Source organism: Catharus ustulatus, chromosome Z (assembly GCF_009819885.2).
Source record: "Catharus ustulatus isolate bCatUst1 chromosome Z, bCatUst1.pri.v2, whole genome shotgun sequence".
Classification (NCBI taxonomy): domain Eukaryota; kingdom Metazoa; phylum Chordata; class Aves; order Passeriformes; family Turdidae; genus Catharus; species Catharus ustulatus.
Genome location: NC_046262.2, coordinates 44,564,367 through 44,636,455, shown reverse-complemented (window position 1 = coordinate 44,636,455; position 72,089 = coordinate 44,564,367). Strand labels below are relative to the sequence as shown.

At 40.7% G+C, this 72,089-nt stretch overlaps 1 long non-coding RNA gene across 1 annotated transcript; it reads right to left on the bottom strand.

The window, feature by feature from the left end:
* Positions 1–52,704: 52,704 nt before the first annotated feature.
* LOC117011035 lies at positions 52,705–70,578 on the bottom strand. The gene is made up of 3 exons (XR_004420835.1): positions 70,513–70,578; positions 62,277–62,374; positions 52,705–54,785 (listed from the first exon to the last, which is right to left on the bottom strand). It is a non-coding gene; the product is annotated as an uncharacterized LOC117011035 (long non-coding RNA).
* Between the last annotated feature and the right edge of the window lie 1,511 nt (positions 70,579–72,089).

Genomic DNA, 72,089 nt, shown 5'->3' with positions numbered 1-72,089 from the left:
GACGGGGGGACCCCGTGCTGCCATCCCCGCGGCCTGTGGGGGAAGGCGAGGGGCTCCTGTCCCTGCCCACCGCGGCAGGAGCAGGCAGGCTCCGTTCCCGCCCACTGCCGCCGCCACAGGACTGGGGAAGTTCCCTCCCCGCCCACCACCACTGCAGCAGGAGCAGGGTGGTTCCATCCCCGCCTGCTGCCGCAGGAGCAGGGGTGCTCCGTCACTGCCTGCCACCGTGGGGCAGCGCCGGGCCGGGGTGACCGAGCCCAGTGGCAGCGGCGGTCGGCCCCGAGCGGCCCCGTCGAGCGGCAGCGCCGGGCTGGGCCACTTGGCCCCGTCAGCAGCCCCGAGCGGGCCAAGCCTGCGTAGCCTTAGCTGAGCCAGTAAACCCCGCCCTGCCGCGGTTCTGTTACTATTTGGCAACTTTGTTGCACACGGGTCCTCGCTGCGAACGACAGGGCGGCTTATACTCGGGTGCGGCTTATTTATGGACAAAGAACAAAATGTTTGTCAACACCCAGAGATGCAGCTTATACTCAGTGCAGCTTGTATTCGTGAATTTACTGTAGTTTATTATACCTCTTAATTGACAGGATAATCGTGCTCCAGAATGAACTACCACCTGAGCAAGATTGACTCCCAGTTACAAGCAGACAACCAATACTCTGTTTCTGAGTTATACAGGCCTCTTCACAGAAAAAGTAGAAGCACCTTTGGAGTGCTTCCTTACTCCTCACCATCTTTCCCACACACACTGCCATGATGCCAGACTGCTTCTGAGGATGTCATTTATCCACTTGTTCAAAAGCTTTGCAGGATCCTACACTCCTTCTCCTAGCCCCTCCTGGGCACACGGGACATGTGGGATGGAAAGGAGAGCAGAGGGACTCCCCATTTCTCTTTCAACTGAATGATTTGGCCCAAGAATTTACATTACTTGAATTTGCATCCTCACGTTGTTCTGAAAAATAAAGACAATACAGCACCAAATCTGAATACCACTCTCTTTACAGAGATTTATTGAGAAATCAGATTGAATTTCCTTAATCTCAATCTTACATCAATACTTCTGTCCAGCCAATAACTGAAAGAAAATAACACTGAGTTTCAATCCTCCCAACTACTCCTGCCTTCAAAACTGCCTAGAGATCATAGGAGCAGATCTATTCTCCCCTCTCTTGCCTTCTACCAGCAAAAGCTACACTCTATTTTACTTGCTGACTATATTTAAATATGTTAAGGGGGAAAAAAAATAAAACCAAAAAAACCCCACCAAAAACACGAAAAAAACCAAAAAAAACCCCAAAAAAAGCCCAAAAAAGCCCACAACACAAATACTGCTAGGTATGAATGACAGATGACGGGATTGAAATCATCCTCACTAGGTATGGTGATGACACTAAACTGTGTGTTGAAGTGGACATATCAGAAGGTAGAGCCATCCTACAGAGAGATCTGGTCAGGCTGAAAGTAACACAGCAGGCTAGCAAGAACAGAACTGCATGAAGTCTAACTAAAGCAAGAGCTAAGTCCTGCACCTGGGTCAGGATAACCAAAGAGCCCAGTACTGACTAGGATCCCTGTGGCTGGGACCATGCTAGGGGTCCTAATGGATAACATTCTGAATATGAGTCAGCTGAGTAGAGGTGACAAAGATAAATCAGACCCTGGGCTGCATCTACAGGGGCATTATTTGCAGAGATTAACAGGCATGATCATCCTTCCTAATCTTAGAGTTTATCATGCCACATCTAGATTGCTGTGTTCAGTTGTGGCCCACACAATTCAAGAAAGATGTGGACAGACTGGAAATAGTTCAAAAGCAGGGCCGTGAAGATGACCAAAGGGTGGGAGAACCTGGCCTGTGAAGAAAGATTGAAGGATTCAGGTCTCATCTTCGTGGAGAAGAGGAAATTCAGTGGGAACATCATCACAGTCTTTTAGTATTTAAAGGATGTTAGAAAGAGAGCATAAACTTTCTCTTTACAAAGAAAGAGAGAAGAAAGGGTGCAAAGGGTACAGGTTTTGTTTCAACTTCAGAAATATTTTTTTTCACTGAGTACAATCCTTCACCCCAGGGAACAATATTCTGGGATGTGATGGAGTCCTCTTCACTGCAGGGTTTCAAGATGCAATTGGAGAGGGTGCTGTGTAATCTCATCTAGGCTTCCTTACCCATGAAAGGTTGGATCAGATGATGTTTCGAGGGTTATATTATGATTCAAGGAACAGAAATCATGATCACAACTAAATCTGTTTTCAATTCATTTTTGTGAACGAAAATGCAACATGACATTTAAGATAAATTCCAGGGCTTTAGATTACACCATATTATTACAGTTGAAGTGATGAAATAACAGATACTGCTGATAACTGAAATAACTGCACAGATCTCAACTTTGTAAAAATACAATATTGATGAAAATAAATTGGTAGGGGCAAAAGGCTTTACAGGAATGTAGGAATATTAATTCTATTTTGATTAAACTTAGCAAGAAAAAAAATCAACAGCAGAGTCTTGACATTCAAGGCTGGGCATCAGAAACCTATGATCTCAAAATGAGAGCCTGTGGCCAAGGCATCCTTTGGGATAGTAAAATATAAGCTTCATGAAACAAAAAGGAGCAAACAGAAAGTGGGACCATTCATGTTCTCTGGCTCATACTACATCTTTAAAATGGCTTTGTATTTAGAGTGAATGCTCTAGTCTGTCTTAGGTCACTATGGAGTTAAGCACATATTCTCCTTCATAAGCAGTCATGATTCACTTCTCCTTCAGGGTTAGTGTACAGAGATTTAGCATTGGCCAGTAAGTTTGCAGCATGTTTGTCAGAAAATTCTAAAAGCTGCTGGCAATCAAGGGTAGAAATACCTCGAGGAAAAGTATATGGCAGGTGTTTGGGATCCTTTCTGGCCCCACAGAAAGAGGCATTAAGAGACTGGGGGGGGGGAGGGGAGGATGGGCACTGGTAGAAGGAAAAGTTGAAAATTATCCAAGAAAAAGAAATCAAAAAATTCAGATCCCAAATTCCACTGTTAGGCATCTATATCTGTCTCTTAGGTTTTATGGACATATTCAAAATTGAAGCTCCATTCCTAGCAGAAAAATTCAATTGTATGGTTTCTGCAAAAATATGGCAAATCTATATTTATTTCACTTCCAGAAAAAAATAAGTTTAGTTGCCAAAACTATCTTTAACTCTGCGATCTAATCAGATGTTTGCCATTCTTTCTTCATCTTGGTGACATCATCTTTCAAAGATAAATGGATTAAAAGGCATTGGAGATAAAAACAGAATTATCAATCAAACGAGATTGCTTCCACCATCTTTTCCTTCTGCCACCTACAATGCTTTAAAATTCTTCAACTGAAAAAAAAGCAAATCCAACAACAATAAAAAACCTCAACCAACCAACCCATCAACCAAACGACACCACAAGAAAAATCTAACAAAAAAAACAAACACACATCACCCCCCAAAAAAGCATCCCCCAAAAAAAAACCAAACCAAAAACAAAACCAAACAAAAAAACAAAACTGTAACCACTTTTATAGTAGTTAACTTTTCAGGGATAACATAAGACACAAACAAATACATAGTCAACCTATGCCGTTGATGGTAGAAAATGGAACAGAGGCAATTCCTGAAGAAAAACACACTAAACAGAAAAGTCATTTATAAATGAAATGTCTTCAGAAGGAAATCTTCACACATTTTACACTTAATAGAAAATATTTTCTTGAAAAATAATGCTGTGAAGATTAGGAAGGCACTAGTCAGGCACGCTATTATTACAGAAATTGAAAAACAGCTTCCATACAGACTATGAACAAGTAGCTGAATAAAGGATATTGTTATTTTAGGAGGCCGTTGTTAAGAAAAAAAGGAGACAGTAGGAACCAAAAACTAGTCACTAAGAAACAAAATATCCTGATGTCAATGTACTCACAGCTGCATCTTATATTTTCATATGAAATGAAAACACTGACAAAAAGCATGGGGCAGAAAGATTATATAAGCTTATGCATTTGGAAAAAAACAAAACAAAACAAAAGGTAGTAATTCAGAGAAGAAAGAAGAGAGACAAAATGATGTGTTCTTAACTCCCTATTATTAAGCAGGCACAGATAGAATTGTGCACTGTGGCTGAATTATGAACAGCAATGTGAAATGTGATTCGGGGATCAGTGACTTCAGAAAAAGTCTGATTGTTTCTCAGGAACTAAATATAACCTTTCAAATCTCTTCTGTCAACTTTTTTAAGGTTGTGCTGTCTCAAATCAATACATAAATGCATGCAACAAAATGTGAACACCTGATGAGAATAAAGGATATATCCAAATAGTAAAAGGTAAAAATAATAGCCCAATGCAGGAGCTGAGAATCACTACATGAAGTAGAAATAGCCTCTGGGCTGAAAACTTTTGATCAGGGGGGTTAAGGTACAGACTTTCTTCACTGGAAGGCTGAAAGCAGCCTCATTTTATTAGACTTCCTTTTCTATTTGATTTTAATTGATTATGTTTATTGAACTCACTCCTTTTACATATAGTAATGGGACAATATACTATGCTATTCTCTAAAAGCCACAGAAATTAGTTCGAAACAAAATAATCACAATTGACTACCTCCTACTTTACAACTTACTACCTTTTCCAAGCCAAAAATGAATCCTCAGTTTATCAACTGCAAGATGCAGATGCAGATGTAATAAAATCATTGCAAAATTCAACCATCCATATTTCTTCCTTTCTTACTTACAATATTTTGTTTTTAGATAAGAAGATGCAGGCATGCTGCAAGATATACAGCCGAGTGAAAAGCAAGTTTCAGCAGACAAGCTTCGCAAAAACTCCAGCAGTTCCTGGTGGCTTGGGGAGGGATAACTATCAGCAGCTGACAACAAAGCTTTTGCTCGATGTTTCATCTGTGATAATACATAAAGTCCAGATAGCAAGTCTAATCTGAAATTGGGTCAACACATTTTGAGGTACAGAACAAAGAGCACAAGCACAGGACTTGGATCGAGGCTTTCATACCAAATCGTGCATATAACTTCACCCACATGCAGATGATACTCTAATTACATTCAGTGCTGCAGTGCAGTGATTTAAAAATTGTGAATTATCTTCTAGTCATTTTAAAATGAATGAAAAACATCTCAGACTACTATAGGAGAGGCTCGGATTCTTTTATTGCTGTGGTAGTATCTATTGTGTACTATGTGGGATGGGACTTCCAGAAGTAAAGACTCAAGATTTTTAATTGTCTAATGAGTTCCCAAAGAATATGCCTATTTTCATTAAAAGTAGTTCAAAAAGCAGAGATAAGAATTTATAGGTAGAAACAAAAAAAACACTCAAACAAATGAAACTGTAAAGATATTTTCCACAGGTGTATGAAGAAGAGACAGTGGCACAATGTGTAGTAAATACTTTTTCATAAAGATGGGAGGAAATGTGTTTGAAAATCAGGCTCAGAAAGCCATTTGCTTTCATGTAATATCTTGGAAGCACACTCTTGCACAGAAAATCTGACCAGAAACTGCAGCGAAAGGGTGATTTACTGAGAACTTCAGCAAGTAAGGCAGGGTAGCTGAATAGGGGATTTTTCCCTCAAAATTTTTTACAGGCCAAGACAGGCTGTTTCTTGGGCTAACCATAGCAGAACCAAACTCCATGTCTGAGTGATCCCTCACAGAGCCACCTAGTTTTCAATATGTCTCAATTACAGAAAACCAGGTTTAACAATAAAGAAGTATAAATAAATAAATTCAAATAGATGCATTTGGGCTTGAAACTGGTATCTCAAATTCAGACAGCACCACCTTGTGAAACCATGTTTTTCAGATAGATAATTCAAATCAGTCTGGTGTACAGTTTTCACAGTGCACCATAAGAGGAATCTCTGATCAGTGTAAAAAAATATCTGGATTAATCTAAATTGGAGTTTACTTATTTTTAGTGTTGATTTTTACAGTTTTTCTTTTCCAAGCAAAATATTTCTTTTCAACCCCATAAACCCTGCTCATACAGCCAGCACTTGTGGGAGGTCTCATCTTGGCCAAGTATGTGCCATGTAGCTGACATTCATACAGCAGTAAATCTCACCAAGACTTTAGGAGGGAGATCTTTACATCGTCTATGGCCTGTGAGCTTTCTGTATTTAGACAAAAGAAAGGCAAAACCACAGGCTCAGCCTCCAGAAAGAAGCTGGGAATGGTTTTGGCTCAAACTGTCTAGCACTCCGGTCAGACAAAGCCGGATTTTTAGTGAGTCATGATGCGAGCTGTAACTAAATAAGTAATCTGAAAGACATCATTACTAATAACAAAAAGCAAATACTATCAAATGCAGTTTTCCATGGCAACTGGCCTAGCTACAAAATACCCACAATATTTCAAGTTAAAAATACAACCGAGCAACAGAATACACTTTTAGTGTATTGAAATCTACAGAGTCACAAATAGGTGTAGAAATGTACACAGAAAATATAAGGAGTTCTTATCAGTTCATTAGAAACACCAAATCACTTCTGTAAAGTCAAAAACCTCCTTTCTTCTAAAGCTGGAGCATCTTTCCTCCAAATATATTTCCTGACAGAGCCAATGGGAAGAAGGTAAAAGCAAATGAGCACACACAAGTAAACCAAAAATGACAGAATTTCTTAATATTGCTGGTCTAAAATAAGGTGAAATAAAAACCTGCTGCTTCAAGCACCCTATGCTAGAACTCTGCAGTATTAACTCCCAGCATCATTTAATTATTTGTATTATTCTGGTCCTCTTATGTGAAAATATCTCATGGTCTGGTGAAATGTTTTGGGGTCCATTTTTTACTGTTGTTCATAACCTTGCAGGTTTATTTTTGTTTAAATTTGAAACCTTCACTGTGGACCTTCTTCAGCCCCTTTTACTACCATCTTGCTTATGGCTGATCTGTGCTTTTGAGAGAGTTGATGAAATTAAACTTTCAGCTGAATATGAGGACTATCAGTGTTCACCACTTCTTTTCTTCAAGTTTGTCTTTCATACTTCTAAAGTTTACACTTTTTATTTGATTTTCTGTGTTTGCACCCACTATTTGGATTGTGGATAATCTTTCTTCTCACACATTTTTGTCATATCCTGCTGGTGGATCTACATAAAAAAATCATTCAATTTTAAGACAGTGGTCCAAGATAAACACCCTAACTCAACATGTTCTCAGCCTACCATTCTGATTTGCTTACAAGGTGCTTAGAGCTTTCTGTTCTGCATTTAATATTCTTTCTGTTATGACAAATCTATGCTGTATTGTGTTCTGGAACTAGCTGTCAGTGCAACAGGATTGTAATTGTGTCTAATCCCACAAACAAAGCAAATTGCAAAACAATTTCAAGTTATTGCATTCTAAGCCTTGACCTGTCATCACAGCGGTTCTTGTCATTGTTTTCCTTTTCCCTTCACTGGTAAGCCTGTTGGTATTCCAATTTGAGATTTTTATAGCTCTCAAAGGGCCTTCATCCATACTCCTACCCTCAAGAACTCTAAATGCAAATGTGGACACAAAACTAGAGCTATCATAAAACAAACAAACAAAAAACAACTAAGAAGTCTAAGTCTAATCATAATTCTATCTTTGACTTTTTCTGGACCCTATGTTAAGCCCTCACATTTGTTTCTGTTCCCTGGTCTACAAAGGTCTAAAAGATGGTTTAAAGTCCTCTTGAGTTGAGTGTATTAACATGTTTTAAATTTACTTCTTCCTTTGTTCTTTTTCACAAACTGTAGGCAACCATATCTATTCATTATTCAGAATGATTCACAATTTCCTTGTGGCTAATTCTTAACCAACCCATAAATCTCAAATACTGAATAGTAAGAATACAAAATAGAAAGAATAGTACCGGAATCAACTATGCTGTCTGAAACCCTTTCCAGGCTGGTTAGCTCCATAAACCAATCAATAAGAAAAGACAAAAGAATCTCAAATTTTTATAGAATTTTTTGGTGGAGAGCAAGATCAGAATGCTGAGGTTTTGTGGCATGACTAAGTGCTATTAGTGTATTATTACAACTCGCTGCAGATGTGGTCCTCCTTCTTTGCCAGACAACCTTTACCCTAAAGCAAGGTGTAAGATTTTTTGGGTGAAATTTCTGTCTGAAAATTATAAACCCATGACACTTAATCTTGAAATGAGGTAATTGAAAGTGAAAACTACACAGATTCCAACCAGTATTTTTAAGAAGAGCACTCCCTCAGGAACAAACCAACAGATTTACTCCACATAGCATTTTTCCCCTAGCTATCAATGAATGAACAAAGTTCAGATGCTGCAGTCCTGTCTTGCTCCAGAACAAACAGACACCACTCCACCAGCCATTAGCAAACCAACAGGTCTCTGGAAGTATGCTGCTTTCTAAGATCATGCTAAGATGGAATCTTTACAAGCCTGATAGAGGACAAAGTCAGAAATCACAATGACCTTGGTAGACTGAAAAGAAGGTCTTAAATTAAAAAAAAAAAAAAAAAAAAAAAGAAAAGAAGATGCTGTTCAGTTAGTTTATTGTACTGTTCTGTAGTTTGGGGGAAACAACCATTTTCACACAAAGGAACAAACAGATGGTAAAGGACTGACAAGGTAATAGGTCTTCAAGATAGATCCCAGGAACTCCAACAGACTATGAATAGACTATGCAGGTGAATAACCAGTGAGATAATATTAGAAAACTTTTTTTTTTAATTTAAAATATGAAACAAACACTTAAATGGCAAAATATTATCAAAAACTGTAATTTTTTATTCTACTCAGCACTACTAAAACTAAAGTCAAATGGCTAGTTTTATATACTGCACTTCAAAAAAATCATGTGTATCAAATTGGAGACAATCCAGAGCAGAGAAAAATGATGAGGCATCTGCAAAACACAAGAAATTAAATAAGACTGAAATAATTGGGTTTGTTTAGTCTAAATTTGAATAGATTACATGAGCCAGGAGTGCAGAGGGGTGGAGAGATCAAGGCTTGAGAGAAAATGATGACAGACTTTAAATATTTAAGAGGTTTCTTCAAATAGGAAAGAAAAAAACAATATACACTCTTGTCTTTGGTGGCAACAACAAAAACAACAACAACAAAAAGCCTGTGGTGTAATAAGAGAAACTGAAGTTAAATTTCTTTAAAAGGAAGTTATAAAGTTCAAGACAGGAAAGTACTATGATAGATATCAAAAGGATAAGATTTCTAATTGAAAAACTAAAGCTTTTGAAAGAACAAATTACATAAATACCTGTCTAGAGTACAGTAATTTCACGAATACAAGCCGCACCAATTTGACTAAGATTTTGCTCCTAAACCGGAAATGCGGCTAATAATCAGGAGCGGCTAATACAACCTCAGAAGTGCCTGCCAGAGTGCTGAGCCGAGCAGCTGCAAAGTCGGCATCTTGCGATTGTTACAAATCGCTACTTTGTTGCACCGCGGGTGTAGCCTGGCTCCGTGTAGGCAGAACGGGGGGCGGGGAGAGAGGCAGGAGAGCTCTCTTTCCTCCTCTGCCACAGCCCAGGGGAGAGACGGGGGGGGGGGGGGGGGGCCCGGCGCCACCATTGCCGCGGCCCGGGGAGGAGAGGGGGGACCCGGGCCGCCCCTACCGCGGCCCGGGGAGGGGGGGGGAAGCCGGCACCATCATTGCTGCGGCCCGGGGAGTGGGGGGGGGAAGCCGGCGCCGCCATTGCTGCGGCCCGGGGAGGGGGGGGAAGCCGGCACCGCCATTGCTGCGGCCCGGGGAGGGGGGGGGAAGCCGGCGCCGCCATTGCTGCGGCCCAGGGAGGGGGGGGGAAGCGCGCGCCGCCATTGCTGTGGCCCGGGGAGCCGACGGGAGCCCCGCGCAAGCCATTGCTGCGGCCCGGGGAGCCGACGGGAGCCCCGCGCAGCCATTGCCGCGGCTCGGGGAGCCGACGGGGTGCTTTGTCCCCGCCCGCCGCCGCCGCGGCAGGAGCGGGGAAACTCCGTCCCTGCCCGCCGCCGGCGCCACGGGCGTGGGAAAGCTCCCTCCCCGCCCGCCGCCGCTGCCGTAGGAGCAGGGGAAGCTCCGTCCCTGCCTGCCACCGCGGGGCAGCGCCGACCCGGGGTGACCGAGCCCAGTGGCAGCGGCGGCCGGCCCCGAACTGCAGCACCGTGCTGGACCACCTGGCCCCGTCAGCGGCCCCTAGCGGGCCGAGCCTGCACAGCCTTAGCTCAGCCAGTAAACCCCGCCCTCCCGCCGTTCTGTTAATAATTGCACGCGGGTCCTCGCTGCGAATGACAGAGCGGCTTATATTCGTGTGCGGCTTATCTATGGACAAAAACCAAAATATTTGCCAACACCCAGAGATGCGGCTTATAGTCAGTGCGGCTTGTATTCGTGAATTTACTGTAAATGAACTTTTCTAGCTCCTTACAGTCTTCTTTTCTGTTATCACAATCATCTGTGCTGCACAGATAATCTCTTACAGTCGCACAAACTGACTTCACTGCAGTTCTGTGCCTGTATTTGATGTCATTTATTTGCAAGTATTTAGCTACTTATTAAGTCCTTAGATCAATTACATTAAAAAATTTCATTTAAAATGTAATAAAGGAAATGCAGAATATTTCTGAAGAAAAAAGGAGCATCAGCTAATTAAGTCAATGTTTAAGACATCTACTTTTATTCTCATTGCCCATATACAGTAATTTCACGACCACAAGGCGCACCGAACTATAAGGCGCAACTCCCCAGGAGTCGGCAAATTTTGCAACTTTGTAGATCATATAAGGCACACTGGACTATAAGGTGCACTTTTTTTTTGCAGAGAGGAGCCACGTGGCGCGCAGCAAAGTAACAATTTACTGACAGGTGCTCAATTTGCAAACATTTTTCAAAGATCGGTGTAGCCTTTAAACACAGCCTCAGGTGCCCTTCCTGTGCAGCAGGTTTCAGCACTCCCGCCCAGCCCCGGCACCAGCTGGCACGGCTCACGGCTCCCGGTTCCCACGGCACGACCATGCTGTGTCCCAGCTTCCCCCTGGCTGGCAACGGCAGCGCTTTCCCGAGGTGGTGCTTCTGCCCGCTTCCCTGCGGCTGTGCCACTTGTCGCCGCTTCCCCACAGCCGGCGGCTGCACCACTTGTCACCTTTTCCCTGCGGTCGGCAGCTGCGGCTGCTCCCCGCTTCTCTCCGGCCGGCGGCCACGCCGCGTCCCCCCGCCCGGCAGCCGCGCCACGTCCCGGCATGCCCCTGCCCAGCAGCCGCAGCTCCCATGGTTCCCAACTCCGCTCGCAGCTCGCACTTCCGGGTTTGCAAATTTTGCCACTTTGTACATTATATAAGGTGCACCAGACTATAAAGTGCACTTCCGGGTTCGGACCAAAATTTTAGTCAAAAGGGTGCACCTTATAGTCGTGAAATTACTGTAATTATCACAAATTACATGCTATGTTCTCAGTCTGTAAAGAGATTTGTAATAATTTACATTTCTAAGTGTTGTTTGACATGTAAACATAGTGTCTTACTTTGACATACTATTCCCCTCAAAAGTTCATGCCTCAGTAAATCTTTCATCATAAATTAATACCCAATCCACTCCCATCCCTCAGGAAAAAAAAATCCTTTTGTATGGAAAAAAACCCTTTCTAATATTTTCAATGCGTAACTCTTTCCTGAGACAGATTATTACTTACTCCTGTATCAAGAAAATTTGCAGTAGTATTCTTCACATCCACTGTCATGTTATGACAAAGTTCAAGGAATAGAGAAGACATCACTGACTTGCAAAATTGTAATGACAGCCACCAAACACAAATCTTTTATCTCTTCTTTTACAGGGACATCAAGGATGAAAAACAATGAAAAGAAATCTCAAGCATCCGATAAATCTTTTATAGTTAAGTCACTTTTGTAACTAAGTCACCTTGGCAAGAACCGAGGAGATCAGAGTTCTATTCCTAATTCTGATAACAATCAAACTGTCTTAATCAATATCCTACAGAGCACTGTTTTTCTTCTTGTATTTCATTAATGTGGATTACAAAAATCCATTGGAATACTTTTTCTACAGGTATGTAAAGGGACAATTCAGTTTAGTTTTAACTTCAGCCAGGCACTGCAGTAAGGCTATTGAGTAATCATTAAGGTATATAGACATCCCTGTAAAGATATATGGGTAGTGATCTCCAGTGGATACCAAAAATTACAGGACTGACTATTCTTTAAATCAAAAACAACAGGAAAATGCCAAAATAGCTAATGTCCATGACAAGTAGAAATAAAGAATTATTGATTACTGTACACAAGAACCTACAGGGCCTCTGGATTAAATATTGATAACTCTTTCTACAGGCAAACACAGTCATAACTATTTTTCAGAACATGGTAATGGATAAATAATTATTTTGCAGTACTTCTTATGCTAATCTGTTTACCATCATATTCATTGAGAAATAAATATTGACCAGAAATAAATGAATACAATAGTAATATGTAGTATATATGATACTTACTATTTTTAATTTATAACTTGCTTCTTTGTAAAGTTACTTTAAAAAAAAAAGGAGAGAAAAGGAAGAATAAAAGAACCTAGCTGACTTCAGCTTTTGGCTATGATTCACCCCTTGTTAGGGTGAAGTAGTCATTGGGAAAGACAGAACAGCTGCTTATGGGTCTGACAGACTCACAATAAACCTTCCACAGAAAGTAGGAGCTTGCACAAGCTTATAAAAGACAAGTAATTCCCTGTTAAAGTTTAAACCCTTGTGCCACTATGTGTGTAATCACATGAAATTCTCTGACAAAACATAGCCTCTGAACACACAATTTTTGATGCCCTTACTTTTTTTTTGTACACTTATCTTAATTCTGAAGTGGATCACCACTTATTCTGTAGTTTCTATGGCTAAGAAACTGAACAGGTTTAGAGTACCCACTACATAACTTCTCTTTGGAGCCTCCCACTTCAATCTGGTCTGTTGACTTCAGGGCATACAGAGACATGTTTGCTGTTCTTTGAATAATGATTTTGACCATCACAAGTACAGTCAATACAAATTAGATCATCATCTTTCACAGCTGCAGGCTTAGAGCAAATATTGCTTTTCAGCCATCCCTATGCTCTCTTATCCTCAAGCAGCCAAATAAGGTCAGAACTGATAAAATAAGAATAGCTGTTTTCCTGTTACAGCCACTAACTCACGAAGACTGTACAAACCCAAAGGGTTCACAAGATGACAAAGAAATAATTGTGGTTTGTTGTTTTGGTTTCCTTCCTCAAGGAAGAAAATTACTTTAAAAAATTACAGTAATGTATTATATATTTTTAAATAATTATACATCTTTTTTGAACAGTTATTTCTTTTCAGTGCTTTAGTATTTTTTTTACATTCACACTGAGGAAGAGATTATGTATAGAGCCTTGGAGTTAGGTCAGTGAGACTGAAAAATTCCTGCCAGTCTGAAGGAAGTAAGTGTTCCATTTTGAGTTCTATCTCATTCAATTCACAGCACATTTTTCATTCTAACTGGTGTAAAAACAAACAAATTATAGGTGTTTTGTGACGAATTCCTAATACATTTTTTTCCTAATCCCTTCATGCACTTTTTTTCCCCTAGTTTTGTGGCTAAGTTACAGCTTCTGTGAATACATATTAGTCAGGACAGGAGCTACCCTCACTCATTTTAGGGGGGTTAATTCAGTACACCCAAGTGCCACTCATTAAAAGACCAGAAGGTTTCTATCTGGATAATCTTAAAGGTATAGGTATTAGATCCTAAAGACTTGATTTCTTCTCCATTCTTATAATGAGTTTTTATAATACTTTAGGTTTTCTGAACATTTGAAAGTTACCTGGGTTCTGTTTTATCTTCAAGGCATAGAAAAGGGATTGGCCTTGTCTGTCTTCATAACAGCCCTAATTGTGACTTTTACTGTAAGTAATATGATTGTTTTTCTATTTCTTTCCATTAGCATTTCTTCTAATTACTACGCTATTGCTTCTAACAGTACTATTATTTGACTGCAGTTGTCAGATAAATCATCCAAAAAGTGCTTGGGAAGGAAGGCAAAGGCAAAAAAGAAACAGAATTTCACTCTGGACCATTTGGAGTCCCCTTGGAAAATGCTTTTGATTTAGTATTTGTACAACAGAGTCTCCTCACAGCATACCTCTGCATGACACTCACTCCGAGTTTTCATAAAGTATGCTTCCCATTATGTGCAGCACAGAAGAGGAAAGAGGTTTCCTTGCTAATTTAAACAGTGGAGGAAATGTCCACGGCTCCGTGAGGCAAAAACACTAAGTACCAGTAATTTCACAATTATAAGCCGCACCATTTTGACTAAAATTTTGGTCCGAACCCAAAGTGCGGCTTATAATCAGCTGCGGCTTATATATGGACAAAGAACAAAAAGTTGCTGTTTTAGTTTGGAGGACAGATATCTGATAAGAAAGGCAGGAACTTCTCTTTGAAATGGAGAATGTAAACCCCCTCCCTCCAAATTATTAGAATTTTGAAATCAAGGGGCTTTCAGGCAAAAATATGGGAATTAGGAATAACAGTTCTTTTCTAGGGAAATTAAAACAGAAATACAGTACTACAAAGAAACAAACTCCAAACCCTGACAAAGTCAGAGTACAACCTGACACCCTGTTAGGCAGGGTGTTGGCAGCAGTCCCATTAAATGGTGGTTGCAGTCCTCCTGCAGTGACAGATGTGATTCAGTTGAAGCAGTGCTCCTGTACAAGGTGCAGTTTCCCTCTAAAGGTCCAGTGGTGATGTGGAGAAATCCAGTTTTCCTCTGGAGTCCAGTGGAGAAAGGGGCTACCTTAGTGTCCCAAAACCTCTGTTTTTATCTTGGTAAGCAATGTTGGGCTCTTCCCCCTGGCTGGAGCAACTTCCAATGGGATGAAGTAATTTTATCAGTCACCCAGTGAGACTCAATGGGCCATTAGCAGAAAATAACTCGCTGGAGGAAGGATGGGTTGTGAAAAGATAAAGAACAATGCCTCACCTGGTTTCAATGGATGGCCCATTAGCAGAATATCTGCCGTTGAGATAAGGATCACTGCCCCCCCCTCAACAGACGGTGATAGAATAGATACCTTTTATCACACTCTGTATTGTAACATGCGGCTTATAATCAGGTGTGGCTTATATATGGACAAAGATTGAAAAGTTGCTGGCACCCAGAAGTGCAGCTTATACTCAGTGCACCTTATAATCGTGAAATTACTTGTGCTTGAAAGCTTGCTGCCATGCTGAGTACCTACAACTCTGAAAACACAGACAGAATGTCTGTGATTAAACTGCAAACAGAAAAGGAAGCAAGAGCTGGCTGGAGAAACTGAGAACCTTTTGCTGGGTGATAGAGACATCCAAAATCTGACATATCCCAGCCTTCAGCAGCCAAAGCCTGCATGGAGGCAGGCATGGAGAAATCTCACATGTTGACAGAACATAGTTCTTCAGATTTCATCTGTGCCCTGCTGAGCAATTGTAATGTGGGCTGAATGGATGCCTTCATCTAGAGCTAAACAGCACACTTGTGAATAGAGGAGTTTAAACCAGGAGTCCCATATTCATGGGCTATTTCTATTATCTCTGTGTATTCTCTGTAAGCTGTTACTTATCAATATTTTCATCAGACTTATTCCACCTTAAAAACAATATATTTGGTAGAAGTAAACACATTCTGATTATTTGAATTTAAACTTAGTAAGCCAAGAACTCAATATGAATATTAAGAAGCAGCTTTCTCTTTGTCATTCAGTTGTCCATTTAGCATACTTCGTGAACAATTCAACAACCCTAATATTAAAACTCCCTAATAGCTCATGCTTCAGTTGCAGCTTTTTTCAGCTACTCATCACAGAGGTACCTAACTGCACATTTCTTTGGATCATTTCATTTAACAGCTTAGTTGTCCTCAGCTCACTTTTAAATTGCTCATGGAGCTCCTTCTGTTTTTCTGTCTTTGGCCTCGGTTTACAAGAAAATGAAATCTGAATTTTCCATTCTAATTGCAGGAAATTTAACATTGCTCTTGCAAGCATTAGTATTTCGGCATTATAACTAGCAAAAAACACACAGGACTAAAGACAAGATAAGAAGATACTTGAAAAGTCTCAAGAATCTGCAATGTTGTGTTTTCATTAGCCTCTCTAAACTATCTGATCCAACACTGAGATATTTAATCGATATTAAATCGATTTATTCGATATTAAAAGAGGAATCAAGTCCCTGAGTACCACTAGATTTTTATCTTGTCTAGTATTCAGGCCTAGGTTTAAAACCTAATCAGCATCAGGATTTGTATTTGGCTTCAGCAGAATCAAAACTTTACAATGGTACTTTGAAGTTTTGCACTTAAACTTGTGGTTTAGCACTGTGAAAATCTGAGCTCTGTTTGGCCCAGCTCAGCTCAATTCCTGCCTGAGCTCCAGCAAGCCCCTGAGCTGCCCTCCACCTTGGCACACTGCCTGGTTTGAGACAGAGTCTGCCTTGTTTGTTCAGTACAAATTCCTGAAACACAAGATTGCAACTGTGTGCTTTCTATCACAAGGGGTCCCTGATGTTGGTAGAAGACTCATAAATCTAAAAAAAATGCACATACTCCTGAGCAGTAAAACCTTACAGACATGCTGTTCTTGTAAGGTATTAGCTTAGAGTCATAACTGGAAAAAAGACGTCTCTCTGAGTTCAGGTAGAAGTAGAAATAGAGTGGGCAAATGATTCAGCAACCAGAGAGGGGAATCCTTCAATTCAACTAAAATTACGAAGGGGCTTTCTCTCAAGTTCCCAGTTTAGAATATTTCTATTTTAAAGTATAATCTCTCAGTACTATTGTTAGCTAAGACAAAGAACCACATTTCTGCCTTGTAAACATCACTCAAAGTGTGTGTTACTAACTTGAAAAAAAATGGAGGAAAATGGAAAAAGGGGGAAAAAACCTAGAGGTTTTCATTTTATGGTGTTAAGTGTGGGAGGAAGAAAAGCTATAACCTCATTGATTATGTTTTTATGAAGCAGCCATATATAAGATATCATAGCAACATATTCTGAAGACCATACGCTCATTAAAAAACCATCCTCTGCTTTTAGTCAGTCTCAAATGTAGAACACCAACAATTTCGTCTACAGCTGATAAAGCCATCGTTTCAGAATATGAAGAATGAAAATAGTAATCCAAGAAGGTAATATGTCTAAATTCTTCATGTTGAAATTAATTAAAATTGTAAGCAAGAAGAGGAAGTTGATAATAAAAGTAATTCCTTAGAGCTAGCATTGAAGTCAGACTTTGTCACTCCACTAAGGAGGTCAGTAAAAACTTTGATACACGTAAAGAAAAATATACTGTCTGAAAGTTGAAAGACTAGCAAAGGGGAAAATAATCACGATACAGCAGGAAGTAGATATTCAATTTTTGCAGATCATCTGTAAACCCCTCCAGTAGTGCTATCTCCACTACAAAACTGGAGGAAAGTCTAAGTAAGGTTAATCAACTCAGCCAAGGTTGGGAAGATGGAGAAACAGACTTTATGGCACCTGTCTGTCAGTTCATCTATACATTTGATGTTATATCACCTTAGTTGAAAAATTGCTTGAGATCACTGGCCTAGACATAGAACACCAAAGTCCTTGAGGAGCATTTTAAAGCAGCCTTCACACTGCTCTTAGGTATCTTGAGAATGCCATGGCAAGAGCCTTAAGCACTATAATTTGGTGCCAAGAAGTTAGATTTGCGACAATAATGACAAAAATTTAGTTGGCTACCAAGTAGATAATGTTTAGCCCAGGTTCACTCTCAGGGCTGTTAATTCTTTAAGCTTTCCTTGATAGCTAACCTGGAGAAGCACAGGGCTCAGTACCCACAGCAAATTACAGTAATTTCATGAATACAAGCTGCAGCAATTAGACAAAAATTTTGTTGGAAACCCGGAAGTGCAGCTAATATTTGGGTGTGGCTAATTTATGAACAAAAATGTGATATCTGCCCTTACCTAGTATCATACCAGTCCAGTCCCGAGCCGAAACAGCTTGAAATCCATGGTTTCCCGTTGTTCCAACGATGAACCAATCAGAGAACAGCTTATTGCCTGCCTGTGGATGGTGGCGTTACTGAGGGGCGGGGGTTGTTATCGGGGTGAGTTACCTCGGCGAGTTACCTCGGCAGTTCGATAAAAGTGTGTGATATTTCTCTGTACTTTTTAAAGTGTTTTCAGTCTTGTGCGGCTGCAGGGCTGGCTGGGCTCGCAGGGAGAGGGCTGGGGGAGCTGCTCAGCCCGCAGGGAGAGGGTTCGAACGGCCACTCGGCTCGCAGGGAGAGGGTTAGAGCAGTCGCTCGCCCCGCGGGGCCGCGAGGGGTAGAGCGGCCGCTCACCCCGCGGGGCTGCGACGGGTAGAGCAGCCGCTCCTGTGCCAGCACGGAGATGTGGCTCCGCTCGGAGCTCAGCTGCCTGCCCGCGCGGCTGAGCGGCTGCTTAAAGGCAACGCAGATCCATTGGGAATGCTCGCAAAATGACCACACTATTGTTCCTGTCTTTTTCGGCTTGTACATAAAGGGTGTGTCTTTTTTCACTTGGAAACAATGTTTCTGAGGTCGGCAGTAAGCCAGTAAGCCCCGGCGATCCCGCGATTGTGTTACTAAATGACGACTTTGTGAAAGTTCGGCGAACTAAAGTGCGGCTAATATTCCGGGTGCGGCTTATTTATTGACAAAGACATCAATGTTGCCAACACACCGGATATGCAGCTTATACTCCGTGCGGCTTGTATTCGTGAATTTACTGTAATGTCTCTATGATGCATTTATGGGGATGTTACTGGAGTGTCTCAACCAAGCAGTTGAGAAAAGTACCTCACATGTAAAATAACTGGCTTTCACCACCGCAGAAGCACATGATGCTGAATGAATCATTGCTAAGAAATCAAATCCCAGAATATCTAGCACCATAAATAGCACCTCAATAGAAGCTTGCACAGCATCAAACATCTTTCATTGGTGGCCCAAATCCTGACTGCAACCTTTGGACAGTACCAGGCCATAACTGAAAAGGGGTATATTCCTCAATGAGGCAATATGGATTAACCTATAGGAAACTTTGTGAAAAGATGAAGCATATGAAAAGTCTAACAAGAGTTGGAATTAGATTAAATTTGTAGTAAACCATTCTTTAGTGTGACAAGGGATGATCAGTAATGGATCCTGATATCAGGAACCTGTATGCTGCTGATTGAAAGAAATCATGATTGGAGTAGCTGAACTGTAAATGTAAGAAAACTCCAAATGCAAGAAAAAATCCAAGACCAGACAAATCGTGGAGTTGCCATCTGGGCTGAGGTTTAGCTAACTTTTTTTTATTGCATAAGGGCCTGATAAGCTTCTAACGAACATGACAAAAGCCACCCAGGCAACAAAATAACCAACGAGGCATCTGTGAACTGTGATCATGACTGGTATTGCACCACTGTGGCAATAAATGAGGTGGCAATAAATCATTGCATCAATGTAGTCACTCAAATCTCAGCTTAAGAGTTACACCCTTGGGTAGTTTGTGGTCACTGTATAAAGCAAAACATTGAAGTTCCTTTGTTTACAAAGCATAAATAATTAAATATTTGGTTTTAGCTTTATAATGCCATTGCTGTCTGTGTGAATATAGAAACTTCTGGACATACCTTTCAACTCTACAACACCTAAAGGGAGAGGTTCAGGCCTTTTCTGCCTACCGTATTTTGTATGATTCCTAAGACCATTCTCTCTGACACAGCAAGACTGAAATATAATTCCAAATATTGAAGAACTGAAAAGGGGAGAATATTTGCAAACCTAAATTTTAAGCTCAATTAAATGAATTGATTCATTGGGCATTATCACTAACAGACACCTAAATACAAATTTGCTTGTGTAGGCAAACAAATTTGAAAGGTAATAAAAGAAATATGAGAAGAAATAAAAACTTATGACTGCACATTAAACACCTTCTTCCCAAACAAAAACAAGGAAGGAAACTACCCCGCAGATCTTTGCACAGTTTGGCTTGCCCTAATTTTTAATTAGTCGGTTTATGTTTAAACCATAGTAAAGCCTTACAATTTATATAGCAGTATGTCTGAAATATTAAGAATGCCATTTCCTGTTGCTACACCAAGCTGCAATACAATTTTTGGTAGGAAAATATCAAGATGCATTAGAAAGTCAGTGATTAGCCAAGTGAACTCACCAAATGCTTTCTCCACCTGCCTACACACATGGATTAATTTTGATTTGCTTTGCTGTTCCTATTTGCATATACATGCACAGAGACTGTAGTTAAAATGTTATCCAGCCTTTCACAATGCAAACCCTCTAAAGAGGCAACCTTCAGAGGTGAGAGGGAAAAAAAAGAAGCTTGAGAATTGTAGAGACCACTGCTAAAACTGTTTAAGGATTTTATTTCCAAGTTATTGAGAATGGTATGAAAAGAAAAAAAATTGCTACCAAACTATGCTCAACTAAATTTGTTAATCTGGGATATATCTAGTCTTTCTTTCTCTCTGTGTTACCTAGCTACATAAATTAATCCAGGCAAATCTGACTTTCAGATCATTTTCTGCTCAGATAAAACAAACTCCTTATTGGAAGCTAAACATTTTCACCACTCACTAATCATAAAAGAGTGTGGGAGGAAGAAAAGTGAATTAGTTGTAACAGTGAAGGAACACCAAATCTGGGTGCACTGGCACAGGAGGTGCTTGAGCCTGACTGTGCCCTCTAACCTGGGTAGCACAAGTGGGAGTTCTTAATCCTCTCAATCTCTGGATAATCTCCTCATAGTAAGGCACATGTCATGTCCTGCATGTGGGTTTCAGAAGGCTCTTGAAAATTCTGGAACTTGAGGAGAAAGGTGCTGTGTATGGACCAGGGACGAGGGAAATTAGATTTCTTTAGACTAGGCTGATTTTCAACCATCTGCAACCTCCCCAGGAATGCTGACATGCCAGAGTGAGAAACATCAAACTGAGGGATGACTACATTCCTCCTGAATCTGCATCCAGTTGTTCCTTGTTTGTACACAGATAATGAAGCTTTCAGAGGCACTTTCAGGAAGAAGCCCAGGATTCAAAAGTGTCTGCTTTGACCTTCCAGTTTCCTTCCAGAGGTCACAGTCAGGAGCATTCCTGAAGACTTTGGCAACCACAGGGGAATACCATTGAAAGGACAATCTTTGCAAAACTACATGTGCCTTTCAGAAGTCTTATACAGTGTCAGCTTCACTGCCTTGAGAACCAGCTCAGATATCCCTCAAGACTACACAGAAATGCTAGTTATATAAACATCTGGCTAGATTCTTCTGTGAATGCAACTGGAGTGTAGGCAAAAAAGAGAATAATTGAATTTCTTGTCTGCTAACAGGAAAGGAATGGCTACAAGGAGAAGAGGAGGTTGGATAGTGATAGCTTTATGTTTTCAAGAAAGGAACAGAAGCAGAACAGAAGGCCAGAAGACCTCTGAGCTTCTGAGTGTTTCCTAGGGTACAGAGATCTCACTGAGAGGAAAACAGGTGAAATAAAGAGCCCATAGGAGAGATAATCAGTGAAAGAAAGACATTTAATTTGTTCAAAAATTCTGCAGATCTACCATTTCATCTTAAATAAAACACAAAAGGAGATATCAGAAAAAAAGAAAGCACTTAAATTGAATTAAGCAACCAAAACAGTATGAGAGCCATGAAAAATTACATAGGTCAGAAAACTCTGCAGGAGGAGTCTGAAAACCACCATGGTGAACAGGAACTGAACTTTGTCTCTTGACTCCAAATACATGATCCATCACAATCCTGCCTGTCATCTGGTAAGGTTAAGAGTTTCTGTGTTCAGTTGTTAATTTTCTACCCCTCTTGGCTTCTAACAGGAGTTACTTAAATTGATGCTGTGTTTACTCGGGCACAAATGATAACCATTAAAACATCTTCATTCTGATAGGCTCATGTGTGTGGTATGGAAGCCTAATTTGCTGGAAGCAAAGCTGTACATAAAAGCTTACATGTGCTTAAAGATAATGTAGATTAAAGTAACACATGAAATTTATATTCAAATTACTTCTTCCCATGGACGTGTATATCTGAAAGCAGCCTGTCTGAAATGACCTGGTTTGTAACAGCACATCACCATGGTCCTGCTGCAACACAGGCCAACCTTGTCGCCTTGTGGTAAAGAAGGCTATCAGAATCCTGGGCTGCATGAAGGGAAGAGTTGCCAGGAGGTCATGGGGCAGGCAATCCTGCCCCTCCATTCAGCACCGGTGAGGCCACACTTGGAGTCCTGTGTCCAGTTGTCTCCACTGGTCATGGAGACTATTAGAAAGAGTGCAGTAAACAGTCACTATAATGATGAAGGGACTGGAATATCTCTCCTTTGAAGAAAGACTGAAGGACCTGAGATTATTCAGGCTGTAGAAGAAAAGCTTCAGAGGAATCTCATGATGTTGTACACACTCCTGAAGGGAGGGCATTAACAAGACATACGCTCTTTACAGGGTTCCCTGTGACAGAACCAGAGGCAATAGGTCCAAACAGAAAGATTGGAGGTTCCTTTTGAATAGTGGGAAATGCTCTTTTATTGGGAAGGTAAGTGAGCATTGGCAAAGATTGCCCAGAGATGTGGTGGAATCTCCATCCTTGAGAGACATGATCTTAGGCAGCATGCTCTAGGTCTCCTTATTGGAACAGGGAAGCTGAACCAGATGACCTCCTGAGGTCCCTTCTAACCTCAGACCCACCATGATTTTGTATTTTGTGCAGAGAAAATAGCAAAAGTAACCACATGAAAAGTTTCAGTTGAGGGAAAAAAATCAGAAGTAAATCTTAGAGCTATTAAAAATAGCATCACACTTGTCAGAGTTCTCAGTACACTGATGGGAAAGAGGCATAAAACTGCAATAATATTTTACCAGAAATTGTAATATAAATTGAGACAAAATTGTTATCAGGTTCTATTTCTCATACTATCTGAGAGAAAAAAATAGAACTTGTACCTGGCACATGGGTGAGTAGAAAAGTCTGCTTCCTCTGCACTATTTATCATGGTGTTCTGTATGTTCTGTACCATGCTTCTGAACTATATTCACAAACTGTTTACAGGTAAGGTCATACAATATCTGATGACCTACCTAGACCACTTAGACACAAACCAAAAAGGATCCCTGGGAAAAAAATAAAGATACAGAAACTGTACATCTTCATTTGACATTGCCACATACTTCTGAACATTAGTTCCCTTAATAGAATGGCTTGATACAGTTTTTGGCAGCTAAGAAAACCTTCAGGACAAATCATTTCAATTAAAGAAATTAGTGAGATATGCAGGATATGCAAAAGACAAAATATCCATAAATTTGTACTTGTTTATTGCAAAACATATAAAAATGGTCTCTGTCAACAATCTCATGACAATACTATTACCTACTCTTGTAATAGCCTACAAGAGACAGAAATTTAACCAAAATGAAAGAGATATTAAGGAAACTGAAAGTTGTTATTTCTTTTCTAATAATTCAATATTCTCAAATATCTTTCCTACCTCTCTGTATGCACCATACTGCCTTATACCACAAAAATGTTAAATGGACAAAGTCAGCTTCTGACTTTTTGATCTGTCTCTTAGGATAAGCACATAGGCTGCTTTGGACAACAGGGTTATAATTCAATTGGAGTCTTCAAACACTTTCTGCAATTCAGACACAACAAGTGAAATTATGATGCCAAGAGGTTAAATTCCAGCTCTGTTTAGAGAAGTCAGGATATCTAAAAAATAGCATCTGTTAAAATATTACAAGATACATAAATTAAACCACTGCCAGAAAGAATCCATGAAGCATGAAAAATGAGAAAAGAGAACATGGAAGTAAACCCCAGCTGATTTAAAAAAACCCAAAAAACCAAAAATAAAAATAAAAAATAAAAAATAAAAAAAAAAAAAGAGAGAGAGAAAGCGAAGAGATTTATAAAGTTATGGGCTGACATTACTAAGGAAAAACAGAATTAGGGTCACTTTCACTGTGCATTAGCTAATTCCTAATCTAATGTCTCAAAGAAGGCTGACACTGGAGAGAATGTCGGGCTATAAGGCCCTGCAAACCAAACACTCCAACAAGTTCTTTTGTATACTCTTGTATACTCTACTTACATTTACTCAAGTGATGCAGTACTGCAGTCTATAATCTCAATTTGCATCAGATTCCAAAAGATATTCTGCCTTTCACAGTTATTTTCACAGAGTGCTATTCTCACAGAGTGCAAACTGTCCTTCATCAATGGACATAAAGGTTTCCATTTTTCTGTTTAGGTCACTACTGGAGACAAGACAGTTCACTGGCTGGCTGCATGACAGCTAGGGACAGATCCTGCTGTGCAACAGACTAAATAAATACAAAGCCATGCCTATTTTTCACCTGTGTTACGTAAGTTCTCGGAGGCACTCAAGTCCTCATCTTGACTTACAGGAAGGATGAAATCCAATGAGACCACAAACATTTATGCAAATGCCTGTAAATTCAACACAGCACAAAAAAATGTTACTTTATTTGCTAGAAAGCGGGAGTGAAATCCAGAGGCTGAGAGCTCTGGAAGCACATTCCCAAATGCACTCCAAGAGACTCAGAACTCCAGACAGTCCACCACCGCTACAGCCTAGAAAGACTTATACAGGTGGTACAGGCTGTAAACACCGATCTACAGGCCCTGTGCTGATTGCCATCAGCATATGTCCTTGAGGAAAAGTAAGCCCTAAAAGCAGCCCTAGTGCCCCAAGACAGAACAATTCAGGATATTTCATAGCATAAACTATCTTACAAATATTCTTAATGCAGACAAGACTCTAATGCAGGGAAAAAGAAAGTGAACCTTCGTTAATCTGTGGAAATTAGTTCACTTACCTTCATATTGTATGTCATAGCACATGTGGTATTAACAAGCTATGATCAAAACTGCAAAAATACCACACAGCTCTCCCATAAAAACCCTGCAGAAATTCTGTACCATTTGGGCACTGCACTGGTGTCCCTCACTTAATACCACAAGACTTTTCTATGGAAAATTTTTTAAGTCCAAATCCTCAAAAACATACCAAAACCAGTCACTGCAATTAGTAGAATGCTAATACAGGAAATAAATGTCTAAATTTACTCAGAACCTTACAAGACATAGCATTTACTATTCCTTAGCAGTCATGATAAAATTTTGGTGACAAATTTTCATTATGCTCATCTATCCAGTGATCTGGATTAAAATATTCCGTCTCAGTCTTCTACTGCACACACAGGTGAACACAATAACTGCAGTGGGAAAAGAATCCACATCAGAGAAACTAGAGGTGGAAACACCTAAAACACAGAGGTAAGGGGTTTGAACAGGATGAATTCTTTAATAAATCAAATGTGCTGAGCTCTAAACCAATGAGGAGCACTTTCAGCAGGAAACAAGCCCTTTTGTTCTGTGTCAGTACTGCCATAGCAGCAGTCTCTACTTTGCTTATATGATTATTCTGCAAAGAACTCATTTTTTCATATTCTCATAGTGCCTTTAGAAAGAGAAGAACTGGCAGCTCTTTAATGTTCAATCTCTGTGTGCTGTCCTGGTTTCCATTTCATTCATTCATTCACACGTGTACAGGAATAAAATTCATTGTGATCCATATTAGTCAGCAGTCATATATTTTTACCAGATTTCTTCTATAAAATACAAGATCTCCTCCTTCTCTTTCTCCAGAAAGATTCATATTCCCAGCATGTATTTCTGAGTGCATGCCACAGACATTTCTTACTGCTGGTTTGAGCACAGTGGAATGCCAGTATTTGGGTGGTCCCTTTGCCAATGCAGACCCCTTGCAACCTCTGGGTGGTCAACTCAGTGCCAGATTTCTCACCTGGGGTGAAAATACTGACTTGCTCCAGGGAAGCAGACAGAGCAGTAAGTCATATAAAGGATGCCACTGGGAACAATTTTTCTGAAAATTGACATACTATAAAATACTTTTTCTTAATGGGCAATACCTCCAAGATGATTTTCCACTGCTTTTCTAAGTACATTTTTCCACTCCCAAACAACAGCAACACAAAAACTAATTTTCTGCCCCAGAGACAAACCCAGTACAGTTGCATTTCCCTCATAGTGGAGGACTTACAAAAATCCCTGAACTCTAGTGTGCAAACCTGGCATCAGCAAATGGGTCGGTGGGCTATGGTCTCCCCCTGCCGGGCCCAGCCACAGATGATTTTTAGCACAGCTGCTGAGCTGGCTTTCCTTGTGGATACATTATTTTCCAGTTGTGTTTACTTCTCCTTATACCTGAGATAATTGGACAATAGTACTGCTTTTATCTTACATCAAGTTCCCAGAATCCAGAAAGCGTATTTGGGCACTGTTGAGTTTTGGTGGTCACAGATTCTTTATGCAGTTTGCCATAGTGGGCAAAGCCCTTCAGTGGTCTCTGCAGTATTTAAGAAAAATATTATTTTTAAGGCTCTTACACTATGGAGAAGCAGCACGCACATTCCAAGCTTCATGGTGAGATATGCAGATAGCCCGCATACCATGGCCAGTGAAATATCCCAGACAAAATTTTCCTAGTGCTGGAATGAGCTGGTTTACTACCTTGTGGAAATCTGGCAGTCCGAAGGTTGTGGGGACACCAGCAGTGAAGTGCAGCACAAGAAAACTTACAGCTTGTGGAGGATGACTAGGACAGGGAACATTTCAACAGCCTAGACATACACAAATCCATGGGAACTGACAGGATACACCAGGTGGTGCTGAGGGAACAGGACAATGCCACTTCCCCAGTCATCACACCAATTAGAGAGAGTGTTCCTAAGCACCAAAAGAAGGAAAGCTATTATCATTCCTATTTACAAGAAGAGGAAGGAGTAGGATAGAGAACTACATACTGATCAGCTTTGCTGGTTCTCCTGGGAAGATGATGGCCTAGACAATACAAACGCATAAGGGACAAGATAGTTGGAGCAGTCAGCATGGATTTATGAGGGTGAATCATTTCTGAATCATTAGCCTTCTGTGATGAGATGAGCAGCCTGGTGCATGGAGAGAGAGGAGAATGAGAGAGATTGCTTTATCTTAACTTTAACAGAGCGTTCCACACTGTCTCACATCACACTTTCCCAGACAAACTGAGGATGTACAGACTAAGTCAGTGGCAAACAAGGTGGACTGAAAACTGACAGAACCGACAAGGTCAGAGAGCTGTGGTGTCACAAAAAACAGCTGAAATCCAGTTGTCTATAGTGTACTCCAAGCATCAATACTGAGACAAACATTGCTTAAAATCATCATTAATGACAGGACTGAATGCAGTCTCAGAGAGTTTTCAGGTGATAGAAAACTACAAGAAATAATTATACCTGATGTGTGCTGCCATCCAGAGGGACTTTACAAGCTGGAGAAAAGGGTAAACAGAATCCCCATGAAATGCAGCAAAGGGAAATTTAAAGTCCTGTCCCTGAACAGAAATAACTGCAGACACAGTATGTGCTGGGGACTGGCCATCTGGAAACTTGCTTTGTGAAGAAGGATCTCAGTCCTAGAGAACAAGCTGAAAATGAGCAATGCAGGGCATCTATATGGCAAAGATGGGCAGCGGTTTCCCGGGCTGCACAAGGAAAAGCTTCTACAGCAGGTCAAGCAAATTGTCCCTCCTCTTTTCACAGAACTGGTAAGACACTTTGGTAGTTCTGAGGGCAGATTTGGGCACTCCAGCACAAGAGTGGACAAGAGTCCACTGTAGAACCACAAAAACCTCAAAAGACTGGAGTATCTTTCACACAAGGTGAGGCTGAAGGAACTAGGTCTTCTATAGCATGGTGAGGACAAAGCTCTGAAAGATCTTGTGCATTTGAAAAAATAACTTGATAGAAGGATATAAGAATGATAAGGCCAAAATCTTCTAAGTAGTGTCCTGTGACAGGGTGAGAAGCAATGAGAATCTGAAATTCCCTACAGGTGTAACAAACCCCTCTTTTTTATTTAGGGGTGATCAAACACTGACACAGGTTGCCCAGAGTTGATGAGGAATCTCCATCCTTGATGATATCCCATACTCAGCTAGAGATGGCAGGGGCAATCTGCCTCAGTTGACCTTTTCCTCATGCTGGTGGATTGTCATAGACAATTTCCAGAGGTGCCTTCCAATTTCAGTGACTCTGCATTTTACTCTGTTCTGTATACGTCTTTCCTCTACAAAGGATAGGACTCAGAGCACACTCAAACCAGGTGCCAAGGAAAAAGGTAGGGAGCTGAGAAGAAAGTGTCAGGATAGATCCTGCATTACCAAACCCTTACACAAAATAGTGTCAGGCAGGAAATCCACAAGCAGCAACAGTTCTGCTAGACCAGGACTTCTCTACCTTTTTCGAAGTCTAGCTTTAAGATTACATGGTAAACAAATATGAAAAGACACTATTTTTATCCAGATGAATAGTACAAAGCTATTTTCACATGTGAACTAGTATTTTCTTTCACACTGCACAATGGATCCTGATTATCTGCTTTCTTTATGGTTACAAAGCCACTTTCATCATTGAAAATATGTATGAAAGCATACCTAAAAGGCTGCCTTATCCAAGCAGGGCTTTATGCACATTCTTCCCTCTAAAAGCTAAGCCCTTTCCCTTTCCAAAGCAAAATCCTTTTACAGAATAATGCAAGGACACAGAGAAGATAATTAGTCCCAAAAAAAAATCAGGTGCACATTTTTCACCATTTCTGCAAGTCCAAAATTATTTCCTCACTAATAATTAGATTCCACTTGAGACCTTCCTTACAGTTTTATGGCTAATTCAGTACAGGGTTAAAACCATGGAAAGATTAAATTGAAAAGAGTATTTGGTAAGGGTTAGTGGTCAGCATGGCAGAGATAGGATCCACCTCTGTATCTCTGAATTGGTTTGAAAGCATGAAAAAAGAGCACTTGGTCCTCCAGCTGAGAGGAAATATTAAGAAGCTCAGAAAATAATTTCTTGTCAGTGTTAGGTAAGATGTAGAGATGTTTCTAAGGTCATGCAGACTGGAGGAATTAAAGGCAGTTCATATTGATATGAGACAAGCAAGAAAAGGACATGGATTTTTCCAGCAGACAACAGCCAGACCTAGCATAATTTTTTTCTCTTTTTCTGTTTATGAATGATACTATACATCTCAGTGACCCTCCATGAAAAATAAGTGACACTCATTTCAAGTTATGCTGTAGGTATAATTTTAAGTCACCGTAGTTTAAGAGGTACTTCACTGTCTTAAGTTTTCCACACACAGAAGCAATCCTATTTTATATGTGGATAAAATTACACAACACCTGAACATTCACAGGATAGTGCCTAAATGGCTAGAAGGTTTCCTATGACATCTTGACTTGGATATCTCTCTGCAGCTCTAGCATATGTTTTGTTACAGGAAAAAACTACTAAATTTAAAAGCCATGCTTGGAGTATTTTTCTGGAACAATCTACATTTTTTAAAATAAAAATGAAGCATGGTTTTGGGCTTGATTCATTAGCACTCAGTCTGGTTAGGAAAACAGTGAAAAACTGAGCTTTTCTGTTGTTAAGGTTAACTTGAAAATACATACATATATATGTATATATATACACACAATTATTTACTGGAAAAAGTTTATTGAGACAGAGCAGATAAAATAAAGATATTTTGAAGAAACAAAGTATTCAAGACTCAACCATGGGTCCCAGTAGGGCCCAGCTCTTCACAATAAATTGATCTTTACAAAAATTCAGCTCAAATGCCAAAAGCAATATCCACCTTTACTTTACCTCTAAAATATTTCTATATCCCATGATGAAGCTGTAATTCCTTTTTGGCATGAACTTCAAATCTCTACTTAATACACCAGGATAAAGTTCTTCAAAACCTACTCCCACACCTGACATTTAGGCTACAGTTTAAATGTAAATCTATTCCCACCTCTCTAGACCGTGCGTAAGCAAGGAGTGATTTAATCTCCTCTAACATTCATTGCTTTCCTAAGCTTACCTTACACCAACTATTACATTACACACAAAATCTTCTTATGCCATATTTATAATATACCGAATAATAAACACAATTCAAAACATCTATTTATGCATCATCTGACCTATACCAGAGACTTATACCTACCTTCCTAAAAATGTCTAGGACTCTCCCCAGACTTGGAGATAATAACTGCAGTCCCCAAGTGTCATCACAGGTTTTATCTGCAGTCCTGAAGGACTCCGTTTCCTTAGACACTCACTTTGCAGATCACAACTCCTGTCTAAAGCAGTGTTGCAGGAGGGCATGGTTGGTTCTTTTTCTATTCTCTTTTACATTTCTCTTTGGAGGCAGCTGCTAACTGACTTGCCTAACAGAAATTTCCATACAGCTTCCAATTACAGATAATTATGCAGGAAGAACGAGCAGATGAGAACCTCTGTAGATACATAAGAGCAGCCAGACATTCACAAGCCCTGGTCCTCATGGGGAACTTCCAACACCCCAATATCTGCTGGAGGGAAAATACAGCAGGGTATAAGTAAACCAGGAAGTCCCTGGAATGCACTGATGATAATTTCCATCTCCAATTGACAGAGGAGCTAACAAGAAGAGATGCTAAGCTGGATCTTGTTCTCACCAACAAGGAGGGGTTGGTGGGGAATGTGAAGCCCAAATGCAGCCTCAGCTGCAGTGACTATTTACCTGTGGAGTTCAAGATCCTTAGGGCAGCAGGGAAGGCACACAGCAAGCTCACTACCCTTGAGCTCAGGAAAGCAGATGGTCTCTATCTGCCTGATAAACTACAATGAGATAATTCTCTTCTCCTGGAGAGAAGAGGGGCCTAAGAAAGCCAGTTGATATTCAAGGACCATCTCCTCCTCCTCCAAGCTCAAGAGTAATGCATCCTGAAAACAGAAAGCCAGGCAAAAACTCTGTGAGACCTGGATAGATGAACAAGAAGATTCTGGAAAACCTCAAACACAAAAAGGAAGGACACAGGTGGAAGCAAGGACAGGTAGCTTGGGAGGAGAGATTGTCTGAGGAGCCAGGGATCAGCTTAGTTAAACCTGGTCACAGACATCAAAGGCAACAAGAAAAGATTCTACAGATATATCCATGACAAAAAGAAGACCAGGAGAAATTTGGGGCTCTCCAGAGGAAAATGACAGACCTGGTTATCCAGGATTTGGATAAGGTTGCAGTACAGTAATTTCACAACCATAAGGCGCACCAGACTATAAGGCGCATCCCAGGGGGGGAGTCGGCAAAATTCACAACTTTGTAGATCATATAAGGCACACCGGAGTATAAGGTGCACTTTTTTTTTGCGGCAAAGATCCGTGCCATGTTTAATAAAGTAACAAATTAGTAACGGAAACCCACGATCGTGGAGTTTACTGGCAGGGGCTCAATTTGGAAACATTTTTCACAGATCGGCGTAGGCTTTCAAAGGCAGCCCCAGGCACCCTCCCCGTGCAGTGGGCCCTGGCACTCCCGCCCACCCCCGGTGCCGACTGGCGTGGCTCGGCGCAGCCGCGGGGCCGCTTCCCCCTTGAGGCTCCGCGGAGCCGCTGTGCCGTTCCCTCACTCGTCTCGGTGCTCCTGCCATGCTGCCTGTCCCTCACTGGGCTCGTCACCACTGCCATGCCGCCCATCCCTCACTCAGCTCAGCGGTCCTGCCATGCCGTTCCCCCTCACGGCTCCGCGGAGCAGCCCTGCCGCCTGCCCCTCACTCGGCTCGGCACACTGTGGCCCCACCAGCCCCTATCAGCTGTGGCTCTGCTGCCCCCAGCACTGCGGCCCGGCCGGCCCCTATTGGGCTGTGGCCCCTCGGCTCAGGCTGCCGTGCACAACAAAGTAACGAAGTAGTAACACCTCCCTGCCCGCGCTGCTCCTGGTGCCTGGGGCTGCCCGGGGCCGCCCCCTGCCTTCCTGCCCGCGCTGCTCCCGGTGCCTGGGGCTGCCCACAGCTGCCCCCCACATCACTACTCGGTACTCCCGTGGTGCTGCCCCCCCTTGTGGCTCTCACTTCTGGGGTGGCAAATGTCGCAACTTTGTACATCATATAAGGCGCACCAGACTATAAGGCGCACTTCCGGGTTCACGGAAAAATTTTAGTCAAAAGGGTGCGCCTTATAGTCGTGAAATTACTGTACTTAAAGACCTTTTTTCCTCTGTCTCCACTGTCAAGTATTCCATTCCATGGTCCATCAGTAGCGAACGTGATGTTTGTCATAAATTCTCATCAGGCTGTTTGAAGACAGCAGTCCATATGACAGAGAACTCTCACGCTTTTATTATATAGTCACCTTAACTCTGTCCAGTAGTCCATCATTTAGTCTGAAAAGTGTTGGTTAACAAGCCCTTAACTCTTACAGCATGCTTCCACAAGCTTCGAATTCCTGCAACAAACTCAGTACAGAGTAAGGGGTAGAATGATAGCTGCACTTTGCCCAGAAAAAGCAAGGTAGGAGAGAAATAAGGACATAAAAGAGAGAAAGGGAAGAAAGCAGTTCACCAGTCCATAGCTCCACATTGACCCTGCTGCACAGTCTGGATCTGGGATAGCAAGGCAAAAAGAGAAAAAAGGGGTGCAGGTAGGGCCAAATTTTTATAGTTAACCTGGTGCATGCCTCATATGCAAACTAAATTTTTTGTATCAGTTCGTTTGCCCATGAGTATCTAGACCTCTAGTCAGTATGGGCATCTCTAGGTGGAAAGGCGGAAAGGCAGAAAGGTTTACAATAAGGCTGTCCCAGTTCCACAGGTTCCTTCTTGCAATCACAACTTTTCTTTCACAACAGTCAGAATGTCTGAGACAAAACATGTGCCTGGTGCTCACATCTAGCCACACCAAGCTGCAGAAGACAAAGGTGGGACTGAGAGAATGAAGAGAGAAGTTCTGATTCAAGACCTCATCTAAGAGGTGTGAAGGTGCCAAAGTCTACGGGACTTGATAAGAAGCACTCATGGATCCTTATGAAACTGCCAGAGGAAGTGGTTAAGCCATCATCCATCATATTTGTGAAGTAGTGATAGTCTGGTAAGGATACCATAGACTGGAAAAGGAGAAACATAAACCCCCATTTTTAAAAAGGGAACACAAATACCCATGTAACTACAGGCCAGCCAGGCTCACTTCTGTGCCCAGTAGATCCTCCTGGAAACTATTCTAAGGCACGTGGAAAATAAGGAGTGACAGTTAACACTGTTTCACTAAGGCAAATCATGGTTTTCTATGACAGGGTTACAGCATTGGTGGACAAGGAAAGAGTGACTGACCTTTGCAAAGCATCTGACACTGTTCCACACAATATCCTTGTCTCCAAAACAGAGAGACATGGATTTGAGAGATTGACTACTTGGTGAATAAAGAATTGGCTAGATGGTCATGCACAAAGAGCTCAATGTGCAAGTGGAGACCAGTGGTGTCCCCAGTGCCTGGCACTGAGAGCAGCACCATTTAACAGAGACATGGACAGCAAGATCGAGGGCACCCTCAGAAATTTTGCTGATGACACCAGGTTGTGTGAGGCAGTCAACATGCTGGAGGGAAGGGATGCTATCCAGAGGGACCTGGACAGGCTGGAAAGGTTGTGTGAGTGTCATGAAGTTCAACAAGGCCAAGTGCAAGATCCTGTACCTGGGTTAGGGCAATTCCAAACACATAGTCTGGATGGAGAATGAATTGAGAGCAGCCCTTAGGAGAAGGACTTGGGGTATTGGGGAATCAAAAGAAAGGTGGCTAGCAGATCTAGGGAGGTGATTCTCCCTCTCTACTCCTCTTTCATAAGACCCCCTTGGACAACTGCATTCAGCTCTAGGGCCCCCAGCACAAGAAGGATATGAACATGTTGGAAGTGAGGCCACAGGAGGTCACAAAGATGATCAGAGGGCTGGATTACGTCTCCTATGAACACAGGCTGAGACACTTGGGTGCTGTTCAGCCTGGGGAAGAGAAGGTTCTGGGAAGATCTTACAGCAGCGTTGAAGAATACAAAGGGGGCCTACGAAAGAGCTGTAGAGGGGCTTTCTATAATGGGATATAATGACAAGGTAGAATGGCTTTAAACTGACAGAAGATAGGTTTTAGATTAGATATTATGAAGAAATTATTTGGTATTATGAAGAAATTATTTACTATTATGTTGCTAAGACACTGGAACAGGTTGCTGTGAGATGTTGTGGATACCCCATCCTTGAAACTACTCAAAGCCAGGTTGGATGGTGTTTTGAGCATTGGAATTAGATTATTTTAAGGTCCCTTTCAATCCAAACCATTCTATGATTCTGAGATTATAATATACAGCCAGTTTGTGAATTTGGAAAATATTCCCATTCACAGTTTTTTCATCTGTTGTCATGTAAAAACTTATATTAGGAATAGGGGCATTTTATAAAATATAACACTAATTTTATTTACATTCTTATCTATAACCTAAATTGTTATCTAGAAGGAATAACAAATATTTTCAGGATGTATAAACTAAAATAAAGCACATTTAAGGTATGACATGTCCCACCTAAATGGCAAGAAAATGGCAAAAAAATGGATAAGCTATACACCAAATTATTTTGTGGCTATTTCTTGTAGCATACACATCAAATGCAAGAAAATATAAATTGGAACAGAGATTATCTCTAGCTTGAGAGTTCTCAAGGGTGTATGTAACCCTTTAAATCCCAAGGACTGAAAACATTAGAGGCTCAGGTCTACACACCTTGTTTACTGAATAATTCTACAGGGTAAAAATCCTTTTTATTAAATTAAAAGCACCCTACAAAGAGAAAGTATTAAGTTTTGGAGCATCTTGGTTAAAACTTCTGTGATTCTTTCAAATATTCTCAACACTTCTGAAATGGGCATATTTTCCTTGGTCTGTATCCTATAACAAAATGGGGAAATTTTAGGTGAAAAAATGTTGCTGTTAATTCACTGAAATTACCTTCTCACAGGACAGAAGAATTTGAGCTATAAAGAAAGCCTTTGTTTCACTTCTAATAGTAAAATATTTACAGTAATTTCACGAATACAAGCCGCACCAATTTGACTAAGATTTTGCTCCTAAACCGGAAATGTGGCCAATATTCAGGAGCGGCTAATATGTGAATAATTTTCTGACATTTACAACCTCAGAAGTGCCAGCCAGAGTGTCGAGCAGAGCTGCTGCAAAGTCGGCATTTTGAGATTGTTACAAATTGCTACTCTGTTGCACCGCGGGTGGAGCCTGGCTGCCTGCAGGCAGCACGGTGGCGGGGAGAGAGGCGGGAGAGCTCCCTACCACAGCCCGGGGGAGAGACGGGGGGCCCTGCGCCGCCATTGCCGCGGCTCGGGGAGGAGAGGGGGGACCCGGGTCCCCCACTGCCGCGGTTCTGAGAGGCAGCGGGGGACCCGGGCCGCCCCTGCCGCGGCTCTGGGAGGTGGCAGGGGGCTCCGTCCCTGCCTGCCAGCACAGGGCAGCGCCGGGCCGTGGTGACCGAGCCCAGTGGCAGCGGCGGCTGGCCCCCAATGGCCCCGCCGAGCGGCAGTACCAGGCTGGGTTACCTGGCCCCGTCAGCAGCCCCTAGTGGGCCGAGCCTGCACAGTCTTAGCTGAACCAGTAAACCCCACCCTGCCGCCATTCTGTCACTATTTGGCAACTTTGTTGCACGCAGGTCCTCGCTGCGAACGACAGAGTGGCTTATATTCAGGTGCAGCTTATTTATGGACAAAAAACGAAATATTTGCCAACACCCAGAGATGCGGCTTATACTCAGTGCGGCTTGTATTCGTGAATTTACTGTATTCAGAAAGTAGATGAGGTATTCTCTCATTCTTCAAAAGGATGTTAGGACCTAAAGCAATCATGCTGCATGTGTGCAATCAGTGCCTCAGTATCTTAAGGTAGATAAGAATCATAGGAAAAAGCCAAGGGCAAGTCCTGAGAAACATCCTTAGAAAATGTTCATGTCTTTATCTAGTATTCCCCAAGGTGCTAATAGTACTTGCTATTTAAAGCAAAATGAGAAAACAAGACTGCAGAGTTCTCCATCTGTCTTGGATATCCAGCTGTGAAACTGGTGCAGAATAGGGGCCAATGTCAACAAGCTAAATGTGAAGCAGATGAAGTAAGAGCACAGGATGGATGTTTGGTGGGTGTGCCAGGTCAGCAGCTGGCAGCCTCACCTGCTGATACTGCCCCAACAGCTCACACCTCAGCCTCCAAGCAACACTGGCCCGGTGCTCCACAGAGTCATAGCAACTGGAGCAAAGCCAGTATCCTGCAACACACTGCACTATGAGTGCAGCACTTCCAGAGTTGAGTCATGGGTCATTTATCTGTCTCTCTGCTGGAGCTGGTCAGAGGAGGATGGGGAAATCTGGCACATGTAACTAACCTGCTCATAGCTGCCTGCCCTATGCACCGCAGCCAAAGAAGTTTATCTGAAACTCTAACAATGGCTCAAATTGCTCACTCCAGATAGTGGCAAAAGCCACACACTCACAAATACATATAAAGCTATTCAGAACCACCAGCATGTCCATATCAACATCTTAAAAGGGTTCTACAAAGCAACATCTCCAAGTGAACCAACCTGATTCAAGTACATCATGTAAGAAAGGTGTGAGAAGATGATCAAAGAATATTCAAATATTAGATAGCCACAAAACATTCCAGGTAGGTAGAACAGAACTAATAATCTATAATCTAAAGATGCTGAAAATTAGCAGGACTTGAGATGGGATGAAATGCAAAAAGAAGGCCAAAATGGAAAAAAACCCTCAAACCACTAATGACAGATATGCCTGCCTTTTCCTCTCAGTTGCATACTTAAATATAGTTAATCAATTACAGTTATACTCTCTTTGGTGTTTAAGTAATAGAATAGGGTCTTAATGCAACTGTGACTCTCAAACCTTTACATCATCTTGTTTAATAGCTTAAGAACTGAATACAAGTTTTCTCACTCAGGAAAATTACTTTGAAGGTAATTTGGATTTCCTAGTCTGACCATGCACATGCAGCTGGCAAGGGTGTCAGCTAGAAATCTTCAGCAGCTTTTCATTGCAAGGATGGTCTTACCGGTTTTTCTACCAAATGTTAATTTTTCAATGGTTATCTAGAGAGAAGTGAGGAAGCATGCATATCCTCATACAAACAAGCATTTTGTCTTTTCCCAACACTCTAATACACCCACCCTATGAATGAAAAAGAACATCATAAGCTGCCATTTTTGGCTGAAGGAGACTAAGATTTTTAAGAACAAGTTCCTGCTCATTATCCATAAATAAATCCACCTTCCATAAGACAGATTACTGAACACTGTTGTTTAATATTTATGATATTCTAGCATACACTCTAAACAAGAATTTACGTGCTCCACACCAAATCCACTTTGGTGTGTTTCTTTGTCAGCTCTGCCAAGATACAGGTGTCTGCTGCTGCAGAGCTGAAATTTCTGGCAAAACATACAATTCAGCCAACATACCTACATTTTTATTTTATTATACAGTACATCAACAATGTTATATTAACTTTCAAAAGTTCTAAATGCACTATTTGACCCGGAGTCACAAAAAAGAATATTATTTTCAAGGACCCTGTTTCTGTATTTGGTAAGCTGCAACAGAGCTTCAAAATACACTTAGGCACAGGCAAATCAAAATTTACAGACTGCTTCAATGCACCTCTGTAGTAACTACTTCTTTGTCTATTCCAGCTACCTGGATTTTTGTCTTTCTTATGAGGAACAACCAGATGACATATGCTGCACTTAACTTCATTCTCTGCCTCCTATATGAACAGCTAAGTACAGAGAGTTTGGGTAGAGAAAATACAGGTTTGAAAAGACAGGTGTGTGCTAGGGAAAGCAGGGCCTTCCCTTAAACTGAGCTAATTAACCCCTCTCTCTGAATTAGTATAATTTTGAAATTAAGGGGTTCTCAGGCAAAGACATGGGAATAGGAATAACAGTTTTTTTATTAGTATATCTAACAAGACAAACAAAAGAACAACAGCTATGAAATTAACAACAAACAGAGCAGTAACCCAGTTCCAGTCCTTCCCTGTGCTGCAGTTACCTGTGCTGGACAGGGGCAGATCCCATGAGGCTGCAGGAAGGTTGGGGGCGATGGTGGTTGTGTCCCAGGTGGGAGAGGGATGGAGGAGAGACTTTTGCTCACAGTGTCCAGTGCTCCAATAGGATGCTTGGAGATGGCAGGCTGAAGCGAGAAGGTGTCTAAGCAGGGGTGTGGGGCCCAACACCAGAAGAGGCAGTTCCCAGTGTTGGGATGGCAGGGTGAGGTTTTCCAGCAGCCTTCCTCATCCCAGAGCCAAAAACGAGCGAGTGCCAGGAACTTCCCCCCACCCTCCTTTACCTGCCTCTGATCTTCTGGTGCTCCCCCTTTCCCACCCCCACCCTGCAAGAGAAACTCCTGAAAAAACAAACAGAGAGTTTCCCCCTCCCCCTTCACTAGCCATCAGTGCTTGGGCCTAGCCATCAGCACTTCTTGGCACGTCAATGGAAAAAAAAGTTCCAGAGACAGAGAGGAAAGGAAAAACCAATCCCCAACACTGTTGCTGCCACCTCTACATTCATGAGAAGGATCAAGGTGGATGAGACCATAGTCTCTCTCAGAAGCAAAAGCTGCCTTTCACATGCTCCTCAGCAGCATCGGAAGCAGGAAACCCAGCTTCTCAACTCTCACCTGGCCATTTGTCCCAGACACTTGTTTTGTTGTTTGGTCTTTATTCTTGGTTTGGCCACATTAACATTGACATTGCTCAGAATCCTGTAAACAGTCCAGAAAGGTCAAAGTGGAACAGGGAGAGAACAGGACAAATTTATGCCTGCAGCCCATCAAGGGAACAAAACTATACTGAGTACCCTGAGTGCTGCTGCTTGTAGAGGAGAGAAAGACAAAAGAAGGCAATGATATTTCCACCCTTCCTCTGCCACTTAATACCATTTTAATTTTTCAAATCAGCTGCTCTCTCTTGCAGGTATTAATGCTGTCCATATGCAGTAAGTAAATGTCCAGCAGAGAAGTAAGTACAAGGTGACTCATGTGAGCAATATCTGCAGCCCCAGGAGGTTCCATGATGATATTCATGCCTTTATGATATTAATGTGACTGTTTGTCAGATGAAACCTAAACTGAGATTGGTTTGAAGTTTGATGCAGCAGTGCCTCAGCATGTATCTGTCAGATTTAGAGAAAAATTAAAACAGCAAGGGCCAGTTAAAAACTGCCAACACCTTTGCATTCCCAAATAAATATATTTTAAGAACCTCTTTCATCACAACATGTGTTTAAAAGTTACATAGATTTACAATATCTTTGTAAAGCCTTAACAGACATTTTCTCTTTGCCAAAATCCCCTCAATTATTATAACAGTAGTTTGTTTTGTTAGTATAATGCATTCCCATAGCAGAAGGAATACTTTGCCAAGGTAAACATGCTCATGATCACATTATTCATAAACCTGAAAGGAACATTCTGCCTAAGATCAAGATTCAGACCAGCACAAGACTACTCCAACTGCACAGATAATTACAAGCTGTGCAAAATTTGTACATGGTAGCTGTCAGAGGACTTACACCAGCAAGAATGCACATGGGCAGACACTTCTGTTAGGTCTTACTTGGGCATTCTCTCTACACAGAAGTTCTTAATGTAACATTTGAGAAATAACAAAAGAAAAACTGCTACTTCTTATCCTATTAAATCCTTTCCCCAGACTGCCATTATAGTTACATTTTTTCTTTTATGCTCCACTGATACTTTTTCAATTCTAAAAAACTTTAGAAGATAAACACAAACTCTGCCCAAAGAAAAATCACATATCCCCAAAACATTTCAGGAAAAGCCCAAAAATAAATACTATCAAAAGACGGCAAAAATCAAGAAGGAAAAGAACACAATTGGAGTGCCAATCCACCAAATAAATGACTTGCTGATTTACATCTGCATAGAGATAAATACAAGTTTTGCAAAAAAACATATGGGGATGTTCTGGTCTTTGAAAACCACTGGAATTAAAAAAAATGTGTCCAACAACGGTAAACGGTAAAACAACAATGGTTGTTTTCTTTATTGAAAAACCAAAGGCACCACAGTATCTGCAGCATAGATAGAAACTCTGCCTTCATGTCCTTTTGCAGCACTAAGCAACATAAAGTTCGCAAGATCTCCCGTTTGTGTACTTCAGTACCTGAGCATGGCTTAGCTCACTCGATCTGAGTTGATCTCATCAGCATCAGGCAGCACTTCATACACTCTCCACAACAAATTGGTTCAACCTGCTCCAAGAGCCATCTGGAGGGATTTTTGTAAATTGCATGCCTGTTCATGTAGCAGAACATCAAGGAATAAACAAGTCTTCGTCTGCTTGTTGGATCTCTTTCAAATCATTTGAAGTGCACTTACTCATTTCATAAATAATAATGCCAAAACAATCTACCTACCTAAAAACAGTCTTTGAACACTTTAATGAGCAAATCTTTCTAACTATATTCATTAAACTTTTTGTAGGTGTATCAGAGATTTTGCTCTTCTGTGATAGGATTGTTATTAAGTCATTATTTGTTTAGAGACTCTGTAAAATTGCATTTTATAATTATAGACATTTTACAGTCATCAACACAGACTGTATAGACTGCATTGTGATTTACACATGTTGATTGTTGCATGCAAGGAGAAGGATTCTCTCTATTGCTTCACTGTTAGAGATCTAGGAAGAGGGGGAAAAAGTGCAACTGTGATTTTAAAACCTCCCTGGTACCAAATATTGAATAGAATCAAGAACTACCACAGCACTTCAGAAAACATACTCCATTCTAGTTTTCTCTATACAGGAACAGCAAAGCTATACTTAAAAAAACCTGAACCTCTTTGTGCCCATTTTCCTAGTCAAATTATCTAAAGTAATTCTATTTGTGGACTACTGGGGGGGTGGGGGGGAGGGGAGGAATCACTTCATTTGTTTAAGGTTCCTGGTGTTAGTGAAGAGAAACAGTTCTTAATGGAAAGATTCCCTGGTGACTGCTTCCCTTCTTTTTTATAGATGAACAATCCCTGTGCCCAAACAGGGACTATATGTTCCTACAATTGCAAGTCTTGTATGTAGGAAAATGGTATTAGGAGAGTATTTAAGTACTATTAACTACTAGGGACATTTGCCAGCTAGACTATGAAGAAGAGATCAAATTAGTCCTCCACAGAACGATATTCCACAGGAGATAGCAATGCTGATATCCCCCTTTAGTTAACTGGGAAGCATGCTGGAGTCAACAAAACCAGAAAACTCTGGTCAGCACACAAGTTTTTCCTCAACAACAGCAGTGAAAATAAGAAATTTTAGTTTCATAAAGATGCTGCAGAAACATGTTCCTATTTTGGTATTGTAGCAATTCAAACGGCAGATGTATCTTTCTGAAAGTTTAGTTCCATGCTGTGCAAGATCTTCTTAAACAGTGATGTTGCTTCATCTGTCATCCAAATAAGACCATATTCCTTCCTGCAAGAGTACAGTAATTTCATGACTATAAGGCGCACTGGATTATAAGGCGCACCTCTGGGAGTCGGCAAATTTTGCATCTTTTTACAATATATAAGGCACACCGGACTATAAGGCGCACCCTTTTTTTGCAGAGAGGAGCTGCGCTGCATGCAACAAAGTAACAAATTATTGGCAGGTGCTCCATTTGCAAACATTTTTCACAGATTGGTGTAGTCTTTAAACGCAGCCCCAGGCGCCCTCCCTGCGCCGTGGGCCTTGGCACTCTTGCCCACCTCCGGCGCCCGCTGGCAAGGTGCAACTCAGGGCCGCCGCGGCTCGCAGCAGTTTGGGGTCAGCGGCTCCCTCCCTCCCTCCCTGCACGGCTCGTGACGGGCTGGGGCCAGGGCCGGCCTATTCTTCCCCCGCCACCCGGGCTTGGACCGGCACCGCCCGGCTTCTTCTTCCCCCCACGCCCAGGCTGGGGCCGGTGGCAGCTCCCTCCCACCCCGTGCAGCTCCTGCCGGCTGCGGCCGCCTGCTCCCGCCCCGCCTTGCGACTCAGCGTTCCCGTGGCACCATCCCCCCATTGCGGCTCACACTTCCGGTTTGGCAAATTTTGCAACTTTGTACATTATATAAGGCACACTGGACTACAAGGCACACTTCTGGATTCGGGCCAAAATTTTAGTCAAAAGGGTGCGCCTTATAGTCATAAAATTACTGTACTCTCACAACTGCCATTTACAGGACCATATTCTTCCTTCCTCAGCTGTTTTGGACCTGTGTTACATCAACCAGTCTTTCTTTGCCCTCTTTTAGGGCCTTTCCTTCTTGTAGTTGTCTGCAATTTGTTCACAATCTAGAAATCTGACACTTTTTGGACTTCTCAAAAAAAAATCTGTTATATTCAGTTTATGGGAAGTAGATACTGATTTGAAGTTATTTTCAGCAGTAAAGGATATTTCTTTTTATACTTTTAAGATCTTGCATGAAAAGAGATCTCTGAGACAGTTCTGCATTCTAAATCATTCAAAACTAAACATATGCTGGCCTGATCAGATACTTCACTGCAAATCCATAAAGGCAACTTACTCCTACTTATGTATCATCATGATCACAACACACACAGCATAAATTTACAGGAGCACAAGTTCACAAATACCAACAGTAGTTCTATTCTAGCAGCTACCAAGACAGTCCTAGCGATACTTTTCATGATAAATCTGACATGATAAATCTTGCCAGAAACCTCAGGATTCTACAGTTTTTTTGTAAAAAGTCTCAAGAGCTGTTTCTAGGAGGTTACTGAATTTCTGGTCACAGAGGGAATATCACCGTCTTGAAAAATCATTAACAGCTGCAGTCAGAACTTTCTTTCTTGAACCAATGCTATTTCAGACACTCAAACCCCTCCATATTTTCTGCTGCTTTTCTCAAGTTCACACTCTAATATGCTGTAACATCAAAATAACCCGTATGAAAACATTCTTAGTAGAAAATTTTAAAGGAAGACTATTTTAAAAATAGTCCAGATAGGGAATAATGAGTAAGTAGTTGCTTTAAGTTCCTCTCTAGTTCAGAGGCTCCCTAGCTTCAAAATCACACATCTTATCTGAAAGATAGGGGGAGGGATAATTATCACTGCCTCCCAGCTCGTGTTACTTACACACTCACAGATACTGGGGGTGGGTTATTCTCATCTTTGGTACAGGGGTTTATTTCAGCCTCTCTCCTTGATATGTCCACACTTGCAGGAATGGATATCAGACTATACTCCCCAGTGGTGCAATAAATGTAGTCAGTAAGCACAGGGATGCTTGTAAGAAAATAAGAGTATGGTGAGAAAGAGAGGGGTAGAAACAAATAGGTCCTAACTCAGTTTGGTAATAGAGTGTGCAACAAAAAGAGTGGGGGGGTTGTTGGGAATACTGAGTTGGGACTGGTACAAGAAAACTGGGACATGTGCCTGACTGATAAATACTTTCTTTGTTCTCAAGTCATAGATTCTCAAATTTTGCTGTACATAAATTCAATGAAGACTCAGTTTTCTCTTTGACTGCATATTGAACTTCAGTTGCATTTTGCATTAAAATTTAATGGTGAATGAGTAATTTCAAAGGAAGGACACAGACAGAAGAAAATCTCTTTGATGAGCCAGTCCACACAGTGCCTCAAGAGTCAACTTATAGAAAATGTGAAATTTCAGACAATGCTGCAAAATATATTTCGCCATTTTTTCATTTAAAAATTACAAGAAAGTAGGGTTCTACTTACCCTTTCATCTAAAATTTGATGAGAAAGGTGAAAGAAACCCTCATGAGGTACCCTTCATGAGAAAGCGTACCTCATTGCTGCCTAAATGCATAAGGCACATAACCTTTCCCATTCCAGCATCATGCCACTGGAAACACAGCTATTTAAAAAAGTAAGTCTATGATTCTTTTGATCAGAAGAAACTATGTAAGCTGCAAAAATAGAACAGATAATAATGTTCCTGTGAGATTTTGTAGTTGTAATTTTGTAGAAATTACATTACAGCAAATGCAATATGCAAGTTGGACATGATCATTTGCTCTGACCAGGAATTCCATACACGTAACAACTCCCACAACATCTTTCTCTGTAAGAAGTCTATTCTTGGGCATACACATGAAGGATGGATTGATGAGCCTTCTCTATTTTATAATAAACTGTCAAAACACTTGAAAATATTGTCTATCAAAAACAAGGACAAAGCCATGTTTTCTTTTTCTACCCACTATACTACATTAAATCTTCCAGAGCTGGAATTTGTTTCCCCATAGCAGACCTCCTGGTGCTGTGCTTTGCATTGATAGCTAGAAAGATATTGACAACACACCAGCAGTTTGGCTACTTAACCTCCTAAGGTAGTAAAATGGCAAAAGCTTACTTGGTATTCACAGACGGATCTTTGTGCTTGCAGTGGAAAACCTGCTGGGCAAGATTTAGCCCCTTCATTTCTAAGTCATTGCAGTAATTTTCACTAAATACTAAATTCCAAAAACATCCCCAACTCGACTGTGAAGGTGCAATGCTTCATATAATGTTTCTATTGTCACAGCGTGATAAGGAAACCACTGTGAATTATAATTATTCTTATATTACAATTAAGTAGTAATCATAAAAAGGTATTATCTGCACTAATATGAGGCTTTTTGAGGAGAAAGAATAGGCTTGTCTCCTTGCTTCATTCAGAGACAAGTATTCTTCTGAATAATTTTAAAGTTCAGTTTTATTGATTGCATGTAGAACAATTGTGTTTGTCAGAATTATGCTCTATGGTGGATATTATCATAGAACTTACAGGGCTAAATTATTTTACACTGCTTAAGTACCATATTTTTTTAAGGTTCCCAGTAATGCTATTTATTAGAAGAAATCTAGTTCATAACTATAGGTTCAGAAAAGGAAAACACTTAATGCCATTCAAAACCTGGATTACACATACATCTTTATTGGAAGAAAGTGCTCAATCACACAATTTATCAGCAAAGGGAGAAGAGTTGTCAGAACTGTCGGTGATGTAATTGGGAATTTCACAAATTTGTTTCAATGCTCGCAATTTTGCCTTAGAGGCAGTTCTTTCACAATGATGTAATCTGTACCAAAAGTAGCTGTGGTTTGATATTTATTTGTATGATCAGTCAATGTTCTCCACACAATTACCATACTAAACCTTGTTCTGGAAAATGTTATCTAGAGAAACCAGCACATACGCACGTCTTTTCCAACATATATAGAAAGACTATTACGAACTCCAACAAGAAAAAGTAATATTTCATAATGAAGATTACATTAGAAACCTGGATTTCTCCCATGTGATATATTATTTTTTAGTGCAAAGGAAAATTTAGGGTATTTCAAAGAAAAAAACAACAATGTGGTACTCATTCTAAAATATATGTTAAATGCCTTAAGTTATCATTACCCTTTGTATCTCTTGGCTTACATTCATCTGACCTTTATCCTTCTAGAAACATGCACCTAAAGGCAAAGACCAAATCAATGTCTCTTGTGGTAGACCTTAAAGAAACGACTAAAATTAATAATTAGATATAGTAAAATATTAAATCTCCCTTTAGGTATCTGCATGGTCTACAGTTTTGCTGCCCAAGTCTACATTGATTCAGTGATCTCAGCATTAAAATAGTACTAAAATATTAGTCTAAAGACAATCAAAAGTTCCCACACATCAGTAGATAACTGGAGTAAGATTTGTTTTCTATCTGCCGAGATAACATAGGAATAAAAAAAATCCTAACCTTAAGGCAAAAACTCATCATTAGCTACCAGAGAGATGTTTACAGTCATTATCACAACTCTCTCTCCAAAATTAGCTAAAAATGTGTTCACAAGATCAAGCACAGTTTCACTGAAAAAAATTCTAAGAGATCTGATAGCATACCATTCACACGTGTTTTCTTTGTTCCTGAACCCATTCATGGCTCCTGTTTTTAACACTTTAAATCCTAATTATTCATGACAGACACACATCCATACACTAATCCAATCACTCACTGCACTGAGTTACAGTCATTAAAGACAAACCAGAAATTTCTCTGCTACTGGTCTGAAATAGTGAGCTAAAGAAACCTTTTTGGGATATCTTTTAGTTTTGCCTAGTCTCTGCATGGTATGACCTTGTGTCTTAATAATACAACGCACACTATAGTTCTCCATGCTTTTGAAAGAACTAGTTTTCATATGCCTATTTGCATAGAAAAATTATTTCATGTCACAAGCACAGTGGTAAATGATATGCCAAAATAAAGGATATTTGAGATGGGATCTTTTTCCTGGATGATTTTTTCAGTCATGCTTGTCATCTTGCTGAAGAAACCGGTCATTTCCCACTCACCTGTTCGTCCAGCTCCAAGAATTATGTCCTTCACTTATGTATACAAAGAAACTTTTACTTTCTGTCAACCCCTTATGTCTTATTCCCCCTACAGTGTCACGGGTCTTTCCAGTTCCTAAAGCCTGAACACCACAGCTACAAAACCCTAGTGAAAATGTGGTGCCAACTGCAGCCCAGGAGAGGTAGTGATCACAGCCTGGTGATAGGAATTGATCACCTCTCTTGGACAGCGTTTTACCCCACAGAAACACATACCACTCACATGACAAACTGTAAGGGAACAAGTTAGCCTTCTGGCTTCCAATATCCAGCCCATGGTTCCTTTGTGAGTATTCCTAACCACACTACCAGTCTCTGTAAATTCAGACAGCGAGAGAAACAAGCCACAGGAGGACACAGATTTGAAAGTCTACACCACCTCATCCAGTATAAGGAAGGGGTGTGCTATTATGTACATAGACAATAAATGCAGTTTCAGACGGTATTCATGGGGATTTATGAGATTTATGGCTAAAGGAGGAGAGTACTTAAGCCTCTGAAAGTTGATTAGGATGTTTTCCTCTCTGTCTAAATCACATTGCTCACCAATCAGATGATGAAACAGCAGATGCAAAGGCAACCAGAATGTGAAGTTTACTAGAAACAAATATCATGCTATGTACATTACAGTAGCTCAAAAATAGTCTCATACATCCAAGTAGCAAGAGCAGAGCTGACTTTGGAGGGAATAACATGTGTTTACCATAAAAACCTAAGATTCAAGTCCAGATCCATGATGTGTTGAATGTCTTTTGGGCCCTTCACTACAAGAAAAACATTAAAGCGCTGAAACAGTCCAGAGAAGTGCAAGAGAGATGGTAAAGGATCTGGAGCACAAGTCTTATGAGGATCAGCTGAGGGAGTTGGGGTGGTATTTATTCTGGAGAAAAGGAGACTCAGAGGAGACCTTACCCATCACTACAACTATCTGAAAGGAGGTCATAGCGACATGGGGGTCATTCTCTTCTCCTCAGTGACACATAACAGGATGAGAGAAAACAGCCTCAAGTTGCATCAGGGATGCTTAGACTGGAAAAATTTCTTCACTAAAGGATCAGCAAGCATCTGATGCTCAAAGACCAGTAAGACAGAAAAGGTTTTTATTTCCTGAAGTCCATCTGCTCTCTAAACGTCTAAAAAGATTTAAAATGCTCAAGCAGAAGAGAAGCAATCCTTTTCTTACAGTAATGGGAGCTAGAGAGTATGCTGAACTCTTTCTGACACAAGAAAGTGCCTGTGATCCCCACACTTCTAATTTGGAGTTCTTCCTCAGGCAATATCTTACCATTTCCAGGTCTCTCATATCTGATAGTGCTTAGAAAACAAAGCAATACCTTAACACAAGAACCACAGCAGCTTTTGGAAAACAGGTAGATCCTGAACAAAACCGCACATGAAAGCACCCATAAGATCTGCAGAAGTTCTGATGTAACCAAATACATTGCTAAGCTCTACAGAAGCAGGGAAATTTGAACTACAAATAAAATCAGTAGGAAAAATGGGAATATAACAGATGATGCATACAAATGTCTGTCTATTACTATGAAAAAGAACTACCGATTACTTTTACACTTACACTCCTATGGCTGAGATTCTAGTACTGGTCCACAGGTCCCTTTTAACTTCCAGTCTCATCCTAGGTTTTATAGGGATTAGTAGGTAATGCAAAAACAAGAGTAAATAAAAAGCAGAAGTTTAACATTTCATGTTTTATTTAATGTTATTTTTAAAGACATTGTAGGTTACTATATCAATTGTATTCACCATCAACCACTGGGGTTTGATCCCAGCTCAAAACAAAAACACTACTGAGGTTATAACAAAGTGATTTAGCTTCCTAAAATCAGAATCAGTGAAAGTTTTGCTATCAAAGCTGTTAGATGCATGTATAATTATACACTACTAGCACTGTATTCACCATCAGATAAGGGATTCTTTCAGTAGAATTTCCTGCTTTCCAAATTATAAGACTAAAAGTTCAGTATACATAGGCCCAAGAAAAGTGGTTAGAGAATAAATGCAACTGAAAAAGATATTAGGGTATTTTGTCTCTGGCTATGAAAAAACAGTCAATAAGATCAAAGTAGCCTGAATAAATGGCATCCCTCATATGACATTATGTCTACAGTGATGTCAAAATGCAGAGCCTTCCAAGAGAAAATTTTTTTACCTAGTACATATACTTCTGTAGCACACCTACATATCTAAAGAAAGACAACCAGTTTCTTTTGCAGACATCTCTCAGTATACTTGAAAGAGTATTGTTCTTCAGCATTTCACCACAGTTTAATCCCTAGAAGTGAACAGTCAAGCCCCAGGATTGACACATGCATCTCAGGCATATGCATGCTGGCAACTTTCTCCTTACACCTGCCCAAACAAAAAAATTACTTTCCAGCCAGAGAGACAGTCAGATTATACAGCATTTCCTAAAGGCCCTTAAAGGACTTCCGATTTATGGGAAGATGTAATCAACCCAAGAGTAAAGCAGACTACACAGCTCATGCATCTTTCCCACTTTTCACCTAGTTGAAGCAGCAGATGTTGTCACTGCCTTGGCCAGTAGACACACTTTTTCTTGGAAGACAAGGAGAGAAAAAGGGCAGCTTTCTTCAGACTAGATAAAAATGCACCTTTTAAGCACAGTAAAGCTTAAGCTAATTAGAGAGTTCTAAAGAATACAGCTGCTTGTTTACAATTATTATATTTTATGATCATTAAAAATCAAGCTCTTTTGAAGCAGGTCAGCATCTTCTTTGCAGTTGTAAAAAGTAAGAAACATGCAGTAGAGAAAATTAAACTGATCCATAGCCATCTATCAATAGATGTATTCTGTCTGTAAAATTGTTTTTGAGATGTTTAGATCTCTCCTTGAAAACAAAGTAATCATATTTCAATCTCCAAAGCTGATTCATTTTGGAAAGTGACCACCAGAAAATATCAGCTGAAACCCATGTTGAGCAAGAACATTTACTCTAGATATTAGAAATACTAAATGCTGTTAGGAACTTTGCTGAAGTTAGTGGTTCCAGGTGCATAGATCTTCTCATGGCTCTGTTTCACAGTTTCTCTTCATTAAGAATAATGGATTTCTATATCACTGTGACTATACATGGAGATTTATAAAACACAGGAATACATAGGCCATACTCCAAAGACCTAACATTTAACAAAATAAAACTGAGCACAGAATTTATAGTATCTACTTTCTATACCCCAAGTTTTGAATCCTAGTAAATAAATGCATTCACACAGACTAAAAAAGTGAAATTGGAAATAGCAGCAGTTTATTTTATTGCTATTTCTGTTTCCACACCACTCCCATACAAAACCAGGAAGACTGTCCAACACATGGGGAGCTGACTTAAAGCCAGTCCTGGCACCAAATACAGGACTGGACCACCATCCCTGCAAGAGGGAAGCAAAATTTACCAGCTTGCATGCAAACTATCCTTTCTTTCAGTAATAATAGTTTCTTGATATAAAGATTTGCAGCAAGAAGTTTCTCCACCACTAGCAGTTTCTGGCTTCTGCAGCAGAAGTCTGTAGCACTGGATTGTGTTAAAATCTGCAGTGCCTGCATTTAAACCAGCCTAACTTCTGCCTAAAGATGAGGCATTACAGTGACTCCAGGATTTTGCGTCTCTAAGACACATTTTACATTTTTTAGGTGGTTATAGTTACTTTTCAGTGCAGATTGGAAGTCGGTAAGTTCACTGTTGGAAGGTCTAAAAGCAAATGAGTCAATGGAAAACCTGCAACTCTCTGCAAGCAGTGAAATGAATGGACAAAGCATATAAAGGTCAAATTCAAAAGAACCGCTTTGCTATGTAGTTTAGATACTAGTGTAATGTCCCCAGGGACAACAAGACCTCAGAATTTTACAAAAGCATGCGGTTGAGCATTTAACTTCCTTCATTTAAGGGAGGAAAAGCTAATCTTGAACAAATGTAACAGGTTTCAAGATCTTCCCTAGCACTGTTTCAACAGTTTCGCTACTGCACTTAAATGCAGGCACAGCCTCACTGCTTTGTTGCTTCAGTCTTTTACAATTCTTGAATGCAAAATAATTCAAGTGATCAGAAATGATGCTATGCCAATTCATAGCCTTTTATTTGTTTCTTAACCTCTCCCATAGTCAAAATACAAAGATACAAGTCTGCTAGGTAGGTGGAAAAATACCTCTAATTAACAATAAACACCTCAACTTTTAGAACTTGACACTTTGTAGTTTAATTTGATGTCCTTAGGGTTCTTTATTAAGTGGAATAGGACATGTCACATATTTTTATAGTAACTCATTCTTTTATCTGACCTCTATCTTACAGCTACCAGCTTTTCACTTCCTTCATGCACAAAAGAAACTCTCTGCCTTTTGTTCATCATTCTTCCTTTCAGTTTTGAGTTGTTCAAATGTTCCCTTTTGTCTCAACTGCAGTTTTCATTATATGGAATCATAATGAAATTACATACTGACATAGAGGGGCTTTGTGGTGCTCTCAACAAGAAAGTAGAGAAAAAATATTCTATTTTATTTTTTAAAAATACTACTAAATTACACATAAAGACAATTAATATAAGTTCAGGAGAAAAAGAATCACTTAGAAAACAGAAGGAAAAGATGGTTTGGAAGCTAAATGTCTTACTTAATACATGAGTAATTACGAAGATCTGCAATATGTCTGAAGAGACATTATATTCTGTAGGTTAAAATGCCATATTCAAGCTTATAGGCTAGATTTGCAGTGGAATTTAGGCATTGTAGTATCCAGCTCATAGGTGGCTGGTGCCCTGTTTCTCTTATGTTCCTTTTATGTCATATATATATAGGTAGAATTTATAGCCTAAAAATTATCTTTATTGAAATTAATTCAATCTGCTCCTTAAATGTGTTGAACATGCCAGGAAAGAGACTCTAATCCCACTCAGAAATAAATTTTAAAGGTCTAACCATATACTACAGAGAGGTATTGTCTTCTGTTTGGGATTAATGGCTGCAAATCTATGTGTCTGGGATAAGTTTTACTGTCTCTTTCCTCTCTCAGGAATTCACTGCTGCAAAATGTTATGGATAACTGAGGCATATTAAAATCCAGAAAGAATACATTGGGAGAAAAGTTTAAGTGGAGGCAAAAAGCCCAAATTCATACTTCTAGGCCAGAAAGTCTATGCTGGAAAAATAAATTGAGGAAGTACCAGTACATTTCCCCTTGCCTTTCTTTATGTTTTTACAAACATTGGCCACCTTCAGAGGCAGAACACACTGAATAACAGATTATTCCAATACTTGAAACTATAAATGTATCCTGAAAACTTTTATCGTCTTCTTAGATGAAGAAATAGCACTAGAAAAATAAAATCCCAAGGAAGATGGAAAAAAGATAACCTTACAGTTGGTTCTTAGAGGTGCTCAGGATACCTAGGTAATTTGTTTAGAAAATTTTAATTATTTCAGCTTCCAAAAAATTGAGCAAGATCAAAAAAAACTGGGCAAGGTCATCATGTAGAAGATACTCTGTGCAGGTTTCAGATGGGGTAGAGTTAATTTTCTTCACAGTGACTGGTATGGGACTGTTTTGGATTTGTGCTGAACACAGGGTTGATAGTACAGAGATGTTTTTGTTGTTGCTGAGCAGGGCTTGCACAGAGCCAAGACCTTTTCTTCTTTTTTGCACTGCCTGGATGGCAAGGAAGTTGGTGGTGCAAGGGAGGTTGGGAGGACACACAGGTGACTCAAACTGACCAAAGGGATATTCCAGATCATATGGTATCATGCTCAGTACATAAAATAGGGGCAAGAAGGCAGAAGTGGGGAATATTTGGAGTTTGTCTTCCCAAGTAATCTTTACTTGTGAATGAGACCCTGCTCTCCTGGAGATAGCTGAACACCTGCCTGCCCATGGGAGGCTCCGAATGAATTCCTTGGTTTGCTTCACTCGAGTGGGCAGCTTGTTTTTTCCCCCTCTTTAACGGTATTTACCTCAATCCATGAGTTTTCCAGCTTCTGATTATCTCCCCCATCCTGCAGGTGGGGAAGTGAGCAAGCAATTCAAGCTGCTTGGTTTATTAGTGGTTAAACCATGACGTAACCTGAAGAACTGCTGAAATGTTCAAAGAAAACACTTACAGGAACGAAGACCAGAAAACTGTCATTGAAATCTCAAATGGTCTATCTGAAAACAAAGCAAGCAAATCCACTCTGCTTCACATTTATGTCAGACATTACAGAACACTGAGGTCAAGTTGGTTTTATTAATTTTTTTTCATAAAAATAATGAGTCATGTACACGCACCAATCTGGATTTGTGAAATATTCTTTAAGAAAAACAGGAGCAACACAGAGATCAGAAAAGGGTGGTTTTTTCCTGTTACTGTTCTCTTCTATTTGATGTTTGCTAGGCATCTGGAATTTTCACTAATGTGTTTTAACACCTGCAGAAGTTGTTTTATTAGCTATCTAAAAGCATTGAGCTATCGAGTGTCCTCCAGTGTGACTTGCTGTCTGCAGACTAATTAGTATGTACGACAGCACATCAGCAGCATGGATGAGGAGGGCACACTGACCTGAGCTGCAAGCCAGCATCACCATACAGACGTGACCAGAGAAACAAAGCTCAGATCACCTACCCCTCATAAAATCAACACCCTTCTGTCTCTGCCTGAAAATAGTCTGCCTATCCTGTAAGACAGAGAGAACAGGTAACAAGCATCTTATTCTCACTCATTTTGCATTTCTGACAACACACAGGAGTCAGTAATCACGCAATTCATTAGTGAGCCAGAACCAGCTCAACAGAAAACAGGCAGAGCCACTGCAGTTCTCTCCCTGACAAATTCCCTCTGTGGAAAAGGCAAACCTTTTATATATTCCCTGTCTCCTATTGAATCTGGTCCCCAAAGAAGTTGTGGAGCATTGGGTTGAATTTATATTCTCCTAGATAAATTATAATTAATATTATGCAGTACTGGGAACAATTTGCAGAGTTGTGTAAATTACTGTGACTTTTACAGCCTTATTTTTTATAGTTCAATGTCAAGACTAATGACAATATAGTATATCACTAGAAATAGAAATACTGTAATTAAAATTTGCCGTTGACTATTTGTCCATAAATGCAGCTATGGTGCACAGAAAATTAGCTTATTTATTAGCTTATTAGCTCCACCACAGGTTGCATTGCTCCACCTACATGTAACAAAAACACTGTATTTTCGTCTCTTTACAAATGCATGTAAGATGTGTCCATCATCAGTTCTAAAAAAAAAATCCTCAGAAAGGACCTTTGTGCCTTTATTATCATATTTGAAAGACAACATCAAGATATCATTTCAAGTGGCCAGACAATAGTTCTCAGTCAGAAGTCAGAGAATCATTTATTCTCTTCAACATATGCTTTGTTAACCTTGTCCACACAAAAATACTTCTCTAAAAGCCAAATTTTTCCACAGGTGTGGAGCGCAGAACATATTATCTTTGCAAGTATGTCAGGAAACCAGAAAGAAGATTATGTTTTCTTCATATTTATCCAGCAATTCTGACTCTCAGTGAGAAAGTATAGCAACTACAAGTATGTTTCCAGCATTATGCTCTTTGAGAAATACCTTAACTTCTTTTCCCTCTTTCTAGCCCCTAAAAATTTTGGTTTCTGTATTTCTGTCCATCATTAGCCAATAAGGACAAGTATGAAAGACATCCTGCTCATTTCAAATAACTGACGGTCCAACAGTTAAGATTGTTCCACGTGTCAAATGAAAATTTTTCTTTTTGCAATATGCTTTAAAAAAAGGTTTCTATTCATTCAGAAATTAGCTCCAAGGAGCTACAAAAATATTAAGAATCTAGCTTGATTTAGCACATTTCTTTCTTTTTGAATATTAGCTTTATTACTGCAGCCGGCAACTGAGACACTTTGCATTTATATATGGTTTGACCCCATCTTGCATCAGGCAAACTAGTGATCTAGAACAAATTCTGACAGGCAAGACATAACCTCAACCTGTACAGTATATTACATTATTGCTCCCGGAGGCAAAAAGGGAGAAAAGGCTAAATGATACATTCTTTCACACTGCCAAATGAAAGCAAAAATGTTCACAATGATTGAACAAAAGAAATCTGTACTTTAGATCTACTCAGAAGTTCCTAGAGGTCTTTGGAAAATAAAATTATCATTTTCTTTTTTAAGCATAAGGGCTTCTGAAGTAAAATTACTCTGACATTTAAAACTTCAAACCAGAAAGGCATTTGTTTCATTTTAAGTGCAATTTACCCCGACTTAGGAAATACACATTCAGTTGTGCATTAGTTGGATCAGGACCTGCAGATGGATGCCACAGTCAGTTCTCCTCAACGGAAAGCGGAATTCATTAGTTTTTCCAGATCTCTGAAGGGAAAAAAAAAATCAATGAAAGGACTTTCATCTTAAATAAGGGAAGCAAGAACAGATGGAGCTTAAGAAAATAACCAAAGCTATTTAAATGAAAAAAAAAAATCAAGTAAATAAGGTAGAGAATTACCCAGATGCAGTTCCCTATGACTGATCTTGCACTGAAATATTTCACAAGGGATTAAGATTACAATCTAACCTGAACACTAGCACTACTTTACCAGCCATCATCTAGTCAAACAGTGACTAAGTCTCTAAGAAGCAGCCAGGTATTGATTATGGTAATGTGTACAGACACACAGACAGACAGATACTATCGCATTCTTGCACTGCACACTGGACAAATGTATGAAGAGAGATAGGCCCCACTAACTGGAGTTAAATCCTAACCACCATGGCTGGAGATGGTGCACAAAAAAGATGGTGCAAATTAGTCAAAATCCCATAAAAAACAAAATGAGAATATTAGGTTAACTTTAGTTTACCCAGCCATGTGCCCTGATCCATCATACAACAGTGCCTCTGTCCCAACTCTTCTCAGATGAAAGTTTTCACTTTCTTAAGAAAAAAAATAAGGAATCAGGAAGTTTGGGTAATTCTTCCCTCTTCCCCTGTGCTATCACCCAAAAGATAATTCACTTAATGACAGACAAAGTGACAATGAGTATACAACACAAAAAATGAGTCTGAGGGGAATCCAAAACTTATGAGTAGCCCAACTATTCACAGTGAATCTGGCATTATGAAACCATTGTAGACTCATACCAAGCTTGTCCAAAAGGTGTAAACAAAAGAACTGGGCCCATGGGATCCTCATAAGGTTGAACAAGACCAGGTGAAAGGTGATGACCATGGCCAAGGCAACCCATGCTGGGGCAGAGCAGCCCTGAAGAGAAGCACTTGGGGGCTGCACATGACCTAGCCATGGGCACTTCCAGCCCAGAAAGCCAAACATGTCCTGGGTTGGATTGAAAGCAGTGTGGGCAGCAGAGGAGGGAGGGGATTCTGCCCCTCTGCTCTGCTCTGGTGAGACCCAGTTGGAACCCTGCATCCAGCTCTGGGGTCCCAGCATAGGAGGGATACAGACAAGTTGAAGCAAGTCCAGATGAGGCCACCAAGTTGATCAAAGGGATGAAGCACCTTTCCTATGAGGACAGGCTGAGAGAATTGGGATTGCTAACTCTTGAAAAGAAAAAGCTTCAACATTATCTAATTGCAGCCTTCCAGCACCTGAAAGGAACTTACAAGAAAGATGGAGAGACTGTTTACAAGGACACGTAATGATAGGACAAGGGGCAGTGGCTTCCAAATGAAGGAGAGTAGGTTTAGATTAGGTACTAGCAAAAAATTCTTCACTTTGAGGGTGGTGAGGCACTGGAACAGATTGCACAGAGAAGCCTTAAATGCCCCATCCCTAGAAGTGTTCAAGACCCATCTGGATGGAGCTCTGAGCAACCTCGTTTAGTGAAAGGTATTCTTGTCCATGGTTGGGTGGCTGGAACCATATGCTCTTTAATGTCCCTTCCAACCCAATCCATTTTATGATTCTATGAAATCTTTTCATAAAAACCAGAGAGCAGATGAAAAATAGGCTATAATTTGTCATCTTGACATTGCTTTGCCAATAACATACTGTCCAGTGAGTCTTAATGCTCCTATCTTATTCCAATATTTGTAGTTTTTGCAGATATAGGAGATTACAAGGATTATACAACAAGTATCATTTATTGTTTACACCTCAAAGGGCAAAGGTAGCAGCAGGGTGTCCCAAGAGTCTTAAGCATTTTAAACCCTGGAAGCTTCCCTCCTGGCCCATCTTCTGACCTTCTCTTCCACATTGGTTCTGTGTGGTTAAGATGTTGCATGAAGCAAGCAGGGTAAAAACCATATATTTTAGTGGTGGTAAAATACTTTACCCTAGTCACCTCCTAGTTCACTGTGCAATGGAAACAATGTAGTTATGAGCACAAGAGAAAGGACAAGAAGGCACAAAGACAGGCTGGTAAAAAAGTTCAGATGGGCAACAGGCTTAAATTGCTCTAGGCTTTTACTCTTAGCAGTACCCACACAACTGAGGTAGCTGGCACATGAGAACTGTTGGTTTTGGTTAAAATCAAATTTCACAGCTGCACCTCCAGATTCTGTGGTTTTCCCAAAGGAACATGGAAAATCTGAGTCAAACTGTCAATGGCCATCTCAGTACCTAGACATCAGCTCATTAGAGCTTTTTTTACAGAACAAAAACAAAACAAACAAAACACACAACCCCAAACATCCCTTACTTTCTTCTGGATGATTGTCAGGCTTAAAAGACTCATCAGTGCTAGTCCAGGCATTAAGTTACACACTGAGAAGATCAGTGAAATACAGACATGGCAGATCCACAGAGAAGTGAGTTTTAATGTAACACAAATTGTGATTTGAAAAATACCTGGAAGAAACATATATGACTGTAAGACTTAAAATTAGGAAGCAAAGAAAATGCTTAACAACAACTGTAATATTACAAACTGAATTATCAAGTGTGTCCCACTGTTTCCCAAATCTCGTCTAATTCACTACTATGTGGAAATATCTGACATCTTTTAGAAGACTTGACTGGGACAATGTTTTAGCTCTCTTTCAGATATTTGTGTTCAGGAACATTTAAAACACAAGTAGCGGTTTCATTGTCATCAGTGGTACTAAGGAATCTGTGAGCAAGGCTAGGGTGAAAGCTTTTTTGGCCTCCACTAATGAAAACAAAGCACAGGAAGTCCTATTACTCTGCCACTCCTTAAAAGCCACCATGCCATTTCCTGTGTTGGAACATTATGTCCAAGTAAGCATGAACATCAGTCCTTTCCTGAGTTCCTAACATTTTTCACTGATGTTTCTCAAAAATGGCTCATAACCCTGCATTTGACAGGAAGACCACAGAGCCATGTTAGGTTCACTGAATAAATGTGGAAGAGTAATACAAAGAGAGATTCCTAAGGTGAATGTGTTCTGAGAGAGTATTCCTTTTTCTCTGTGAGAAGATGCTGTTGGATATTACAGATGCACCTTAAAATCTCATCAGTTTGAGCAGGATTAGGTTAATGTTACAAAGAATCATTCCTCAACACAAGTTACCCAACATCTTTTTACTTTCTTTGCATAATTCTCTTTCTTAAAAGACTACAGTAATTTCACAAATACAAGCCGCAGCAATTTGACAAAAATTTTGGTGGAAACCCGGAAGTGCGGCTAATAGTCGGGGGCGGCTAATATGTGAATAATTTTCTGACATTTACAACCCCAGACGTGCCAGCCAGGGCGCCGAGCCAAGCACCTGCCAGTAAAAGCCGGCATTCCGCGATTGTTACAGTGTTACTGTGTTGCCCTGGCTCCCTGCAGGCAGCACGGGGAGCGGGGAGAGAGGCGGGAGAGCTCTCTTTCCTCCTCTGCCGCAGCCCAGGGGAGGACGGGTAGGGGGGCGTGCCGCCATTGCGGCGGCTCGGGGAGCCGGTGGGGGCCCTGCGCCGCCATTGCCGCGGCCCGGGGAGGACGGTGGGGGGGTGCCGCCATTGCCGCGGCCCGGGGAGGACGGGAGGGGGGTGCACGCCGCCATTGCCGCGGCTCGGGGAGCCGATGGGGGCCCCACGCAGCCATTGCCGCGGCTCGGGGAGGAGGCGGGGTGCTTTGTCCGCGCCCGCCGCCGGCGCCACGGGCGCGGGAAAGCTTCGTCCCCACCCGCCGCCGCTGCCGTAGGAGCGGGGGAAGCTCTGTCCCTGCCTGCCACCGTGGGGCAGCGCCGACCCGGGGTGACCGAGCCCAGTGGCAGCGGCGGCCGGCCCCGAGCGGCAGCACCGGACTGGGCCACCTGGCCCCGTCAGCAGCCCCTAGCGGGCCGAGCCTGCACAGCCTTAGCTCAGCCAGTAAACCCCGCTCTCCCGCGGTTCTGTTACTAATTGCACGTGGGTCCTCGCTGCGAACGACAGAGCGGCTTATATTCGGGTGTGGCTTATTTATGGTCAAAAACCGAAATATTTGCCAACACCCAGAGATGCGGCTTATCCTCAGTGCGGCTTGTATTCATGAATTTACTGTAATTTAATTTTTCTGTTAATTGGATATCATGCAACTTCTCATGAAATACCAGATTTTCCTAAGTCAGAAAAAAGTGGAGCAGCTTAAAAAAAAAAACCCAAAACATATATATATATATATATATAATTAATAAAAATATCAAAGCTCACATTCGGAATTCAGTTTATGCATTAGTATAGAAGACACATTCAGACAGTAATAAGATAGTCTATTATTAATAATAGATTCCCCATTTTAAGAGAATTTCAAGTGATTTTAAATGTATCACTGTATGTTAGACCACTACTTGGTGAAAAAAAAATATCAGCAATGAAAAACAAAAGAAGTAACTTTTGAGTTTGATCTCCTAATTGTGAGCATAAACACTGTCTTCACAGAAGTAAAATAGGGGTATGAAAAATATAATGCAAATTCTCATTTTTATAGGAAGAATAATGTGCTGTGCTGAAACAAATATCTGACAGTTCTGATAGAAGACCCACAGTAACATTTGCAGATGCTTATATAACCAAATTATTTATTAATTGAGTTATCTATCTATCCTAACCACTTATTCACATTTTACAAATACTCAGTTTGAAGGTACAAACCAATTAGAGACCTCAAGTGATGATTATCTCTTGTTTGTAAAGGATGCAAAATTTTCTATAGGGGAAAACCAGGATTATTACCTGTATCAGTGGAGGCTGACTCTGTTTCTGATGATGTGTTAACAACATACAGCCTCACAAAGAGAAATAGCTCCAGAGACAACAAAACAATCATCAGGGTATCAAATCTATTTAGCATAATCAACCAATAAACACAATTCTTGCAATTATGCATTGGACTGCAATTCTTGCAATTATGCAGGTGGACTGCTTCAACAGCTTAACTAACAATAGAAGGAAACAATACCAAAAGCAAAATCTGCAGAATTCTGGAATTCACTGCTCACAGAATTGGATCACAAAACCAAGGCAATTCATTACACGGGTTCAGTACAAACAAATAACCATGGTCCATGGAGCCCGCAAAGTAACGTGTCAGAGGGGTGAGACCAGCCTTTGTCTAACAGTGAATTTCAGTCTCAGGATGGTAGGAGTATAGCTGAAATACTGATAAACAAATGTTACTCTTATTCTCATAACACTAAAGCTTTTCTAATTATTTTGCTTATTTCCACCTTGAGATTGTATTTTGTATGAGCAACCAGGAATCAGCTCTGCTTCCTGCGTATTAATTAATTTTCAGGAAATACTCTGAACAAATTTTCATATCAGAACCATACACTAAACCTGAGTTTTAATGTTTTATTCATCACATTTGCCGAGTGCTTCCACTTGTGTCTATAGAAAAGCACCTGTCATGGTCTATCATACAGACAGAAAGAATATTTCCCTTAATTGTGGAACTCTTTCATTTCTGCCAGACTAAAAAGGGAACAAATTTCTCCTCCAGATTAGAAAATGCAGTTGCCATTAGTCTTACTGGAATATCTCAGTCACCTTCTCTTTTCTTATTTTCACTGAATTTCATTTACAGAATTGTGCTTTCAGAAAGTTGCTGTCAAAACCATGATAACACAGAGAGATACAAGGTGACCTTAGAAAAAGGGCAAGATGCAGTACAGCTCCTCTACGGCATGACACAGAACCATCCAAAATGTAACCAAACACACTGAGAAAGGATGTTGAAATTACTTGAGAGCACTTTGCAACCTTCTGATTCTGTGCTATTCACCAGGGATTAACAAAGACTTCCATAAATTAGGCAGTCCTTGTTCTCAAATTCAGAGCAGTACCACCAAGCTGCTCTATCTGCTAGTTTTTAGATCAGTCTGCTCATGGTTATGTTTCCAAATCCCAACCCCACCTCTGGCTCATCCCAAATATTGTTAGATGGGGTACCTGCATGAATTACATGAAGGACATTTTTCAGTCTGACACAGGCTTCTGCATGCTGCCCTGACCCTTCCAACCACTATATTCAAGAGTAGAGGAATTTACTCTTTCTACTTTTTTCAGTGATTAAATCCCCAAACAGACAGCAAAAACACACTCACCTCTATCAAAAAGACTGGCAAATTTTATCACTGACACTACATCTCCAGCAGCAGTAAACAGCTTGAGAACTGAAGCATTGACTAATTGTTCCCTCTAATGCTCAAGCATATCAGGAAACAGTGTAGAGAAGCCTACATGAATGTATTTATTACAATTTTTTCACTATATTTTTAAAAATAATTTTTTAACCAAAATCTTTCAATTAAGCTCAATATCCTAGCTTTCCCCACCCCCCCGCCGTCTCAACTAATTCAAATTATATAAACAGATTAGCAGTGAAGCAAATAATATTACGTTACACACCTAGCTTTCACAGTAATACCTGATACTTTGGTGGATAAGGATACATGAATGCTCACAATAAAGCAGCATTAGAATAAATAGAAAATAACCCATAGCCACCTTTTGTGTTTAAGTGTCCTATTTACAAAAGCTATTTGCTCTTTTCTGGAAAAAGCAGCAACAGTTGTAATAGGCAAAAAGCTTTAACCTTGCTAACAATCTTGCTATTGCAGTCTCTAACTTCCACTTAGAAGCAAGACAAACATCTTATCAAGCTAACTCTGCCTCCTTTCTCATCTCATCTTCCTGTGAAGATCTAGTGTTATTAGGGTGTTGGTTATTTTCATGTATTAGCAGAGCTACATTCTGAATATCTTACAAAGAACTTTTCTAAGGTCAAATCACTTTTCTACCTGTAAGTGTCCATTTTTTGTGACTCTTTCACAGATGTAGCCTCATAAAAGCTGGCAAAAGCATATGAAGGAAGAATAAAGTCTATTTTACCACAGAAGCACTCTGTTGTATCCAAATACAAAACTCATGAATCAGCTAATAGTTGGATATCAAAAATCCACTTTTGCTTTGTCACACGTGTGCGTTCCGTAAGCAAACAGAATCGTGGCAGAGAGACGCCCAGCAATTGACAGAGATTCGTACCCTTAGGGAAGCCCTGATGCTTTTTGAGAACAGAGAGGATTGGGACAAATTACGGGTCAAGTAGGCGGTTCAACATACAGTGAAATACATAAAACAAAGTAGAGCTAGTCAGATTCTTGCCTTCTGTTGTGAAGTACCCTCATACAGGCCAAACCCCCAGGAGCTAGAGACCCTCCCTGACAGGAACCCAGAACTAGTAAAAGCCCTGTTCAAATTATCAATATGAGCCCTTTAAGTGCCATGATACTCCTTATACTAGAAAGAGTAGTCACCCTAGCCCAAACAATCAACACTTAGGCCCCAGCACAACCAAAAGACAACGTCTAGGTGACATTAGCCAATCGAACAGGCCAAGAGGCTATTTGTCTGTCCTTGTCCTCACCTAGCAACCCATTTTCTACCTGTTTCGTGGGGTTACCCTTAGACAACCTACCTTGCCCTACCGAAGCAGCATTTTTCTGCCAGGCCAATAAGTCGCGGTCGTACGCCGACCGATGAGATCAGGTGGTCCCACATTTCCCACGGGCAGCCCTAGAACCACAAGAGCTAGAAATTTTAGGTACGGTAAGAGCCGATTTCTGTGTTCAATTCAATTAAACTAGTGTCTACCGAGGGCTTGGAAAGAACCAATTGCTACCAATTAATGTCAATTCGAATCTTAAAATGTACCAGAACGCGTCCATGTGGTGCAATCACACGAGTCCAAATGTCTCAAAATCCTCCAACACGCCCATGCAGTTACCTCAAGGAACATTTTTGATTTGTGGAAATCGAGCTTAGCCTAGAATACCCTCGAAGTTAGAAAGTAGCCCATGTACTCTAAGGAGACTAACTCTATTGTCACCAAATGCATCTATAATTATCCAACGATATAAGAAACATAAGCGAACCAAAAGGATGGTGCATGCTTTCCAGTCTGAGTGTGATGATAAAGCTCAACTCTGGTCACCAGGGGAGAGGGTCCTAGGATCCCTAGTACCAGGGATAGACACTGCACATGCCTTGAAAACCTTGAATAAATTGGGCTGCTAGTTGGCGAAACAGACTAACGCAACGTCAACCGCTCTATCTGGCCTCCTGACGGATGTAGACTCAATCCGTCATGCCACATTACAGAACAGGGCCGCCATAAACTTTCTCCTACTGGCTCAGGGCCACGGGTGTCAAGATTTTGAAAAGATGTGCTGTATAAACTTGTCAGATCACTCTGTGTCGATACATGCCCAGTCAGATAAGTTGGCTACTCTAACGTTGCACTTACAAGAGAACACAGAGTTTAAGCTCAATGACTAGTTAAAAAGTCTAAGTCTCAGACCTTAGTTGACTTCCCTCCTTCAACACCTGATCACTATAGAGATAGTTCTTTTTGCACTTATACTACTTGTGCCTTGCTTTTGTGCATGCCTTACAAAAGCCCTAAATAGAATGATCCTAGACAACACAGCTACTGCTCTGCTTACTCATAAAGAAAATGGGGGAAGTGTGGATAGTCTTTCCGAACAGTGGTTGAGAGACAAAGGACACAGGGATAATATCAGGCTGGTTAAAGTATGAGCAAGGGCAGGGTGCCTTTGCAGGGACTGAAGAGGAACAATAACAAGGGAGTATAACAGCATGTTATGGGAAAAGTACACGAAGAGAAATAGCTTAACTGCAAGGCTTTCTACATGCGTCAATATGCTGATAAATACCTGTACCAATCATGAGCTATGGTTTTGCAATATGCATGAGCTTGATTATCTACTGTATAAAAAGACAACAGTATTATAATAAAGTTGAGACTTGTTGACCATGATAGCCTGGGACTCGTCTCCCGCGTCGTCTTGCAACACTGCTGTATCCAAATACAAAACTCATGAATCAGCTAATAGCTGGATATCAAAATTACGTCAAAGGATAAGAAGGACCTACAAGGGTAAGAAAAACTACTTTATATATTAAAATATATACTGAACCCAAAGGCTGCCTAGTGAAAAACTGAACATTGAAATTATCAGTCAGTGATAATTACCAGAAATATTTCCATTTTAAAATAATTTTAATCAGCTTATAGGAAAGAGTTTCCTAAAAGAGAGTAAGGTTTAGTACAATCCAAGTTCCTTGATGCAGAGCACACTTAAAAGCATGGCAAGCTGTGGTGGAAGTCTGATGTCTTCAAGTTTTAGCTATGAACTCTTGAAACCACCAGAGCACAGACAAAGTCAGTGCTTTTCGAAAATGAGACAGAAATGAGCAACAACATGGAAATTTACACATTCCAGAAAGACAGAAAATAGATCTGTGGCTTTCTGACTTTTTTTTTTTCATGGGAGAGAAGCCAGAAATTTAAGCAATCCTTCTTCAGGTCAGTATACAGAGGCACTGCCTCTTATGACTTCCCACTTGCCTGGATTGCCAGGCATCTCAAAGCTGTATTTTATTTCCTTAGGGATTCAGTGCCCTTATAATGCTTTTAGAAGTCTTAGAAAAATTAAAAGCAACTGTTCCCAAATTAATTTTCCACTTCCCATCTCTTATCCATATCTCTTCTCTGTGAAAATGCAAAAATAAACTGAGTTGCAGCTGAACTGAATAGTTCTCTCTCTGAGATGGTCAAAAGTGCCAAAGCTAAACTGGTGTGTTGTTTGGGTTTGTTTTTGTTTATTTGTTTTTTCTGGTAGCTTGCATTTAGTCAGTCTAAAGTAGAAATCTAAGGAAGAAAATACAAACATTTTATATTTGCAGTTCATTAAGTAGTTTATTAAAAAATATCTTCCTTTGTCACATTTACAGACATTTTAATACATTGACTTCCTTCTAGTACTGCTACAAAGCTGAGGAAACCTGAGTTGACACTTTTCCAGCTAAGGCAATCCCAGCCCAGATGTACTGAGCAATATGGTGGGAATATGACTCCATTAGCGTTTTTTCTAATTCTGACTCATGCATGATTCTGTCCTTTTGGTTTTCCATGCATTATTAATTTAAGGACTAAACTCTGCTCCCATAAAAGGTCATAGAAGTTTGATCTTTGCTGTATGGGTGATAAAATCAAGCAAGCATCTAACTTAACCCGTAACCTGTGAAAAAAAGAATAATCTAGTGAAGCACAGTCATATTCCAATGTGACACATATTCCAATGAGAAAAATCAAGTACAATCTTGTAGCTTTACAGATGGGCAATCACAAGATATAGGTAGGAAACTGAGTTGTTCCCAGCAAATAAGACAAAATCATTGTCTGGGTAGCATTAGAAGGGACCTTAATATTTCATTTAGTCCAACCCCCATGCCCAAGGCAAGGACATCTTTCACCAGATCAAGCTGCTCGAAGCCTCATCCAACCCAATCTTAAAGACTTCTAGGGATGGGGGCATCGACTTCCCCGGGCAACCTGTTTCAGTGTCCTACCACAAAAAATGTCTTCCTAATATCCAATTTAAATCTACCCTCTTTCAACTTCAGAAAGCCTTTCTCTGTCTGCTAACTCATCTCCTTCATCTGTTGAAAAATTGCTGTAAGTTTTCTCTGCAGCCTTCTATTTTCCAGGCTTGAACAGCTCCAGCTCTTTCAGCCTTTCCTCACAGGAGAGATGCTCCAGCCCTCTGATTCTTTTTGTGACTGTCAACTGGACCCACTCCCAACAGGTTCATGTCTTTCTTGTACTAGGGACCCACTGCTGGACACAGTACTCCAAGTGAGATCACACAACAGCAGAAGGGAAGAAGCACCCCCTGGAACTGCTGACCACGCTCACTTTGATGCAGCCCAAGATGTAATTAACTTTCTATACTACAAGTGCAAATCGAGATCATATCTTGACATGAGATTCATACTGTGTTTAGGGTCTCATCTGGCTTATGATTCCACTAATAAGTCATATGTTGTAAGTTTCACTGTTTTAACAACAGCAATGTACAGAGATGCACATATATAAAGCTACTAGGAAAAAACAGAGAAAACAGTTTTGTTTTGTTTTGGTTTTTTGGGGTTTTTTGGGGTTCTTTTGTAGACAGAAAAGGATATTTACAGGAAATGAAACAGGGTAACTTGAAGTAAAAACTTTCTCATTAGTTTCCACTACTTGTTACTACAACTATTTTAGAATTGCAGTGCACTTTTTACTGTGCTTTCTATTCTAACACAGCTCTGCAGCTAACCGAAAGAGCACTACTGGTTTATTTTTTTCCCTAATCTGGTTATTCAGCACCACATATACTCATTATGCTCTTGCAAACAAACAAGTGCCTCTGATCATAAGAATATTCAAGGACCTTATCTTGTGAGCTGTCGGGGTTACCTGCAGTGGCACACATAGGATTGGTTCCTAGTTCAGTAAGTTTTTGAGGCATGCAGGACACCAGTTGCAGTTCAAATGAAAACATACAGAAGGAGCTAGTGAATCAGATACAAGAATGCCCCCTTGCAGGGGAAAATATACTACCAAAAAAAAAGTCAAAACCAAACAAACAAACAAAAATCCAACAAAACAAAACAAAAATCCACAGCAAAATGAAAGAACCAGTGAGATTTAGAATACCCCTGACAACATTTGGCATTCAGTCCCCATCTTGTACCTTAATGCCCCTCCAACCTCAAATGCAATTCACCTGAAGAGTGATTTTAAAAACTGGTAAGTGTTTCCAGTCAATGCTAAGCAACTCCAGCATTATTCAGTAGGGGCTTCTATAGTATTGTGCATAAATCCAAAGCATTTCTGAAAAAAAAGATTGCATTGTTATATAATTACAGCTAAACGGTTGTTAAGCTATTTTGAGTTACTACTCAGAGATTTTCAATTATCCTTTTCCGCTAAAGGTTCTCATATAGTTCTAGAAATGTAACGATACACTGCAACAATCCAGTATTTGTATGAATCATGAGACAACAAAGGTAGGATTCATATTCTACAGAGTTATGCAACCACCTATGTTTTACATCCCTGCAGTGACCATATAATAGATGTGAAGCCAAGTTTTTTACACATGCCACCTTCAAAATATGAAATGCAGGTCATCTTTGTAGCACTTACATTGATAATTATTGGAAAGGACATCAAGTTCATATAAACATGAGTGTACGTAATGAATTCTCAAGGGCAATCAACGCATGATGCACAAGGACACCAGCAAGACTTCTTTCCTAAACTAACACACCGCAGCTCTTAAGACTGCATCAAGCCGACGTGAAGCTAAAACTCTGAAGGCAGTGTAAACCAGGCTGAAGTGGCGGACGCAGTTTTGCCCAGCAGCCATGGGAATGCGGTCCCTCTCCGCTCACAACTCGGTCGCCCGCAGCGGCCCCGCCACGCCCCGGGCCGAGCGCAGCCCGGCAGCGGCGCCAGCCCGCCCCCGCGCGGCCGCGCCGGGCAGCGCACGCACGGAGAGCGGCTCGGGAATTCCAGCCGCCCTTCCACGGCAGGATCCTGCCCCGCAAAGACAGCGCGCGGCTTGCGACCAAGAGGCAAGGGTGCTAAGATGTGGATGCATGGGTGTGGCGTTTTCCGCGTCGTTTCAGCTGCAGAACGCACATCAAGATCAGGATGGCTTTGACTGGAAAATAGTATTTCTCCCTACTGCAATGATTTTTATGTATTTTAATATTTTAGTATACCCTGGCGTAGCCAGACAGAACATAAGGAATTTTTACAAATGCTCAGGAAGGGCTGAATGTGGATCCCACAGAAACCAGTGTCAATTACAAACGCAAATGTTCATTAAGAGCATTTGAAAAACACTACAATCAATACACATTAAAATTATACTTATTGAAATACTCAGTATCTGGACCTGAAGTCATGTTCTGTAAGCCACATTTATTTAATTTCCTCTCAGCATCCCATTATCCTGCAGTCTTGAGATTCACCTTCTTCCATTACACTTCACAATTACCAAATTTTTGATTATCATAGTGTTTCTCACTCTATTTTGTTCAGTTATTCATTGTTCCATTTACAATGGATCAATTTTTTAAAATTTAATCCATTTTTTAATCTCATTTTGTCACATCACTTTTGAAACACATCAGATGCAGTACCTTTCATAATGTTCTAACAGTCTAAGATAAACAACTAATAAAAATTTCCTTGAGAAAGCCTAATTTAGAGTTATTTTGTTTCAATCTAGCCCAGTGTTTTTCAAATGGGAGCTACAAAAAGTTCAGACTGATCAGTAAGTCAAAAAATGTAGTGCTAGCCATCAATAACTTACTTTGCTAAGCGAAAGAAAAGAGGAAAGGTATTAATGTCTGGCCACAAGTGCCTAGATTAGCCAGCCAGCTGCTGCAGGTCACTTCTTTCAGGGTCGTGAAGGCAGTTTTAAACATTTGTGCCCACAAGACACTGCCATTTTTCAAATCCTCAATCCTTCCATGTTATAATTTCAAAAGATAGAAAAATCTAGCTGACAGAAATAAGATAATTTTTCCTGTTTGATTACATCACAGTACCAACTAAACAAATTAATTTCATAAATCTTTGCAGCAAGATTTTCAATATTGGCAAGTATGTAACAACTTTTCACCTTTTTTTACAAGTTTTCACATTTTCTTATGAAGACACAAGAGGACTAAGATACAACCAGAGGTTTGGGGATTGGAACTTCAGACTTCATAGAACAGCTTTTTGTTTGTCTGTAACCACTACCAGACAGATTACTAATACAATATCAAATTAATCTGCTTTTTCTGAGATCACATGGAAATTAACAGTGTCTGACTAACATCCCAAGATAGCTGCAATCCACGAGGAAATGCAAGGGGGGAGTGTAGGGACACATTATCCATGCTTCTTTTAAAATTTATATCCTGTAAAACAAGAAACAATCATGCATCTTTCAATACAGAAAATGCAGTCTGCTCATAGCTGCATAAGACCTCTAACTCTTCTTTGTTCCGTTTCTTTGGGTTCTCTTCTCTTTTTTTGCTTGCAAGAAATGTGTTCCACATTCTGATTGTTTCCAGACATTGTTTTATAATTAATTGTGGCTAACAATGAGCTTCTTAATACGGTATTTCTCTCTGCCTCAAGACAGAAGGGTAAGATATTTCATATATTTTATACAAACATATAAAGTCTCATTGTCAGTCAGTCAGTCAGTCTTAAATTTCAAAATCACAGGATTTCAGATACAACCAACTCTTCTTCCTCACGGGTTTTTTATTTCAGTTCTGTAATTTTAACTGTTTGGGTTTTTTGCCTTATGGCTTTCTATCCATCACTTTATTTTGACTCTTTGTAGAAGATGTTTATGCTGCTGCTAATGAAACCAAAGAACAATGTTGGAAGGAATCTTTGGTGACTCTCAAACCCACATTTCTCTCAGATGAGAGCCAGATTTAAGTTAGATAACATTGCCCAGAGTCTTGTCAAGTTTTGAGCATCTCCAGTCTCCACAGTCTCTCTAAGCAATCTTCTCCAGCATTTAACCTTTCTCACTGAGAAATTTTTCCAAATATTCCTATGCAGAATTTCACCTGCTGCAACTTCAGCCCATTGATTCTCACCCTCCCCCTCTATACCTCCTGAAGCCTGAATTCTCTACAACCACCCGTTAAAAAGTTGCAAAGATAAAGCCCCTTCCAAGCCATTCCTTCTTCAAGACAAAACAACACAATTTCTCAGACTCTCTTTGAATATCATGCACTTCAGCAACTGTCTCAGTGGCTCACCACTACACTCTTCCCTGTACATCTGCATCTTTCTCACACTAATGAGCCCAAGCTGCACAAAGCCCTCCAGGCACTACCTCACAAATGCGAATTGAGGGGTTTAATGAACTCCCTCAATTAAACTATTCCTAAGGCTGCACAGGGTGGGCTCAGCTTCCATGGCTGCAAAGGGAATCCTGCTGAATTTTCTTCAACTCTTTGTCCACCAGACTTCTGAGATTTTGCTTTGCAAGAAAGCTTTGCAGCCAGTCATTCCCAGTATATCCACTATATGAGATTGATCCCATCCAAGTGCAGGATTCAGCACGGTTTTTGAACTTCAAAAGGTCCCACTTCAGTCTGTTCTTTCAACCTCTTGTGCCTCTGAGTACCAGTCCTGACCTCCAGCTTATCAATCATTCCCATTCCCAAGTTTATGTCACCTGTGAATGTCCTGAGGGTGTACTCCATCCCATTTTCTAGGTGATTAATGAAGACAGTAAATGTTAGCAATTCAAAACCCTGAGGAATGTCATGCCTAACTAGCCACTATGTGAAACTCTACCCTTTTAATTTAAAAGTTGTCTGAAGGAAAACACTATTAAAAACTGTCTACCCCTGCCTTCTATGTTTTGCACTTAAAGCAGTCAACATATTCTATTCCAAATGCCATTACTATGAGATAGAGGACTTGAGTTTCAAATACAGGAATATAATTCTACCCTCTCCCTTGTTCCCATCTTCCTTCACAAAACATTAGCCTGATTCTCAACACATCTTCTGGGACCAGAGTGATAGTATTTTCCACATTTCTCCAAGCTATGCTTCACTGAACATAAATAAGCATTCTAACTATTGGATACAGCCCAATGCATGTTGTTTGGCCATGAAGCTGAAATTCCATTCTGTTTGCACAGAAATAACAGAGGAAGGCCCTAGGCTAGCTCATGACTTAAAGATAAGTGGAGTCTCCAAGGAGACCAAGATGAAATCAACAAGGCGCCTCAGAGCAGAAAGTGAACTGTACCATGACTCTCATTTACTTCACATCTTCTGATTCAAAACTTTAATGTTGTCCTGTCACAGCTGGAAAAACAAATGGATGTTTTTCTTCTCTACTGTGAACAAAAACAGAAGTAATTTTGTGGATGCTGCTCTGCTGCTAAATGACAGAAAAACCCACAATATTAAGAATCAAATGAGGTTTTTCTAACTACAAAAAAGGCAGTGATGAGCTGATTAATTCCATCAAGCATAAACCAAACTGTTCTAACTAAACAAAGATCCAGACACAATTTACATGCTATAGCTTTTGGACTAAAAATTAAACCAAGGTAAATCCTTTTCCAGAAAATATAATGAAGAAAAAGGAACTAATATTATTAATATGTAGCAGCGCAACTTGGAACTTAATCCAATCAACAGATGACAGAAAGGAAGAGCTATGCAAGCATTGTGATGTTAGGTTTGCCACCATAGCTCAATGGAAGCTCACTTCAGTGCAAGAGTACAGAAATGTTATGGACAGGTGGATAAGTTCTGATGCAAATCAAGGTACTGAGCTTCCCCTGGCTTGCCAACAAGTTATTTGACAGGGCGAGACCCTGCGTAGCATGGAGCTAAACCATGGAGGAGCAACCATTCTTGGGAGCTACACAACTTCACTTCCAGATTCCTACACCTAAGAGAAAAAACACTAGAAATATATAATGTCATGCAAACAAAAAAATAAATTTAAAAAAATAAAATAAAGATTATTTTTCCTACATCCTCTCCTTCTTTCTCTGCAGATATTTTCTTCCTGAAATTATGCTTCTGGAATTGCAATTCCACACATGCCACACACTGTAGTTTAGATTTTACTATAAGAATGAAGCAGAAGCATAGGGATATAAAGCACTATCCCCACTTTGCAAGGATAAATGAACTTGTAAGAGACTAAAGCCTGTGGGTCCAACCAGATGCCTCAGAAAGTGCTAGCTGACATTGTCTAAAATACTGATCATATCTCCTTACATAAAATAGCACTTAAAGACTGGCACTCTCAGAGAAGAAAAATGAAGTACAGTAATTTCCCGACCATAAGGCGCACCAGGCTATAAGGCGCAACCCCTGGGAGTCGGCAACTTTCGCAACTTTGTAGATCATATAAGGCGCACCAGACGGTAAGGTGCATTTTTTTTTACAGCGAGGAGCCGCATGGTGCACAACAAAGTAACGAATTAGTAACAGAATCACACCATCGCGGGTTTACTGGCATGTGCTCAATTTGCAAACACTTTTCACAGATTGGCGTAGCCTTTAAATGCAGTCCCAGGCGCCCTCCCTGTGCCGTGAGCCTCGGCACTCCCACCCACCCACGGCACCAGCTGGCGAGGTGGCGCTCAGGGCAGTCGCGGCTCACGGCGGTCTGGGGTGGCTCAGAGCTGCCCGTGGTATGGGTTGGCTCAGGGTGGTCGCGACTCGCAGTTTCTGCAGCTGCCCACTCCCGCCTTCCCCGCACGGCTCGCACCGGGCCAGTGGCGGCGCTTCCCTCTCTCCCCGTGCGGCAGTCGGGGCCAGCGCCACCCCACTCTCTTCCTGCGCAGCTCATGCGGGACCGGCGCTGCCTCCTTCTCTC